The 72,089-nt window shown below is 39.7% G+C and overlaps 2 protein-coding genes and 2 long non-coding RNA genes across 7 annotated transcripts in view; 1 reads left to right on the top strand and 3 right to left on the bottom strand.

The window, feature by feature from the left end:
* Positions 1-16,868: 16,868 nt before the first annotated feature.
* LOC111266220 (uncharacterized) lies at positions 16,869-30,074 on the top strand. Of its 3 annotated transcripts, none has more exons than XR_015313348.1 (4): positions 16,869-17,105; positions 21,433-21,510; positions 22,316-22,355; positions 26,857-30,074. It is a non-coding gene; the product is annotated as an uncharacterized LOC111266220 (long non-coding RNA). The 3 variants fall into 3 exon arrangements; XR_002683939.2 differs by having other exon boundaries at positions 22,316-22,379; XR_002683938.2 differs by lacking the exons at positions 16,869-17,105; positions 21,433-21,510 and adding an exon at positions 21,693-22,016 and having other exon boundaries at positions 22,316-22,379.
* Positions 30,075-30,251: 177 nt separating this feature from the next.
* Positions 30,252-56,982, bottom strand: LOC111266232 (fucolectin-1). Of its 2 annotated transcripts, none has more exons than XM_022843542.2 (8): positions 56,565-56,982; positions 49,873-50,087; positions 45,054-45,150; positions 44,654-44,681; positions 42,096-42,277; positions 39,824-39,884; positions 37,930-38,017; positions 30,252-31,019 (listed from the first exon to the last, which is right to left on the bottom strand). In XM_022843542.2, exons 1-8 carry the CDS (start codon positions 56,601-56,603, stop codon positions 30,839-30,841), a joined length of 891 nt encoding a protein of 296 aa, XP_022699277.1. In that variant the 5' UTR covers positions 56,604-56,982; the 3' UTR covers positions 30,252-30,838. The 2 variants fall into 2 exon arrangements, with proteins under 2 accessions (XP_022699277.1, XP_022699279.1); XM_022843544.2 differs by lacking the exon at positions 56,565-56,982 and adding an exon at positions 55,078-55,317.
* LOC147752710 (uncharacterized) lies at positions 52,190-55,063 on the bottom strand. The gene is made up of 2 exons (XR_015313349.1): positions 54,969-55,063; positions 52,190-54,297 (listed from the first exon to the last, which is right to left on the bottom strand). It is a non-coding gene; the product is annotated as an uncharacterized LOC147752710 (long non-coding RNA).
* Positions 56,983-64,061: 7,079 nt separating the features above from the next.
* Positions 64,062-72,089, bottom strand: part of Ca-alpha1T (Ca[2+]-channel protein alpha[[1]] subunit T) — an 80,573-nt gene continuing 72,545 nt past the window's right edge. The window contains exon 34 of the mRNA XM_022843534.2: positions 64,062-72,089. This exon is cut by the window's right edge and continues 1,208 nt beyond it. The gene's annotated coding sequence lies outside the window, so the exon portion shown is untranslated.

Below are 72,089 nucleotides of genomic sequence, written 5' to 3'. Positions count from 1 at the left end.
CAAAACTTATAATCTTGTTTCTTTGCTCTATTTTGTTGTGCCAATTATAACTTTTTCCCATAGTAATTAATCTCTCATTACTCTGTAGCAGTTAGTCCATTTCCTCGTAACGGATGTTCTATTCGAAGATTGTTTTATTTCAATTATAGAATTCTATAATTTAGTCCACCCTCTCACCGATACTTTCAAGTCGAACGTTAAAATGGCAAAAATTAACGTCGGCACTTCTAATATAAATTGGATAAAATACGTTTCCTGTGTACTAGATAGGCCCCTGGGAGCTAATTAACTTTCACAAATGAATATTTCACTTATCTTCTTCCGCTACAAACATTTTGCAGAAAACGTTTTCTTTTTTTTCGCTAAATCGTACAGGTTGCATGTCATCCTGTGTGAACCTTTATAGCTACACCGGTTACGAGAGCTAGGCCGGAATAGAGAAGGTGATTTATTAAAAATCGAACGTAATAGCGTTTTACATGGCTTTTCTGGTTCGGGCGTTGCGTTGGACACAAGCTTTAAAAAACGTAGTGATGGTAAAAGCATTGGGTATTCATGGCTGGGAAAGCGTTGACAAACATCTTTGGTGTATAGCACATCGAAAAGCTTGGCCTGCTGATGATAACACAATTCTTGGAAAGCCGTTACAGTTCATCTGCATGATGACACGTTAGTGAACGAAACTAATTCATATATAGCGATTTAGTCAAAATAGCGATCTGGCTCACAAATGGACTCCATATAGCCTCGGACAAAATACATAAGTGTATTCTACTACCTGTACAAGGTATAAATAATATTCTATCTATGTATAGAACAACGTTTAGACTACTATCAACCATTTTACTATGGCTATTCGTACAAATGGGTTCGAAAATCTCCGCTGGAAATATCGAATTGACATTTGGATAATGAAGCAATCATAAACGCATAGACAGCTACCTAGCTAGAAAGGTATCAGGCTGAATTTCTTTACATAGCGAAGACGGCATTATTTTTCGCAGTTTTAATGGATCAGTTCGTACTTGATTCAATGGAATTTCGTATTGAATGTAGCTATATATGTCTGTATATGCATTACTAAATCTTGCTGAATAAACAAAGAAGCCCTTTGGTTACTCAGACCTATTTAACATTTATAGCGATCATAATAATGATGTCGTGTCCATGTTACTTCCAGGTAAGCGGATGGGTCGCATGTATTTCGCTTGATAGCAGCTGTCTCATGTTTTTCCAGACCGCTGGTGGGTTTCGGGCATCGAGAGACCGCAACAGATGGAGGAGCCAGCAATTGGCCCCCTTGTTGCTGGCTATACCAACTTGCACGTTGGCAAGCCAGGCCACGTTTAAGTCGATTCCTGCAGCTATTATCCTACCGCCACTGTTAACGCCGTCGGTTGCCGCGGCCGCCACTACCGCTACTGATCATGATGCCAGAGTTCTTCTACCAGGTATCAATCGCGCAGCGTCTGCAGCTGCTCTTATGATGTTGCCAGCGAAGCCTGCCTCAGCAGCAGCAGCAACAACAACGACGCAACGAACGTGATATCTGGTTCCTAAGATCCGTCAGGGCGGGTTCTGTGGCTTTTCACAAAGTTACTTCCCGTAGTCAGAGAGGGCGGAGGGGAGCTGGGAAACCCTACACATACACCCGACGCACGCACCATACATATATATATATCTATTGTGAGCAGAGTCAGAAGGGCGGTCTATAGGAGTTGGTGAAGAGCTATCTAAACTATGGGCGACAAACGGCGGTAATGTTAAAGATGGTGGTACGTTTTCCGCACTCTTGGTCGACTAAACGCGTTCTTTCTTTTCCTAAAAAAGAAAACTCACTGCAACCATTTCCCTCTTCTATCCATATTCACAAAGTCGGCTGTTGCTTATGCAGTGGCCGCAAGCATAGGCAGCGGTATTGCTATTTTGGTCCGCAACATATTGGTAAATTCGTTCATGTTGCCACTTACCAGCTTAACGAAGTTTGTGGTAAAGCCCGCTGTTTTTTCTTGTTTGCCATAGCGTTACACGATACGAGCTATCTAAGAGCTGAAAAAATGATATTATAAAGGGCGGGCGGACTCTAAAATACACCAGATCGTGTATGCGCTGTTTTTGTTAAACGCTAGTAGCAACGGACTCGTGAAGCCGTAACACTTAGTCGCGCCGGTGTCACCTTCATTACGAATGACTATGCACTGTTTAGGGACACCGGTTCGTCTATTTTATTAAAATAGATAGGCGCTCTCCGGCAGACCCAAAAATAACCCTTGGAGTAATTTTTTTTTCATTATAGATGTGTCTTCGTACTACACGTTCACGCTTAGTAGTATTACTGATTTAATATGCATGCGTTGGGATTTTTCATACATCGTACGAAATCATCAGGAACTTACACTGGCAACTCTGATAGGCACTCTTAATAGTGCTTTAGCCCATCGCGGTCGATCATCCGGCTTTGTCTTCGACGTCCGATGCATATCGCACTCTTTGAGTAGAATCTGATCTCTAGACGGCGTTCTCTTAAGGTATCGTTTACCAAAGATTTACCAAAAAACTTACCATAGTTTCACCAATCACACTCGAGAGAAGTTCACGAAGAAGCAATAGGCAAGTACCAGATCGCTATCCGCAAAAAAAGGCAGTCGATATCGCGGCGGTGAATTCTACAAATAACGTGAAGTTCCCAGAATGCAAAGAAGTCGACAGAAAAGAGTGCAAATGATGGAAATCAACATAACAAATCAAACAAACATTGAAGCCAATAGACTCCTTGGTAGCCTACACTTTATTTTTAAGCATTTGAATTAAACACTAAACAGTTATCTCAGGAAAATTAACATCAGTTTATTTAAGGTTTTGAATAGCTGTATGGCAAAATACATATTGGCTATGAAAAAAGAGCATTCAGTTCTCTGACAACAATTGATTTCGAAAGACGTTACTCGCATTTCTTGGTTTCATTGACCAGAATCGGTAACAACGAAGGAAGCTAGGCTATATCCGACTATTTCGTACTAGCTAAATTATCTTGTTTAGATTTTCTGTCTTACTGTCCCACGGCGTCGTATTCCGTTGCCATGTAGACATGCGCAGCCCTTTTAGAGAATATATGCGAAATTCCACTCAAGTTAAAAATGCCCAGTATCCCGCTGTTTTCGTCGTAATAAAATAGAAAAATCTATTACTGTGCTGTGGTGTGAACTGGCCATTTATTTACGATAAAATTCACTAGAAGAAGTTCAGGTTTTTCGTCCAGTACCGGCTTAAAACATTGCTTCAATTGTCTATTCTCCAGTGAACTATGTGCGCCCGGGTCTCAAGTTAGACCATTTCACGTCGTAAGTTTAATAGGCAAACATGTTATTACTGCATCATAACGAGAACGTGCACTAATAAAGCTTAAAACCTATTATAGAACCATGAGAATCAAAATGCAATTTATCGAGAATGGCAATTATTTAGTCTGCAACTTTTTTCAGTAACTTTGTATGAAAGGAATAAGATCTGCACTAAGAATTGGTACTTCTTAAATGCAAAACACACAGGCAAGTTATCACTGAGCTTTGTTTTGTCCGCATGTGATCTTCCTAGTGTAGATAAAACCTAATGTGATTCCCCCAACAATTAGAATTGTGGTCTATTTTTAATTACGATAGAATTTTTCGTGTTTACATTTCAATGGAATACGCATAATTCTCTTTACCATTTGTCAGACTAGATATATTTTTAACATGTCAGAAAGCCTAGTATTGGTGAATCCGTTTGGATTCTAATTTTTTTTTTATCCCATCATTTGCAAGTTGTATCCCTACAAATAATTAAATGCGTTTAATGATCAGCTTCAAATATACCCTGCTTACTTTGTTCTGTCTAGAACAGTCTTCATATTCAAGGTGATACCATCCCAGCTTCTGGTAGCCTCACGCGTTTCCTTCCGCCACCGATGAATGTATAAATAGAGTCGTTAACCTAAAACTTCCTGAATGAACATCAACATGAGTCGGGAACGAACAATACGCTGGCTTGGTATGTGGCCGGCAATCGAGAACACTGAATCTCTAATGTGGGCATCGCCGCATGTGTATTCAGGTCGGTTGGTGACTGTTCACTCTTCACTTTCTTTGTCTAACCATGATCGCTTCCTATATTCTGGGAACGCAACATATGCTACCAATCACCATGTACAGCATTCGCTAGCCGTTCACGAAGTGGCGATATTTTTTCTTCTTCTTCTTCCAATCTATGAGCCGAGATTCTCGACGGCGACAGCAGCGATGCTTCGCGTCAATGTCGCTTTGATTTTCTTGCGCCTACATGCCCCCTGCCTTTTTTTTTGTTCTGTTCCCATTTGCTTGCGTTAGGCGACATCGTGTTCGTCCCTCAACTCAACATTTGTTGTCCTCGGCGTACTTTTCGCTAAGGTCCGCTTTGTCGTCTTTCCCTTCCTACTTCCTCTTTTTGCTTTTCTATTCTAATCTTCTTATCTTTTCTGGAAGGGGGCTTTCCTGGATATATGCAAATGGGCGCAATTCGACGTACGGTGGACAATCCCCACGAGGACTAATACAAGCAATTTATAAACCCTAAACGTTTGTCTTTGAAACGGTTCCCAGCAGCATGTCTGTCCTCGATCGCCCCTAAGTTTTCGTTTCATTTATTTCCCATTCGACTGCATTGATATCCCCAACTCCCGCTAACCTCCTGACGTTTCTATTTCACAAAGACAACTTACGACTTCTTTGTTCCATTCTGCTACGGATTCTTCAGAAGATTCAAAAGATGCCACGACTGCGATACTTCCTGCCATCCCATTCCGTGTGTTCGACTGAAACTTTTATCTGCTGGAGTAAGCCAGCTAGCATTTAGGTAATTCGTAAGACAAACTGGGGCAGACCAGGCATTAGCCCTTTTGCTCTCTGAACTAAAAAGAAAGTACAAAACAGTATCGTTGTCTGGTAGATCAGATACTAATATTGAAAATTCACATTAATTAGGCTAAAGCAAGATATAAATATACACTATATAAGACATGTACCTAAAAAACAGATCGAAAATCTCATTTGTACGTTGCTAAATTTATATCAGTTGTGTTAAAAATTACTGCTTTCGTTAAGTTACTTTTATTATTTAATCGCGAGACAGGCATCAAATCAAACGTGTATCAAGAAAAGTTCAATGTATTTATTTAAACGTCAGGGAAAGGGTTCTACGTAAAAATAATGCGATAAAAATATCTACTCCCATATCAAAGCCGTAAATATATTTCCATCTGTATTTATCCATTCCAGCGGGCTTCAAACGGCTTTAAATCCGAAAAACTGAACAAACACGAAATACTGCATTTATTTTTAATACGAAATCTGACACAAACTGCTTCCGCTCGGCTGACCGCGCCGAATACGTACCTATATGTATTGATAAAAGTATAATCAAGTGGAAATGAAGCCAACCAGTCACAGAAACACCTCGCCAGCGTCGGGACGAGCTGCAAAGTCTTCCGTTGACCAACACCTTTCCTCTCCTTCTGTTAACATCATACATGCTATTTCCTAGACCGACATTTCCAGCGGTGTCCGCCCGTTTAAATGCCTGTCTGAGGTCCAAAGGCAATAAGGCCCGCTAATGTTATTGATTTGTTTGCTGGCTTGTCTTCATCGTCGCGGTAATACGGTACCACTGCAATTCAATGCTTGGAGAACCCTGTGCTCTGACATAAACCACAGATCGGTCTGTGATAAAAAACGGATCACTAAAATGCTGTGATGCTGTGGCCCTTTTGCTTTCATTCATTTGTTTGTTCGTTGTTATAGTCATCATCAGTAGCAGCGGCTGACGCTGGCCCGTGGCTGGCAGGCTAGTCTCTCAACGAACTGGGCGCAATGATGACCTTTTGGAGCGCCGACGAGTCTGACCCGTCGAGCGGTTGGATCGCGGGCATGACACCCGTCGTAACTGCCCGTCACGACGTCCCGATGGTCATCTATGGCGCGTTTGCTTGACCTGTTTACAACATGCCGTAGGACTAGTGCGGCAGGTACAGCGTGAGCAACAGAGCACATTGGCTGTAGCAGCTGGATAACTCGATTCGACATCATCAGCAGTGAAACCATCGGCCACAGCTGCCATTCCGAAATTATGGGTATTAGTATGGACGACTCGGTCGGGTCGCCATGCGGTAGGAAGTATGTGCCACGACGGATCACTCCACCACGGACGACGCTGCGTGTCTCTCCATCAATTCCATTCGCTACGAGCGAAATGCCGCCAACTATGACATCATAACGTTACCAACCTTCCTACAAAAAATCTATGCGACATCGCGTTATGCGCTCATTAGAACACGTTATGACATTGCTGCAATATATCAATGCCAAAAGTTCAGTCCTAGCGCACACTGCATCAACGGTAATTCGATTGTCAAAGCGTCTCATTCTTATTAGTATTTTTGTGTTTGGTAGATCCATTTATTATACTTACCAGAATATAGGTTATGCATTTGTATGGCGGTAGGTTAACTACGCTTTCCATATGTTAGGCAATGCTTTAGATACTGAATATCCCCGAAGGTATGAAGGCATCAATGGAGATGGCTCGTCACTTAAAAAATAGGTCTCGGAAACTGCTTCTAACACTTACTGGTATTTCATAAACTGCAGCTTTCAAATGGTTTCCTGTAAGTATTTTACTGGCTATAAATCTGGCTTTAAAATTATACAGTCTATGCGATGATTAATACTTTCCGCTTCGCAATTGGGATGTATGAGCTTGTTTTTTCTTATATTATATATTTATCGTTACCTCAAAAATTATTCCGAAGCTGTGTAATTGATTTTCTTGTGTCAGTCATTAAACAGCTTCAGTATAAGGATCTTTTACGACTCATGTTTTAATTTGCTTTTTTTCGCTGGACGCAGGATATAACATGGATGCAGGATGGAAGTTAGTCTTGTTGATTTGCTCTCATTCGTTATTAGTTTGCGTCTACATATAACTACGAAGCTTTAGCCCAATGTTCATTACTGGTTTCTTCTTATGGCGATGTTACCGTGGAATATCACCGTCATTGTTAAATGAAGAGAAAGCTTTTTGAGGCCAAGGCCCTTGAAATAGCTATTAGTAAATATATAAAAATCGCTTTTACTGAAAACAAATCAAGCAATTCCAAAACTAATGGTCTAACTGATCCGATGTCAAAACACATCTAGTTGTGTGATAGAACGCAAAACGGGGCATAGACTTGTCATATTCTGAAGTTCGTTGGAGAAGTCGAATCTGTGACAAAATTTAAACTATTTTATCTAACAATATAATTATTACGAAACAATGGGACCGACTGATGTTGTCATTTTTTAAGATAGACGAATAGTCATACTTTAATCTCACCCGCGCACCCGTGAATGTTAAGCACGTTGTCGTCCTTTGTTGTAATAAGTCCCTAATAACTACCCAGGCTTTTTAGCCAAACACCGGACTACACGGAAGGGCTACACAGTACATTGCATGTGGAAAGCTAGACAGAACTTCGCATGATTAACCTAACTCATACAGCTGCTGTGTATTTCCAGATTTTTTCACACATAACTGAAGCATTGTTAGGCTATATTTACCAAACCGGAAGCGTCACCATCGCTCGTAATCGTTCGCTATCATTTAATCTCCAACTAGTCCAATGAAAGCCAACGATAGATACACACATTATGTACTTATGATAGTATCATCGTGAAAAGCAGCAAACTTCGTAATATCTGTATGCATTCTGATAAGTAGATCTTCTAGAGTCACAATGTCAAGTCTCCATTTGTTACGAGTCGAATACCGCGCTAAATAGATGATAAAACATCGTTGTGGTACCAGAGCTGTTCGTATTTCACACTAGGTTCTCAAATAAGAAAAATCGTTTGAAAACTGGTCATTTTTTGGCATGTCATTTAATTCCTAGGTTATTATTTGTTCATTGGTTAGGGCTCTCAGGAGTATCTATCTGTCTGAATGATGCGTGTTGATTTAACTTCATGTACAGATTTAACTACGGCTTTTGACGCTAACTTTTAAACCGTTTTTGATGAAATTTTGTGATATAGCACATTTAAAAAAAGCTCGCGCTGTAGCTCTTGTTTTATCAATTAATCAAGAACATTTTCTTAGATAAATGGCCTAGACACTCAATTTAAAGTTCAACATTTCAAAAAATATGTCAAGCAGACATGTTCAGTATTCTTTTGAACCTATCACTTTATGCGCAGCTGTAATATAAATGCCTGCCTAATTTAATTAAAAAAAAACTGATCCTAAAACTATGAATGGGCCTTATATGCTTTAAGTTCTTTAACTCATTATAGATTGCTCGAGTATAAAAAAAAAAACGGCTAAAGATTCATTTGGATGCTAAGCTTCCACGCAAATTACTTCTATTCGGATATCTATAAAAAAAGTTTTCATGTAAGCGAACGTAACATTGTAACTAACTACAACGTAGAATCTGCAGCTAAACCAACAAATGCAATGGTTACCAAAGCTCTCCTGTACCTTTTGCCTCGACAGGCAAATACGTAAATTTACACCAGGTCGTGGTTTACTGCAGTCACCACATTAATGACCACTATCTTCAGTCACTTCCTATAAGGCAAGACAAATAAAGATATGCACTACCTGTCTACATAGGATAATAACTAGTATTAAGCAGATTTTTCCTCCCTTCCTATGTATCACACTGTATGTATGTATGTATGTATCACACTATAATCCAGCTAGATCGACAATGTGTCCACTTGCTAAAATGGGTGGTCTGATTGGATTGACTAGTAGCGACATTCGCTTGCGGAGATTCCTGCGAAGTTGCAAGAGCTCGACGCATAATCAGACGTATGTCCTTTTCTCCTCGCTCAAGTAATACATAAGGATCTCCGATACAACATCCATTAATTGCGAACTCAAGCCAGCAGCAGATTCGGTACACCGCATTATATGTATCTGAGAAAAACAGCTCCATAGGGGAGTAAGAAAGAGGTGAACTTAGTAATTCTTGAAGGTCAGTCTGTTGAAATGAGCTCATTACGGTTTAGCTTAGGAGATGTGTTTTCAAGTTAAGTGTTTGATTATGTTAATATAATATATGGTGATGATCTCATTTTACGAGCTATGCTAGCTATTTATTACGTTGAGTTTCAGTCCATTTAACTCCTTTAGTATATATATATATATATTTCTTCCTTAAGATTGTCCGTTGACCGCAAGAATATTGTTGTTTTATTCGATCCGCTTTCAGTATTCAATAGTATAAATCCATATACTTTATCATACCATAGACAAAATAACAGGTGTCTTTAAGAGACGTTCAGGTCATCGCAAAATATTTTTTCGTAACGCGTACGCGCAGATACTTTCCTAAACAATAGAAAGAACTGTCAATTGCTCTGTACATGTCGTCGAGTACACTTCTAGTTTTATTTTTTCCATCATCCGTGTCTTCTTCTTTTTCTTTCTTGGGATAACGTGTTCATTCAGGTCAACCTCGCCAACGAGGCCTTGGACTATAAGTTGGCAAATCATTTACACGGTTACCGCCTATGGCTTCGTCCACGAAGTGTGCGTGTCTCATCATATCTTCACTTCTTGTTTTTCTTCTTATTCGGATCTGTCCTGCCACTTTTTTTCTGTCTTCTGTTCTTTGAGTTATCACTTGTTCTGTTTTGATGTTTGTTTGTACATCCTGTGTGTTCTCTGCAAACGGCACGTATCTGATTTTCACTGTGGAACGTACGGTGCTTCCTTTTCAAATGAAAAGCAAGTGGGCTGACCGGGTTTTTTTTCTAGTAGGCGTGATCCATTGTTTCATTCTTCGTATGTACCTCTACCCACCACCCCCAGATTCTCGTCCTTCATTCTTTCTTTCAGTGTACTCTTCTGTCTTCCTCGCGTTCATACTCTCACTGTATGAGCGTTTATGTGTTTCGGTTGGCTTATCCTTGACCTCTCCATTTTCTTTACTTTTGTTTGTTAGAATATTACCTTATCCTGCTCGCTTGGCCCGTTACTTTCAACGTCTTAGCACAGGGCGTACGAATTTCAGTTACGGGGAGGGTTGAGCTCTCGCCAGGTCGAGTCCAGCAACGAGGGGTTTTTGTACTCGTTCAACGCTTAGCCGTTGCGTATGTGTTTATGGAGTGACCGGTTATCGTGTGTGAGTAGACTCCTCTGCGAACAGTACTCAGTTGCCGTCAACGTTACTTTCACTGACCCTAGTCGCAGCTACCGCACTGGCTAGATCCAGGTTTCGTACCGCTCGTCCTTTGTTCGTTTTGCCAAAACCTTCTTGTCCAACGAATCATCGTTTGTATGCGATGCGGCCGCATCGCTACTCGTGTAGCCTCCATTCCTGTTTTGTGTGCACCCCGTACCTTCCCTCTTCGTTCATGAACCGTTTCCTACAGGGTCGCATGCCCGGCTTCGTCTGACACGTCTCTGTGTTCTCGAGCTTGAAAGCGCTGGCATTGGCTTGTTGTAGCGGTCGAGGTGGCCCGCTGCGACTGCAGCAGCATCGGCATGATCGAGCAGAGGCCTACATGCGTTACCACGTCAACATTGCTATGATCACGAACTAGTGACTTGCAACTCAATTCTGTGCGCGTTTTATTTTTTTCCTTTTCCCTGATTTGCCGTTTCTGTATTTTCCGTTCTCCGCAGTAAAGACAACACGAGACAGCACCTCTATACGTAAGATATATGGATGCAATACTATCTACATCGGCATTCTCAGAAGTAACATTCAGTCCTAGCCTTTCTTTTTGCCGTTTTACGCATTCAGTGACGGTGGTATCTTACTCCATATCTGCCGATCCGGTGTTACCTCATCATGTCTTCCGTTCTTTTAATACACTTGCATACAAATTTACATCTAATAAGTCTTCTTGGGTGAGCCTACTGCTGTCACTAGGTAGAGCAGAAATGACGTCGAGCCGATAGAGTCTTTCTTTTACTAAGTATTGATTTTCTCCTATCAAACGTCAGTATTAGCGGCGGGTTGTATCTCATATCGTATTTGAAACGCGTATTAAGTACGCGGCACGAGTGTGCCTAAATGGCGTTGCTCTATAGTTTTTCGAATGTATTTCCTATCGTGTTGGTGAAAGGCTCTTATTGGCCTGTACAGGTTTATACTCGTTACGTACCATAAAGTTGTTGAACATGCAAAAGCTGCTTACTTAATTGTGTTGCAAGAAGATGGGAACAGAAGTAGGGGAAGTGGAGCTTCTGATACCGAAGCATCGTCAGGATTTTAACGACATTCAGAAATGTGTGATTTGAATGTTTTAATTGTATATTTCCTGGTAAAGAAAATTCATAAGCAGCTTTTTCTTCTGTACGTTTGTCCAGTCTTTCGTGCTTATCTTGAAGGGCTATTGAAAGCTATTCTTGGCAGATTATGATCTAGCAGTTATCTTAACATCTTCCTGACCTGGATATTAGAAATGAGTAAATGTTTAAAACAAACGTAATCTGTCTTACCTCATGTAGCATATAACATGGGTAAACAGAGTGGCTAATTTCGCATCTAAAATACGGGTAATTTTTAGGACGTTCGTTAACTAAGCACAATGCGTTGAAGACTTTGGATTATTCGCGTATTAAATCAATTAACCTATTTTGTCATTGAACTCCGACTAAACATCACAAATTTTAAATCGGTAACGTCCACGACTTTAGAACGTATCTATAATATCATCTTCGGATGCGCTGATGTCACGTTAGTTCTTTATAAGACTGAACGAAACTAAACTTGGGACGGAAAAATAATACGGGCTTCTATTAAGCTTAATCTATCTATTTAATGTCAGCTAGAAGGCTTTAAAAAAGATCCATGACTGCATCGCTCGCGCCCATTATCTAGGTGAGCGGTCTGAAGTGGTCAATTGTATGCGATCACTCAATTTGTTTCTTGTTATTTAACCATATTCTTTAACGGTCTTTAAATCCCGTCTTTATGCTGACATATTGCAGTTTGTTGGACTCACTAACTTTTTGATTTAATTTCTTTTTGGAAGTAGGTTGCATGCTAGCCTATCGCTGAGAGACACCCAGATAATTCTGACCAATATGGTAGCCTTCAAAGCTTTTTATAATGCTGTAACATTAAAGTTCTATTTAGAATTCTTTATTTGTAAATTTAAACTCTTTTATGGTTTTGGATTGGATTTCGTTAATATCTCGCGGAATCAAGCATAGGTGATTAGACAAACATAATTGAACTACTTTCGAACTTAGTTCATTCCCTTTCATGACGAAAACATACTGAAGACACAACAAACAAAATACCTGTGGGACGGTTTGCTGAACCCTGCTTTCGTTAAAAACGTACCGAAAGCTCACATTTCATCTTCATTTACACACCAGCATTTATAAAGTCTCCAAGAGCTATCCTTTAATTTTAATAACACGTCTGCGTTCTACATTCAACCTTATTGACAAATTATTTTGATATTATGCAGATACTTCATCGGCCTTCGGGGAAGAAACAAGCCTGAAACACCTCTACCTTCAGCGGCGTTGTCTGGGTTTTCATGTGGAATTGGCCAACCATTTAGTATTCGGGATAGCTAAAGGATTTTTTTTTGCAATGGCGCTAGCCATCTGTGCAAAACATGCAGCTGTTTGGGTCACGTTTTTTTCTCCTGGTGCACGTGTGGCGTTAGCTCAAAGCTTGCGAGCTGATCCTTCTGTAACCGGACCCATTCTTAGATTTTTCATAGCCCAAAAAGCATCCTGTGACTTTGTACCTACCCAGAGTCCTGTCCATTGCAAACCTTTATGGTAACATTAGGTGACGTAGTCCCACTTATCTGACAGAAACACTTTCTCAGTCAACAACAAATAGTGTAGCATGTCCACGCTTTTTCGTGGCCAACAGTTCTTGTTCGAATTCAGGCAAGAACGGAAGATTCCTTCAGCTGTAAGTAGGTGTTGGGAAATCAGTGAAGTTACGTGCTGTATGACGTACGGCGGCAAAGGTAATTCTCACAGGGCGAGGTCGCAATTTAGACTTTTCTTAAGAAAAAACTGATTACGTCTTCATGTATGTGCGTGAATGTTTAAAGACTTCCTGTTGTTTTTTATTACGGGATCTTCCAGTCTCAGCTCTGGACAAAGAGGCGCTAACCAGGGTTGAAATGGTGTTTAGCGCTCAAATAAGATTCCTTGGCTCAACATCGACTTTGTATGTTGCTGATAAACCTTTGTGTTCGGCGATCGCCGTTGTTTTCCACGCGAAAAAACAGCAGAAGGATCTCATCGCTCTCAAGCAGCCTGCTCATTCATACAATTAGACACAACATTTAGATGATGTTATAATACTGTAGATATACGCATGCAAAGCGCTTGTTAAATCGAAAGTAGTCATAACAAGAAATACCATTATCATCCATATATGATACCTAGAACATTTAGGTGTTACTCCTGTAATGCTGGTTGGTGTTTTTAAGTATCGACTAGCGGCGCGATGACGACGTATGTGTCGGCTGCTCCGAGAACCATCACCCATCGACGTAAGTGGCGCAAGAAAAAGAACGATGACCAGAAATGATGACTACGACGTCGTTGATGATAACGCTTCAATGGCTTTCGTTTACTATAATACCTGGCGTTCGCTGCTGGCGTCACCACCTCAATCAACATCTACAAAGCAAGTAGTCTAACTTTTTTCGAGCTCTTACCTAGTTCTCCAGCCGATCGACTAGATCCCAGTTTACCGTTAAGTCAGTCTTCAGCAGCAGCAGCAGCAAAATTATTAGCAACAATTGCTGGTTAGGCGCATCAAGAGGCGTAGGAAGCTTGAATACAGAGGTGCTGTCGATATTGCCGCTGTGTAAATGTTGATGGAGTCTTGTCAGTTAGTGTCTGTCTATCTGTGTGTTCGTTGGGATGCCAATAATCTATCATTCTCAGAACAACGCTTTTTTATTCACTACGCCCTCTAGACGCCCTGCCGCAATACCCTAGGTTTTTTCGAACCGTTGTTTGCTTGTTATGTATTGTCTAGTGGCCTTTAGCGTTATCCGCCAGCGGCTACAGCTGTTGCCGCTAGGGGGCAAAAGTCTCCAAGGGGCCCCGTTCGTCTGATCTAACCTATTATAGTGCTGCGTGGCATTTGATTCACATTTCTTGTCGCACCAACGCGATCGCTACAAGCGGCACAAACTGAAAATTGAAGCAGGCCAGCTCGTAGAGACAACAACAATCACCAGCGATCGCCCGGTTGTTGCCCTGTCCCACGACAGCAACAACCACGGCTGTAGCTGCCGCTTCGCTAGTGCCTTAAACGGCCCCGTCTTAAGCGTTGATCCATCCATTGCGGTCCTAGCTCAGTCACCCAACGTCGTTCCAACGTGAGACATCTAAAACCGGACCGAGTGGGGTTAACACAACAGCTTTCTACCATCTATTCCCCTCCTGCCTTCTGTCTTTGCACCGTATCACAATCACTGGACTTCCATTTCTTTCACAAAAAGAAGCAGAGCCACTAAACGACGACTTCAATTACACAGTAGGACATTATTGGCTCCAGAACCCTTTCCTCCCTAATCCATTACTGCTGCTCCTTCTTCGACTTTTTTGTTCCGTTGTTGTCATACCTAGCTTTCGTGTGGCGATGGATAGGGCGCGACCCGGAAGTTCTACCAGTCAAGCAAAAGCAACCCGTGTTTGCAGTGATGACGCTCTGCTAGTACTGCTGGTATCACGGTTAGCAGCATCAGGTGGTCACTGGGAGAAACGGCATAAATCGCTTTTTTAAAAGAAAAATCCCCAACTTTTACTACGAAAGCAACAGCGAACAAACGAATGAACACCGATAGTAACAATGATGGCTCGACATCATAATATATCGAACCGAGAGCAGTGACGAAGTAATGTAGTGACTGTGAGCCACGTCTGCCAATGCCTCCGCTACTGATGCAATCGTCAAATGATGTTTATGAATCACGACTATTTTTCGGTGGATCACTGCTCGTAAGAACTGTGTTGTCAGTGTCGTGTTTGTTCCCCCCGCTGTGATCACCTCTACAGATCGCTATCGCTGCCGTCACAGTGATTGTCGTCAGGTTTCTGATGATGCCTGCGCACATCGTCATACATAGTTTGTGTATTACACATACACAAATATATATAGATACACATGAAGTACTCCCGTATCCGGGCATAAATGTTCCAGTTGCTTTGTTAGCTAATGATGACGTTGCCATCAAGTGCGGGTCAACAAAACATGGAAATGGATTTGCTAATAGGCTGTTACAAGTGAACTGAGCAGACTCTGAAATTATACCAATTTATATTAGTCTAGTTGGGTTAGAATAATTATTTTTTAATGTATGTTGGAGGTACTATATTTGATCTTCGGCACGCTCGCCCCTGCGTTTTAGTAGTTTCCGGACTGACACATATATAGCATTCACGTTCCCATGTGTAATTTCTCTGTCTACCCCTTCTCAAAGAAAATAGCGAGATTTGCTTGCCTACCAGTTGCCCTTTTTGGAGCATGAATAGCTTGGTAATTTATATCACGGATTTAGAACAAAAGAATAAGCTGGTCAAAGCTAATTCTGGATATTCCTTTGCTCAGTGTTGGAAGTAATTGAGGCATAGCGATGCGGTTTTGCGTTGTCATAAAGTAACCGGACTGCGTACTTTTGATTGCCATACGAACAACCTACAAATCTCTTGAGGAACTCCACTTAGTAGACATTTATTATTCCATTTTCAGCGAATGTCTAATAGTTGCACATGCCCCTAATATCCATCGCTTTATATTCGAGCCTTCTTAACACTGCCACCGAACTCGATTTCTTTCTGAAGGGGGGTGATGCCGTCTTTTTGTCTGGTCTCTCTCTATTTCTCGCCATAGAAATTGACTGTGGCGAGCGTAGGCTCCAGGCAGATTTGTTGTTGAATAAAGTTCTGCAAGCAGCATGTGAAATACACGACACGCACTTCCAACTGGCCTGGTGTCAATTCACGAAAGATTAATTCTTTAGTTGGTTTCCATATTTTCAGTATTTGGGTTATAATTCTGTAACAGGTCACATGAGAAATGCCCTTAAACTTCAAGCTCCGCTTTTGTTAAAAGCTTTCTCGATCGAAGCAACAGGCCTTATTGTTCTCGTCACGACATCTGGTCAGCTCGCTGGTCTTCAGTACTTAAGTGTCTGCTCCTAAAACATGCAGACATCGTGCTTTCGCTTAAGGTGTCCTTGTCTACTTTCTTCACCAATTTTTGATAAATCTTCAAACAAAACCTTGGATCGAAAACTTGCCACTGATTTCTAATTTCCGAGACCAAAGGATGTAGTTCCTTCTTAACTTACTTTCTAGGAGCGCACTTAACAGACTTTCTTCCACAAGTTTGTAGAAAATTGGAGTGTTTATCAGCGAAATTTCGTCTGCCAGTGGCGCGTAATTCAAAAGTTATTCAGTTTCAAAATCCGCCGGATTTATATGTAACAGCATCGTATTTTTCAACGTCTGCTTTGTTCTTTTCCCTTATATCGTAATACAGACGCGAACGAAGGGGCAGGGACGACAACATAACTAGTTTTTTCATACCATATATATATAGAAGTCAGCGGTATCGATGTAAGCCACACTACTGTTACCGACAAGGAGTCACGGCGGTGATACGAGGAGCCCAAAAGGTCCAGTTCTGTACTATTCGTTTATTCATCCATCCGCAGGTTGGGGTCGGTGTTTTTTTACGAATACCTACTAACATTTTAAAAGAGTAAGTAAAAAGATGAAAATGTATCTAAGAGCTGGCTATAAACGAATGGATGAATTTAGCTGAAGCAGACGTCAGTAAAATTTGTCAACTCGGTCGCAACTGAAACACTCGTTGGGAAGACTACAAAGAATAATCAAACGCCGCAGCAACAATGATATAACGACACGCAAATGTTGTTACGCTTCTGGGAGTTGCCTGCCTGGCCGTGTCGAATATTATTATTATTATGAGACTGACAAAAATTTGTATAGCGGTGGCATCCGGAGATGAGTACGCTATCATATCGGTGAAACAACGCCCGCCTAAGATGCTTCTAGCAGATTGCCAGCCCGCATACGTAAGCCATCATCAGCTAACCGGGGGGTATAATCCTATGATTCAATGAGAATGATTCAGTTGAAAGATGGGGCACTGACGGCTGAAAGTTACATTGTGTGTTGATAATACTGTGCCTAGATAATACCCTGATAACTTTAATTGGCGAGTTTTCGTTACTTTGTTAGCGTTATTATGAGTGCACTACATTCGCATGGATACTGGTGAAACCCAAGCTGATATTGGACAGGATTGTATGTATACAAAGCTAAATATGGCAGAGCATGATCGCTCTGTTATTTGGATATTTATTTATTTTTAAACCAGTATCATCTATCAAGATTTCGAAAGCAGATATCAGGCAATGCTTATGCATGAGGAGTTACGAGTATTTCAACTATTTTATTCCACGCGTATTCCCTCTTTCCGTTCTGATACCGTAACAGGATTTTCTACTTACTATTCTAACAACGGATTTTGTGTCTATAAAAAAAAGAAAACTTTAATACACTATGATGCTTATTCTGAAAAAAATCACGATGTGCATAAACTTATGCATATCTTGCACCCTTTTGAGCGCAACCTCACCATGAAGCTATTAGCATTCTGTTAATAAATAAACTTAATATATAAACAAAAAAACAACTAAGGCATATCGTAGCCTGCTTGTCTGTTCCGGCTTCCTAAGGCGCTAACTTTGAATGCTTATCAGCCGTGATTCTAAGTGATAATGGAAAACTCAAGTCTACTATCGCCTACATACATAGGTGCATCAAACGATACCAGTTTAGATGCTTTACGCTAACCAGCTATTGCCAAAATGTTTACAGGAGTGTTTCGCAAGCCTGTTACGTCAAATGCTATTTCCTTGATGTGCTTCTTAAAAGCTGGTACCGTTCGTCATGTTTTGCTTGAACAACCATTTAAAATGACTTTGTACGCCTAGAATAAGGCAAATCAAGGCAATCAAACTGTTGGATTAATTAGATCCACCTCCCTACAAAAAAGAGAACCACCGTATTTACGCGTAGATATTAGATTTCTAACGCACGCTCTGTTATTGTCACGCGTTACAGCTAATCTTTTATGTAACTATTAGATGTAATTACTATGTTTGTCGCTAAACACAAGTAATAACCTGCCTAAGTCAGGATGCAGATATACACTTTGGCTTCCCAAAGGCCGCAATAACGTCGATGAAAACACTCCTGGACAAACAAAGCGCTGTGGAAGTTGGGCTACATGCTATGTACGAGCTCATTATCAGGTGGAATTTTCATTATATGAGCAGTAAAGGGCGCGTTGTACGCTTTACTCTAAAGCCTAAAGTATACGTATAGGTGGTCGAGATACGAGTGTGGGCCTTTCAAAAACCTAAAAACTTCCTAAAAATCGAAAATCATAAAGCTTGGATGATTACCAGCACCATGAGTACCGGCTAGAAATCCGATTTAATCGAGCATCGAAGCTCTACCCATTATGAACTCGACTGGGTATTGCATATTTGCGGCAAACTGTATCAAATGCGCTTTCAAATATTTATGCTATAGTTTACATAATTATTATCATTCTCCTCTTTAATATAATCTGTATTTATTTTGTAAATTTCAGTCAAACAGAATATTTTCTAAACGTGGTAAATAGTGCTCTTCTAAAAGGTGGTACGCTTGACAGTCAATAACGTATTACAGCAGATTATAATGCAGATAGCCGCTGAACTATATCTCACCGAAGGCGAGCGTCGCCATTTTCTGTTTTGTTGAAGCGACTAGTCGATGCGATATTCCGATTTTCCGTAATGGCAACTATACTGCCGACCATATATGGAACAAAACAGCATCTAGAACAACCAATGTGAGTTTAAGTGATTATGTATGGGCACATAATGATAATTTAATTTTAGGACACAGAAGGCCTACTAGCCACGGGCCGAGCGACTTTGATGTTTTATCTGGGCACCAACGTCGTTCGAAATAATTGGATGAGCACGAAGAAAAGAACTTTAACCTTGAGCTTTAATTCATTTCTGCTTTTGGTGGAAAAGTATAAAAGAAATAATCTAGCTGAAGGGTACACGGCAGTGTTTTACATGGTTTGCCGTTTTTGAAGTTTATGAGCCATAACTGTGACTCAGTCACAATATTATAATTATTTGTTAATAAGCCGAGACACGGCCACCTGAAGGGCGCTTCAAGATATCATGCCATTCGTATCTGCCCTTTTTACGGTCCTCTGTCTTTTTCGTTCAAACCGTAGTAGTAGATAGGAGCATAGGTAAGTGATGCCATTATATTCAACTTAGTTGTTCAAAAGGTCGTAATTATCGTTTACGAGTTGCTGATTGTTACCGAAGACTTGGACTCGAAAAAATGGGTACGTCTGATAATAAGAATAGCACTTTTACCTTCGTCATCTTACATTCTGGATCAGTCGAAACAGGCCTGCTTAGCTGTGTCAAGTATTACAGGGAACCTACACGTATTTGAATTTGTCTCCACAACGGTTTGTTATGTTATTATTTGTTATGCAAACATAGCATTCTCGACCTGATAAACGCACTTCACTAGGCTTTCTGAGTTTGACAAGGAATATCTTGAGTCAATTTTGATAAATTTCCCAGATAAGCCTGTATCTTTTAGATGTCGAGCTTTCATTGAATGCGCACCATATTTTCTTGCACCATTTTTGACAGCGATAAAAATCAGTGCCAAAAATTCACTCGTTATTTCCTGAGATACCTGTCATTGAAATGTTAATTCAAAATAGAATTTTGCGATATGGGTGAACTAAAGACAAGGGCCTTGTGAAGCGAAGAAGCCGTTTTTATCGGTATGTGAAACATGACTATTAGAAAACGAAAAACACTAGAAAAGAGGGCCAAGCAACAAAAGCGGACATTAGCTCCCGAAAAAAATAAGTAAATCAGTCTGCAGAATTTAACAGGACCGACTATTTCTAATCTAATTTTAATATGCCTGCTATTTAATATGTCTGCATGATGTTAAAGTCTGTATATTTTAGTCTGACCCAATGGATGTCCGCTGAAGGCTGTAATTATGTTGGGTTTATGTTTGAGTATCTATCTTCTGATACGTTGGCTAGGCAAACTCATCTCTTTTTTAGCAAAGCAATGTACGCACATCTTAGGTCCTCTTCTTTACGCACATCGAATAATATCATTACAGGACTTTTTTAAATAAGGACATATGATCTGCTGCCGTTTAGCAAGCTTAAATTGATCGGCTGCGTTTACCCCAAAATCGCGTATCTACAAACGTACTGAATTGCTAACGGGATTGGTCTCTGTTTGACCCCACATGCTGGATAGAACGTCTATATTTTCTATAACTAACAATAATAATCGCTCATATCTGATATAGATGGATAGGCTGGCTACGTAAATAGTCGTTTTTCTTGCGTTAAAGTCTGTCCATTATTCTTACTCTTGCCGTACTACATGCAAAAGAAGTTCGATTGCATTGCGGTTTGAGGTTATAATTATACTATCCTACTAAATGAAGCTTATTTAAAAGGACGGGTTATATTACAAATTTAATCGATTGAAAGGGGCTTTGAGGCGTCAGCGCAACTTCAAAATCCACGCTTTATGAAGAAGGGCCAATATGCTTGTGACTTTTAATTCATCTTCCTAATAATGATCAAGTCAGTAGAAATAGCTTTTGACAAAACATATCATCTGACACAGCTTTCGTGTAGTGTTAGAAACAATCACTACCTGCGCCTAGAACCCTTGTCCAATTTACTTGTCGGCCTAAACAAAAGTAACATTGTTCACTGTTTTTTAAGCGGTGTATTTATCAAGCTACATCATTCCAGTGCCGGACAGGATATATTGAAACACTGAAATGCAGATCCCATGCTTTTTTTCCCTCTTTGCTCTATTTTTTTCGCCCAGATCTTTGTTTTTCTATGCCCTATCCTTGCGATATATACAATTAAAAACAGTGTCGGCGCCGATAATAACAACTGCGACACGTGCAGGTTGAATGGTAAATCTATTATAAATTAGCAATCATACCGAATAATTGTCGTTATATATATATATATACGTAGGGTGAACGAAAATTTTTCAATCGGTTGGACAGTCTACGTTTCACGTACGTTAAGGTAGCTAGAAATATGCAAATTATTTCAATAGGGAGCAGATTTGACCGTACAGCACATTTATAACAGGGATTCTTTTTTCAAATTGTTTAAAGCCTTTTGATCTACTCAGTGTATATTTAGACACACCTAAATAAATATTTCCTGCATATACATGCTAGTAGTGTTAATAAAAAAAAATCGCACCTATTTTGTTATTGGGTCTATGCGTATGTCGTTTCCAGGTGGTGGTGGCGCTAGTGGTGAAATTTGTATATCGCTAAACACATGCTCCGCTGTTCACAAGCCTCCAGCGATGGTCGGTCAGTATTAGGCCAGGCATCTTTCTACTGCCGTTCGTTGACGTGGGGGCAATATAATAATAGAAATAGTTCAATGTATATACATTGTGACGGCGGCAATATTCGAATCGGCGCCGAGCCCATCCAGCCTTGTGGCGGTCATGCCATCGTCTCACTGCTTTTTTATTGGGTAACCTCGTGGCGCGTCACAGACGGTCGCACGCTATCACTATTCTATCTGTAGAATATACAGTAATAACTGTAGTTTTAGATATAGTTTCAGTTTGCTGTAATCATGGTGGCGGGCACCAGAACACCACCGGAGGTGGATAGTGAAGTCACCAGCAGACGTTCACACCCAGCGATGTCACGCGCATTTTCTTTCAACGTTTGTGTTTTCACATAGAAGTTGATATGTGTAAACTGTGTGAGCTAGATACATGGTAGTCTTTTATCTCTGGCTATGCACAAGTGAAGCAATGGGTACTTTTGCGAAGCATTGTTCGCTCTAGATGATCGTTAAGGCGGTAATTGTTTATGTACTTTATAGCTTAGACTTACTATACCTATCTACGTGTTAAAAAATTATCTGAAATTTACCAGCAGTAGCGGTTAGCAGCATCAGAAAACATGTTTCTACCTTTATTCCAGTTTAGGTACGAGTAAAGTTACAAAAGTAATACTGCTTTATTGAACAATCGTGCTATAATGCTAAAAGTGCATATTGAGATTCTTGAAAATCAAGTTCGTCTCGTCGAACTATATAAAATTCAACTCTAAGCAATAAATGTTAATGAACCGACCGAAAAATTCTTATGAATTTCAGTCACCTGTTGGCTAAACTGAACTCAACGATACGCTGTGAGGTGAATACAATTACACTTATCTGGGTATGTTTTTCTAAGAAGAGTCAAAAACACTGGACTGAGAACATTCGCGTAAAATAAGAAACTCAAATAAGAAAATCAGTTATTTCTAACATGACGCTGCGGTGTGGCAGGGTAGGCGGGGCAACTAAATGAATAAATTCATGAATCAGTAGATGAAAAGCCCGTATCATATTTAACACATTAAATGCTATGAGGTCAAGAGCCCAAGCAGAACGTAGTACCGTATCAAAAGGGCATGCATATTTGGTACTATTTGTTTAATTCAATCGCCACCTGCAGCATACTGAATATTGGGGCATTTTACAAACGGAGTTGAGCCACTAGCGAGTAGTTGTCAACTAGAATAGTTTGAGATGCAACGCCCCCAGAAAGTATTATAAGATCACACAGCAAATCTGAACGCACAAATAAATTTTCTGTGTACGCATTGAATTTTATAGTAAAAAGTGTGACTTCTCCGAAGCGGTACACATTTGAAACGTTTCCTTACTTTATTGGTAGGCATATTGCACATATATATGCGCGTTAAGTGATTCGAACCACCAACGTCCTGGATTGAGCATCTTGGTGCTGTTTTTCGGCCAATTGCGCCATCACTGGCTTTGTCACTAGAACTATGTAAATGAATAATACGTATTGATATCAAAGCTTACGAAAACATCTCAAACTCGATATAGAATGTTGATTGTTTGTGTTCTTATCATTTTTGTGCTGGTATCTATTCTGGTATGCTTGCATTCAAATTGACGGAAGGTGGATAAATTTGCCAGCCTCTGCACGGCCCGTTAGATCAGTCATAAAAGTCAAACATAACAGAATTGTCTCTTGCATTGATGGAGAGTCGAGTATCCGCGTAATATGTGCTGACTGCTAATAGAGCTCGCAGTCCTATGCGGGCTCGTTGATATCAGATTTAGTCCATTAACAGACCCCTACACAAAAGTGGCGTAGGCTCGCATATACCTGCAGCATTACATACACATCATGATTACTTATTTTTTGATTATGAACGTATTTGTTATTCCAAACCTTTTTATCTAAAAGGGGTCGCAGTTTGACGTATAAACTTATTATGACAAAAAAGTAATAGAGGTGGCGGAATTTCTTGTATAGTTTTTACTGTGAATAAATATTTTGTCCGAAAGTATGTTAGCATTGTATAAGATGGCGGTTGAAATCCCGTATGAAACAGATTGGTCCCGTCGTATACGATTAAAGCTAGACTTCTACGTCGTTATAATATACGAACTCTCATATGATGAAACTTACTAACGTTAGATGTCCTTTACATATAGCGTTTCTTAATAGGAAACATTCCAGCTTTACGCAATGGCATAAAATTTGTGCGGTTGCTGTGCCCCTCGTGTATTCTGTGTTTCAACTCAAAGATGAAAAGAAAAGCATTGCGAACCAACCTAGCACATATGTCAAAGAGTCTGCGTCAAAAAGAAGCGTTGCCTTTTATTTCTAATATTAGCTGTGAGAACTCTAGACACGTACGCCGTCCGACTTGGCTCGTGAAGTTCGACATTCAAAAGCGCCTATACCGATATTATGTTCAGTTAATGTTTTGATCTACAGTTTTTTTCAGCTTTTATTCAGTCCTGTCTTTCCTGTTGGAAAAAGACAACTTTCAAAAGAAGACGCTTCACTCGGATTACGTTCGTACGGAGCTCAAATCTAGATCAATTCGTGTGACTCTCTGGTCTCCGAGCCCCTTGCGCGCTGATACTCTTTAGCCTTCTATAGTGTTTGCATTTGACATGCCTGATACGAGCAAACAACATTGAAGTCTTTCACTAAATTCATGAATGATAAATTAGGCCCAACAAAAAGCCTGACTTTCTACTTCTAAAAGTTTACACTTTATGTAATCATTAAGCCTATAAGTGCTGTCTTCATATTTTGTAACGAATTGCTCTGTTTGAAAACAGAACGATAGATGTTTTATAACAGCTTCGAGATTGAGGGTATCTAAGTGTTACCGTTGTTTTCAATATGTAGTACCTCTACATTGCTCGGAGTTATACATGCCAGCAGAAAACAATCAGCAAAAAAAATTATGTTGGCAGTGCTTAAAGAGACGAACAGAAAAGTAACGACGCGCACGTCAGACTCTGTATATCATATCGTTTTGCTTCAAGCGTTATTGCTAGAAGCAGTGGATTGTCCCCATGATGAAATAATGATCGTATACGAAGTCATGAGCCTTGTTAAAACCTAGATACGAAGCAGGGATTTAACAACCTTATTTTATCCGCCACGGATCAAGTAGTAGTTTTGTTTGCTGTGTATTACCTAATCAATTAAAATATCATAGTTCCAGTATACTTAAACGTCAGTCATTAAGTTCAGTAAGTTTTGTGACGCAATAATAGATGTAGGGGTTCGTTTCTGATAAACATACGATGAATCTGCACCCGCTTTGATACAAGTCGTTCGTGCTCCATATTGGATTCTGTATAATGGTAGTACTGGACACCGTCTTGTGCCGATTCCCAGTAATCGTAGATAGAGTTGTCGTACACGCGAGCCCACAAATAGAAACGCGGGCAGTGCATTTAGGGAAGTCGATAATCAATAGGAAACCTAAGAACTATTCAAATGTGTTTGGGGCACTAGAACAATAACAAGTGGATTTTGAAGCTGCACGTACATGTGTTTCATCCAAACAAACTTCACAGTTTTTACATGCATGTACAAAAGTGCGCGATATGCCAGTTTTAAACAGTTTCTTTAGACGAAACTTTTTTTTCGGTTTTCTATTAATTATTAACTTTTTTAAGGTTTTCTATTATCGTGTACTTTTAGAGAACTTTTTTGAAAATTCACAAAACATATGCTAAAAACGTTTATATATCTTTATAGTCGTTCATGTACGTGGGATGCTTGAATATTCAAGCAGTATATAAATCATAAAGTTGATTTTGCTTTTCATGGTTGCACTATTTATTTTGTTACTGCTGCTTTCAATTTTTTTTTCTAAAGGGTAAAAACGCTACTGATTTATCAATTAATTAATGGAGCCCATTTGAACTATTTCAATTTATTCTATGCATTTTTCTGAATTATCACGTCTGTTTTCTTCGCGCGTTCAATCATTGTCTTGTCGTTTGTTCCGAGGCATACCGAAAATGTGCTATTTCACATAAGCGGCTCCTAAGACAATATAGAAATGCAGACGGCGTCTTGACATTTAGGCGACGACGGTAGCAATACTTGTGTGCTACGACAACAGAAAATGGTTTTTTTTTTCAGACTGGCTACAATATGACGGAAGAGAGTTCCCCTAATTTAGACGTAACTATGTCAACATGTGCACCTTTTATTTACGATAGTTTTATTTATTTACTAACGACCCTTTGTTTAATGATAGTGGACGAATGTTTTCGATGCCCAGCGGGGAGCGAGTACTGAGTTAAGGAACAAGCACATTTTTCATGATCATTATGCTATTAGTGACTTTTTAATGGGTGCAAGAGATTGTAGGAATAAATGACATGAAAAACAAGTAACTGGGCAAGCATTCTGGGCGTGTTGCGGTCGGGAACTTTTCAACATCTACAACAAGAAAGCCTGTTTTAATCATAGCACATAGCCTGTAGCAAATAAAGTATTGTCAGTATCTTATTCACATTGTAAATCCTCCAAAGGGTGAAGGCTAATTAACTATCGAAGGTATACAGAATAGTATTTTTGTGCTAGAACTTGTCCCTACTCTAGGGGACTGATAGAAGTACCTACCCGTTTTTAGTTCGCTTATACTGACCTGTTATCGCTGCTAATTGATTAGTACCAATTGTCAGATATTCAATGTGCTTTTACTTACATACGGGAAATAAGGGCCGAGAACCAGCGCACTGAACCCATAGTTGGACTTAACTAAACTGTGTAGAGGTTTACGATCTATGAATGTTGATAAGCGGCTTCGACTTAGCTTAAGGCTCTCTTAGCTACGGCCTGCAAATGCAATAGGTATATATATATACGTGTACATATATTTATGTGTGCATAATAACGTGTGTGTCTCACGAAGTGAAACGTAAGGCATTTTTAAAACACACCGAGCCAGTTATTAAGTTAGATACTAACGATAGGTGGCCTTTATACTTTACGTGTCACCTCAAATTTATTTAATGAACTAGTTAGATCTAAATGAAAGAAAAACCGAACAATTAGAAAATATATTGATACACGCCATGGATAGAACACGGATGATTGCATTCATCGTTCAGATATAACTATAGGCTCTCTTAAACTAGACATATTTTTTGGAACGGGTGTTACCTCCACGAAATTATTTTAAGGCTGTAACAATATAAACCCATTGTCAACGTCCGTCCTTCTGCTGACTGACACTATAGACAATCAATCTACTTTAAATACTGTTAACATATCACTAAACAAGCCTCTAGCCTCAACGTAGGTACTAGATACAGCCACTGTATATTTTTAAAATCGTCTATATTCCTTTCAGCTATGTACTTCTGGCGACACCACTTCCAAGAAGAGGCGGTCAACTTTATGGGGGAGTTATAGTATTGTTAACTCGGCCAGAAATTCTTTCATTATCGAAGCAATTTACTGCGCGCAGAAAGAAAACCACAACGGCAAAGCTGAAGACGCTAGGCTTAAATGACAAACTCAAATACGATAAGTTTGGGAAGAACTTTTTCAATTGAAGCATCAGGCCAGCACAGAAAGGTATAGTGTTTAGATCTATGAGAAGAACACAGCAGTACTGCTTCGATCTAAACATGTCAATATGAAAGGGCAACGGATTTCTTTCAACGCATAAAAACATTGTCGTTTTTTTTTTTGAATACGTTCACTGCTTAATCAAACTAGTAGAAAATCTGTTATATTCGGAATAACGTGGTGGAATAACAATGGTGCGTGAGGAATGTTCTGCTACATTCAGAATTTTAGAGATTAGACTGTGAATGAAAAGGCATACATTGGAAAAATACACATGGTCTTATATAAGGTACAGCACCTAAAAAAGCAAACTTTGTCGAGCTGTTTGTCGAAGCGGGCACATAGGGGCGACACGGACTGGGTGATAAGTGCGCAAAAAACCCTTCAATGCATTGCCATAGTAACTACAACTAACAGGCACATAGTCATGCTGGCTCAAATCCAGCGACGGTAAAAAACATTACTAGATTAATCAGAAACTAAGAAATTAAAAAAAGAGAAGGTATTAATATTACGATCAGTAGTTGCTTATATGGTTCGCACGCTGTTTCACAGCTCTGTTGGAAAAACTCTGGAAAACGATAGGACCCATTACGGTTAGGCTTGTAATGAGGCAAATCCTTGACGCTGATCGAAATGGCGATTCTGAGCGCTTGTTGAGACGAAATAAATAACCAACAGTGTTAAAAAAATTATTATCCTTATTTGTACTAGAAGAAAGCCTGTTCTCTTTAGAACAAAACAACAGATTTGCCATAGTGGAAAACAAACGTTTTTGCAATTTAGGTTACAATGATCTACAATCAAGCTTTTCCACGCTCCCAAAGCTTTTTCTTTGTAGTCTACGTTAATGTTAATTTTCATGCGACTTCTGAAAAGAACCGAGGGAAATTTCTGTAAAGCAAGCGAGTTTTTTAACAGGTTAAAGGATTTGAAAATTCACCAAAAATTATTTTTGATACAGCTGCTTTTTATGCGGAAATTAACTATAGTTTAGAAAAGGAAAATATACACTATCGATTAAGTGATCCAAAAAAGCTCTAACAGTTAGTACTTTTATGCTTTTTGGACTTTTTTGCCATCATGGTTCACTACATTTTTGGGATTTTTAGCCTGCTGTCAGCAAAAAAAATAGTTTTACTGGAATTTCCCGTATGCAATTTACTTAAGCGATACTTAAAAAGGTTCATGCCTGCCAATATCGCTCAACGCAAAATTAGTGCTAAAAAGTTACTGACGAAAACGACTGGTAATTGGTTTGGCCCAGAACTAGGACTGTAATCACGGTAGCTGGTTGTTATATTGAATAAACATGATCACTAATAATGGCACTTCTAGAGAATGTAACTTTTTTTGTTAATAGATCTGCTTTCATTTAGATGTAGTTTTAGAAACAAACCATGAAAAAGCTACCAATTTAGATGCCGTATTTTGTATACTTCTCTAGCATTTAGGTCCTGTCTTTTAGACCAATATGTATTGGTCGTATAGAGTGAAAACGATAAACCAAGTACACAATTGCCACGCTAAAAGTCTAGGATAATTTCTGAATGATTTCACTCATTTTTTAAGTGGGTGTAGCCTAGATTTGAAATTGCCATAGCGCGCTCGCCATTTCGAATCAAAAAAATTCAAAGACGTTAAATCAGAAAGGTCTGGTGCAGGTCTGCATTGTTTGCATATGAAACGATATTTTATTCCTTGTCTTTAGCAATTGAATAATAAGAGGAACGGATTCTCTATTTAGTAATGTGGGCACGATACAATATAATTTATTATAGTCATTCCTTGACTACCAAGCCGGCTGTTTCCGTTGTCTAACTTTGCAATCTTTACAATATCAACTAACCACGCATGAAGTTCATACGTTTACATAGGACAGTGTGAGTTATGAGAAGCTGGCTACGATATCTTACGATGATATGATGAACCATTTTTCACTTAACTTTTCAAACTTTCTGTAGCTCATATTTCGTAAGTTCCATTACTTGGAACCACTTTCGAAGCAAACACAGTTGTTGTCGCGTTATTATCGACCATCTTTAACAACACGCAGACGCTTCCCCTTACCACCTTACTGACCGTTTCGAGTCGAATAGTGTTGAAAGACCGTCTGCATTATTAGCGCCACACACTGCAAAGAGCCCGTGCTATCTATGTCTCGAATAAGGAAGCTTTCTCCTGTAAGTTTCCCTCTGAGAATCATCTACCACGTTTGGCTTCCATGTGCTAGAAGCACTAAAGCCATTGGCGGCCGGCACGGCGACGCAGTTTGATAGCCAACTGATTTCCGTCCATAGATTTTAGATCCGCCATTCGAAGTCAGATGCTATTGCAAACATTTTACAGCAAGTTGTTATCGAGTTATCACACCTATTGAAGCCTTGCCAGTATTTTATTAAACTTTGATACAATAAGTAAGGAAAGATAGCTAAATCTAACTGGCCCTTTTAAATAGATTAGGGTTTTTTTCATGCATATAAACGATTAGAGTATGTATTTACTTTCGTGAATCCAGTGTTTACATTTAACTTCGGATGTGTCATAGGTTCTACGGTTGAAAGCAGGTATTAAACGTATAATTTTATGTTAAATTTCACTGGGAACCTACGTTACCTTTGCCACTACTAACAACTGACCCCCGAATTTACCTTTTCGAGGAAACGTTAACAAAAATTCAACCAAGTATAATACAATAGAGGCTATTGGGGCACAGAAGAGAATGAATCAGATAAAGCAGTAGTTAGACTGACTGTGGCTTTTTGCAAGCTTGGTTTTCAGATACTGCATATAGCTATATCAAATAATGAATAGCACGTGGTAGAGTGCACCTTATTTTCTTATTATATTTGGTACATGAGATGTCTTAAGGAGACTCGCGTCAAGAACTTTGTGCAAAAGCGGCAAACTTCATAAAATAAAATAATAAAACTATAGGCATACATTTTGTGGCTGAAAACAATAAACTAATGGTAGTTATTATCATTACTGTTATTACATCTATATTTTATCAATTAAACCTGAGTTTATATAAAAAAAATATTACCTTTTGAGAATAGTACCTATGCAGTTTCTACGTAAATTCAAAGGCGCTCCTTCGCCTAAGCCTAGACAAAATTTAGTCATCGAAATAATTTTTTGTTAAAAAAATCTAGATAAGAATAAGTAAACAAATGCAGGCGGAACTCTGTCCAACATCATTACATTTATTACTAAGTATTAATGTTGCTTATATATATATATAGTATATTTATGACTTATCATTAAGCAAGTCTTAATGGCAACAGTTTGCCATCATATTGAAATGTGCGGTTCCTTTGACAACGCATAACAGATATGTACAAGTTGTTGTTGTAAACCTGTCAGAGCACTCTTTTCTTTCAAACTTCCCATGTTGTTTAATAGGTTCCTTTTTCCTTATAGGTGATTAAGCTTGCGTTGAAATTTATGTCAAAAGTAATTTTTTTTACGAACTCATCAAAATGTCTCTCGTTTGATCAACGAATTGATTACTGTCCCTTATTTAGATTCGACCGTTAGCGACATTTGAAATGAGAGAACATATTTTGGCTGAATTTCCGGCCTTAATGGTTAGTTAATTAGTTAATAAAACCGAATTCCGCCAGGTAAGCAAACCTAGTTTCTGCATTCTAAGGAAAACATATGCTTCTTAAATTACTGCTATTCTTTCCAAATGACCGCTTCGTACGAAGCTATTTTATCGTCGTCATAAGCGTGAAAATAGGGGGACTGTGACCGGTCTATGGCAATCCTAAAACCTCAACCTCTGCTAGCTGGAGTACGTTCTTTAAAGGTTCTCTGCAGTCAGTACAGTTTTGCGTAATCTGTATGGTCACGTATCGGCCTCGAATCGGGCAAGGTTTGCACATAAATGGGCGAAGCTCTTCGTCTTGTATACCGCTTTTGTCATTGTAGTAACACCTGTAAATAAGGTAAGCAAAATTTAATTAAGTTCAGTAATTGGCAAATGTTCAAACGATACACGTTCAATAGCTGAAACTTTACACTTATCCAAAATCATGAAATCCCCACAGTCGACACAGATCGATCCCTGCTTTCAGGAACTGTCCTACCTAATTATGTTATAAACATCTAATCCATAGTAACTGCGTAAACTCCCGTCGCTGCTGAAGGTTAAACCGATGTGAGTCTCCTTTCGAAAAAATCTATTTTGCACAAACTGCCATTATATAACCTTCTAGGCTAAGGTTAGATGAGGTCAAAGCTATGGCTGGTGTTCGCAACGCAGAATCGATCAATATATCCGGTGCAGCAATGGACTCCCGTTAAGAGTTCTATTAGTATACAATAATAGGATGATTTCATTTTGCCTATTACATTTACTCCTTGTAAACATAATGACGTGGACTATCGTTTCAACAACAAGTGCTAAGCGATTTCTGGCGAAACTTCACTGAAATTAGGGTTAATTGCCGCAATCGCCCGGTACAATTTCTGAATCAAAAAATGTTTTACCTGGTTCATTTATATCAATGCACATAGGTAGGACATTAGAAACACTACAAGGACTCTGTGTTAACAGATTTTTAACCCAGGTACGGTATCCTTTTCGGTGAAAGAAGAAAAAAGCAGAAAATCTTTGCACGACTACTTGGCTTTTTCCTCCCTTCTAATAAACCCATTCATAGCACTACTGGAGACGAAATCTGCAGCGAGCTGGAAATGATTACGGATACAATTAGCGTCGCTTAGCAAACTTCTCTATCCAGTAGACAGGGCTATTTTGTATGAGACGTCCCCGCTAAAAACCTTTGACAAGAAAATCACCCGAGCAACGTTTGGCAACCGTCACAAACGCAAAAATCAAAACATTAGGTCTGATGACCTTTTTCAGTCGAACTGTTACATTACCGAACAGTTACACAATAGTATTTTTGCATATAGCATATAAAACAGGTTAATCATATCTATGTAGGTACACATGAGCTCAACAGTGTCAACCTGCAAACCTTCGACATTTCCTTCCTTTGCCCGGCTAGTTTATGCTCGTATGGCACACAAGCGAAGTATAGACGGCAAATCCATATGTGTGGCTTAGTTCGTAAGTGAATTTTATTACATAGCATGAAGTTATGTTTATACCTTTTAATTTGAAAAATCACTACGCAATCATCGCGTATAGTAGCTCATGCAGTTTTTATCTGCTGATACATATGTAAGTTTCCTCTGGTGGCATGCACGTTTTCCTCTAAACAAAGCCGACTTTCCTACTGTGCTAATAGCCGACTAAGAAGCGAGAGTCGCCCTGAAAGCAAAAAAAAAACAGGACTAGCATGAAAGTGCACTTAGAACCTAAGAGGCTTAAGCGTTTGAGGAGCTAGTCAAGTATCACGAAGGAAGAACGACCGTAGCGGGAGTTCTTGTGGCAGCAACTACAACGCTAACAATGGTGAACTGTGCCGTAGCGGAGGTCATTTGTTTCTCTGACGGAAAAGAGAGATCACCAGCGAACAAGGAAAGAAAATAAGGCCAAAGCATCTGTGCCTTTTCTAGTACGACGACTGCAACCGCTTTCTTTCTCTAGTTTGCTCCTTTTTCCGTGTACTTCACGTTGGAATGATGAAAAGCATGTGCCGGTATTCAGTCGTCCTTAATCATGGCATCGAGTCTTACGAGTGGCCTACGGTAGCGGAATTGGGATTTGCCGTAAAGGCCTGCAATATTGAGCTGCTTAGAGGTCGTAGGAAAGACGAAAGTCGACACAAGCCTGAACACAGATAGGTAGATACTACCGGCTTTGGATAAGTATTAGGGAATCTGCTCAGGCTGTCGGGAAACGGCTAACAACAGAGACGCTGATCGAACATGGGGCATATGTAGTGAAAGGCAGAACGCACGTCGACCAAAGAGGTGGCGGTAGTAGCATCACGTACAAACTATTTGAGTTCGCTGTTTGTTGTGTTCATTCTCTCCTCTCTAATACTACTTCCCCTTCAGCTGCTGCTTCACTCTCGGGTGCTCGTTCGCCTTTGCCTGGTCAGCTCTGTCACATCACTGTTTCGCTTTCGTGTGCTCTTCAAGCCGTTACTCCGCACCCCCTTACGACCCCTACTCACTCCCCATCTTCACCTTCGGAACGCTGCCCGAACTTCTGCTGGCGCCCTCGAAGGCTGAGCCTCACCATCGTCCCTGTCAACAGCTCTCCGAATGAGCCGTTTCTACTTATTAAATTTTCGAAATTGGTTGAGCACGGGTAAGAACAACAGTGGCAGTAGCAGCAGCTTAAACGAGCCATCTGGCAGGGCATGCGTGGTGAACTGTAAGCGGGGCATCAGCACGTGGGGTACAGATAAAGAGGAAGCACGAGTCGAGAAAAACAGAAATAATCAAAATGTCATGCAACAGAAGAAATCGTGTCCAGTAATAAAAGCCAAGTAACTTCGCAATTGAACAAAAGTAAAAAGTCGGGTGTTTAATCTTTGGCGCTCTTTACTTCGGTTTTTAACTTCTATTCCTCTGACTTATAGCATTTCTTCTGCACCCGATTTTTTTGACCCTCTGACGACTGCACTCTAACCACGACCGTCCTTCGAGCGGCGGGTTTCACTTGGCCGCAGCACCACTAAGCAAAGCTGCGAATCTCGAAAAAGGCAACTTTAGAGACATAACTCACTTTTGTAGAAATCAAATTCCGTACTTAATACATGCTCCTCATAGACATTAAACATTCTATAAAACGCTTTATCAGACGATGTAAAGATAAGGAAAACTAAAATGCTCACATTGGTTATAACCATTCGTTGTGATATAATACTTATATCGGTGAATACATCAGTTAATATGCTTTGGGTGTTGCCGCTACTTCACTACGCTATTACAACAGCAGCAGTATTTATCTACTACAGTCACTGTGCATGATTTTTTTTTTTACCCTAATTTGCCCATAATGAAAATGGATTGGAAAATTCATTTTTAAAAAAATGATTGCATAGAGAGAATGAGCCAACACTATGGTCTATAAGCTTTTGAGTTCCAGGCAAGCAATTTCTAGAGTCCTTATTTCTGTACGACTATACCTCCAATTGCTCAGGGAATTTCCAGCTTAAAAGAGTCGGTACGTATACTCTGATACGGAAAATGTGTACTTAGAATTTTAAGCTCTGCCAGCAAAACTTTAATCAAGTGAAGCATTACAAGGATTGCTGCGCAAACACCCCTTCAGTATAAAAAAATTTCTCCAATCAAAAAGCATGATATTATTATAGCGTTCTACAATACCACTTACCTAATAATGATTCCTACCGATAAAGCAAATCGGAACATATTTCTCATATTATTTCGACTATAGCACACGGCCTATGCTGCGCTATTTCGGTGGAGCGACGAACTACATCACGAGTTAAATTTACCAACGTTATCACCTATTTTTATGGCTGGCAAAAATGATTTCATCTACCAAAAAAAAAGCATCAGTAAGTTCTTCCAGCAAGCAATTCGAGGTTTTTGATCTTTAGTAAAACGTGCTGTCAAAATGAGAGGAAAACTAAAAAATGGGTTAAAAGTACCTAGCAGGCAAGCGAGCGGTCGTGCCCTACATGCTTCTCAAGCTCAGCTTTAAAATTAGATTAGCAAATTGAAAGTGAAATCTGCCTAGTGTACCCCAAATTGATTGTATTGCAAAAATAAGTTTTTGCGAATAAGTTACTGAAGAATCAAGCTTCAATAGACATGGTTTGAAAGAGATACATGATTGGATCGACACAACTGGGACGCATGGTTCGGCGAAACTGGATTATAACGCTATACTTCTCAGTTGTATCTGTCCAATCACGGTTCCCCTCCACACAAGGCCTATTAAAGCCTGATTCTCTAGTAGATTATTCATAGAAACTGATTTTGGCAACAAATCATCAATTCACAATTAATTCTGCAAAATCTACTTTATTAAATATATTTATTTCTGTGTTGGTATAAGAGGCTGCCAAGAAAATAAGCCATGCATGTTATGCGGAAGAAGGCAATGCTGTGGATAACTGTAACGGCATTATTCAGCGGAAGAGTTACAAAGGCAGTTGAAAATGCTACAGAAATGCTTGACTGGTAGCATCTTTACTAAGATTCATAGCGGTCAGGGTACCATGCGCAGTGTAGCTTGTATGTAAATAGCTAGAACATGCATGTAAAATATGATATTTTGGCTCGGATCCGTAACGTATCAGCAACGAAATAGAATGTACGGATACGTCTGTAGCGTCGAAGCGCCAGTACAGGTCATTTATTAGAAAAAAAAGGGCTGTTAATAAATAGGACAGATTTTTTACTGATTATGTTGTCTCTTGAGGATAAGCAGAGCCGCCATATATTTTCGTAACTGTTCTTTCCTATTTTTGGAACAATGGCGGCTGCACAGTTCGAGGGTAACATAACATTTTATCTGTAAACGAGATTTTAATACAATTTATTTTCATAGGTTTAAAATCTTCATGATGTTTTGCGTCTGTCTTGATGGTTTCAATATAAGACGACCAAAATTCTGAATCTAAGATATCTTGCGTAGGTAAAGGGCGAAGCTATGCGTACTGCGCAGTAGAGAAATCCGAATTTATGAAATAATAATTAAGCCCCAAACTTGGTAACCTGTTTATTATGCAAATGACTGCGAGAGTTTTGAGAACTACTCAATAGACGCGTGTGTATTCTACAGTAAAACAGCGATAAATGAGTGCGTTAAGTATTTTCGCTATTATTTACCTTTTCTATGGTCCTAGCTGCCTTTTTGCTGTTGAAGCATTTTGTAGCAAGTCTATACTGAGAGTTTGTTGTTTCATGCTCCTATCTAATCTTCATATCAGTTGCTTCATTTTCTGAGTTCGCGATTCCACAAACAATACCACTAATGATATTCTGTATATTTTGCCAATTCGTAAAGATGAATTTGTCACTAATCTAAAAAAGCCCTTTAAGAAGAACCCAGGAACAATAACATGCGTTTCGCAAACTTCGGTCCAATACATTCGATGACACGCCATTCAAGATCACGAAATCATACATTCATACATGTAGAACAAGCCTTTGTACGTAAGCAAATTGAAAAACGTTTCAATTTCTGGCAGCCGACGTGTTGGCCATCGCGGCTAACATTGCGTGCTCTGTGCATGAGCATACGTAGACATAGATGCACACGGCGAATATCTAGGCCAGTCATCCGTCTTTATAAAAGCAGCTGGCAATCGCGCGCTACCGTCATAGGTCCAACCGACTGGCCAGGATAGGCGTCCAGCTGTTTCTGTGTATTTATCCAGCATGCACAAAAGGATATGTACCTCAATAGTGTCTCTTGGGGATGGCAAAATAAAGCTAAGGGAAGGCCTCTTTGAACACAAGGCCCTTAGGCTGCTAAGCCTGCCAGCGATGCAGTAGTCGGTCAGAACAGCATATAGTAGGGAAACTACTAGGAAGCTAAATGCCAGTTCGCCGTTTTTGGTAAGCCCTGTTGGCCTCCATTCCGCTCAGCGTAACAAGCTTGCTTAAATTGGGGTATTCGGATGGGATTGAGAGTAGTGGATTGCTGGTGGGAAGCTGCTGACGCACCTCGCCAGTGGGAACTTGCGCATACTTACATATAGATATTTCGGATTCGTACAATTGGAGGACCATCCGAAAGAGAGTACAAATCAGTTGAGGAACGTAGAAACGTTTCTAGCGAGCGTCAATACCTAAAAGCCTTCGTTAGACAGCTAGATGGTGTAGAGCCATCTTAGCTTCGGCAATCAAGACAGAGGATAAACTCTTAGCTGTAATGCGGAGATTTTTTTTGTGACATCTAAATGTAGAATATATGCCATAGTAGAAAAAATCACCGAGCAAAAAAAGCCATATACGAGACTTGTTGAAAAGGTAACCGACCAAGAAAAGAAAGACATTGGTTTTCGATTTTTCTTGAAATGAAGGCCTAACTATATTGCTGTGCATTCGCAATTAGGCGTGTGTAAACAACGAACCGTTTGTGTAAGGCGCTCCCTTTTACGTCAAAAGATTAATCTTTAACGAAATGCCTCAATATGTTACCTCCCTCGAGTCTGATCATTCTCTGTTTCGTTCTTGCTAGCCTCACGTACGACAAGTTCAAATAAACAAATAGACTAATCAGATCATTTATGCAACGTTTGTCGTGGAGAGTCAAATCATAGAATAGATAATAGTGACTTCAGATGTAGAGACTTTAAAAAGGGGAGTCACGAAGGTCTGATCTTGATTGCCATCAAATCCGCCTGTTCATAAACGAGACAGAGAATATAGTTCATTGCCATTAAGGTGTCTAAACTAAAAACCTATAAATCGTGAACGCAAGCAGCCTACGTTCAAAAACGACTTACACAAGCTAAATGATCATACTTTCTACGATATCTGTATATTGTACGTCACCATATTATACATATTATTAATATTAGATAACTGACGCCGTATACGGTAATTTCTTTATAATAATTATAGTACGTAATCATAAGTTAGCTGAGCTGTTTAGACAAATTTCTGAGGTATGCCAATGAACATAGGGAGGGCAAAAAGCACATTTGTGCTTAGCTTTATCGTATATACACTTGTATATTCTCGATAAAAAACCGACTAGAGAATGAGATCTCTAACGGGTCTACGAACGATGGGTTGATAGGCATGAGCCTGTAAGTAGAGCCGTGGTAAGCATCTTGACTCGCTTGCTTTACTAAGTCGGCTCACATCAGTGAATGAGTCGATACGCTGTTAGCATTATAGCGTGTATAACGGACGGCAGCTGATGATGATTTCAGCGGTCGCGCGTTAGTTTGACTAAGGAAACCTGTAAGCGTAAAAAAACAAAAGAACTATTCACCTGGTGTTAAGCTTGAAATGGACGTCATCATAGTCGGTAGTAATTGGGTTTGGTCCTACTCGGATATCAAAGTCGTGTAGCCGGTCGCCTGAAATCGTCAGAGAAGTGTACGAGTGTACCTCTTGTCTGTAGAATTTTTTTTCACTAAGGTCATCTCGTCGAATACGTATATAATAGATGATGTATTGAAAAGAGCTTATAGGAAAGCCTTGGTAGAAACGGCCTGGTCGATATTCAAAGCTTTGTAATAACTTTAGTCGGAACTAGCTTGATTTTTACGATACGAAGTGAGTGCGGTTGGCTTTCAGATAGGTTACAGATTTCGTTTCGACCCTGTGCTAACTGTAATGTTGTATTTGTACAAAATTCAAATTCCATTTTCGAAAGAAACGCAAAACACACAGCTTCATTGATCTATTCAGAGGTACCTCTCGGACAAGTGCGGCGTATACATGTTTGTCGACCCGAAAGTTCCCGTAAAATCTAGGACGTCCATAGTATTGGTACAGAATACATTTACAATCAAGATCTTTTGCTAGGATAAAACGAATCAAAGCAATACAACATTCGACTTGTCCGTCAGGAAGAGCCTTATGCTAGGCCTGCTGTGCAGGTAAAGAAGAAATAGGCCAGGTGGTGACAACCTTCTCGGATGAGTTCGTCTCCTTTTGCGCACTCTAGAAAAAAAAATAGCTGGCTATCTATACACAATCTACACAGAAATTTACATTTCTAGGGTTTTCTCCCTAGACTTCGCTACGACCCAATTAACCATAACTTAAAGCGGATTATAGAATCCTTACAGCATAAGACTGTGAGCCACGTCAACTAGTATATTACCACATAAGTACATATACATTAGATATCACTGAATTGGCCTCTGTCTGTGATATCTAGAACGTAACACCTATTTTAGATGAACAGTTGTTACTACATGAGGCACTTTTGAGATATTTCGTCGTGACGCAAAATCGATGGTAGTGAGTCGATGTGAATACAGAGAGGGCTTTGACAAAGCCGAGGATCCGTTTTCTAATGTGCAATTAAGCACAATTTGCTAAATACATTCAGTGTTACAGTAGGGTACATATTATGCTACATACGAAGCGTCAACCCCAACCTTCTTAGAAGTACAGAGAATGTACATACAGTCTCATCGTTAACATCAACAATGACTAATCACAATTCGTGAATATGAAACAGTTTTCACGAGTGTTGGCGTATATTTGACATCATCCACACAACGCAGCGTTTTGTCATTCGTGTACCCGCGGCTGCGTTTGGACCCAAAAGAGAAGGACGCTGAAGACTCTACCTCGTATTAGCGAGTTGATGGATCTTCGCTCGTTCGTCGTTTTTTGTCTTCCTCATCCACTTCAAGTTTTTCATGTAGAGAGCATACATAAGCAGAGATAATGCATTGGCAGAAGATTTTTGCACATAATAAAAGGACATGTCCATACCCTCGATTGCTACCCATTGCTCGATCCAATCATGCAGCACGACGACAAGCTCTTGGCTGCTTTCTCTCCCCCCCCCCCCCCCGGTACCCTGCGCTCCCATGGGATGTAATAACGATAATTGTAGTGCTGCTAAATACTAATAATGATTACAGTAACAATGGCTATTCTCATTGCCTATCCACTATTGAGCCGGCATCTTCGTTACTGCAAGACTACAGTAACTAATTCAAGGAGATATTGAAATTGTTGTCTGCAACGGATACCGTTATATATATGGATACACTGAAGAACGGGCCCCCGATGTTAGGAGACAAAATCATCTACAACTTATATACAGTAGTTTTATTTGAATAATATTATGCAAATGCTCTAAAGTTGAATCGTTCTAACTGGCCATCGATCGTGTGGAGTAGCCCTGCTTGTCAACTTACCCCATTCTTTTCTATTACGAATTCTGATGCCCATCACCGTTACCTCTTGATTAAGATCCACCTATAGAGAATTAAACAAGTGAAATAGAGAAAAAACAGATCTGAGAAGAAAATAGAAGTTAGTGCGAATCTAAAAGAGCTCTATATGCTCATGGCGGCACTTGAACTGTGGAAGTGCATGTCTATGCCTAGTGTAACATGTAGAAACGTGCAAATGATACTGGAGACATCTAACCATATGAACAAACGCAGCATTCAATCAGAAGGTTCACGGGACAGTGTGATTATACGTGCATTGCAATACAGGGCGGGCTTGGACGTAAGTTTCTTCAGCAACGGAAGGAAGCATAAGGAAGACTATTACATGAAACAAAAAACTAAAAAAGAACAGGTTACCCACTCAGCCACAGCAACGCTAATTGCACAAAAAATCCCTAAAAATTAAATTTGAGTGACAAGCCATCTGTAGGTAATCATGAGTGTAAAGTAGAGCCACATCAACATTGTCGGACAGTATCAGAAACTAAGAAACATCAGTCAACCAGAATATTACTAACTAAAGCACAAAGAAAAACGAGTCTGAAAAAGGTAATGAAATATATGTAAATACTGAGAGTTTAACTATCCTCTGATCTAAAGCAGCGTGCTAGAAACGGAGGAAAATTGACCCTGTGACAGAAAGTATCAATGGTATGTACTAATTTTTTGCATACACATTGTAAACATTTCAGTGGTGATGATTATATTGCACAGAAAAGTAACATTTTTGAAATATGGTTAAAAAAAATAAGCAACAAGAGCGTCGTTATGTAAATGCATATTAGATTTTTTTTTTAAAACAGTAGTATGTAACGAGGAGTATTAAAAAAATTATATATATATATATATATATATATATAGTTTTTTCAATAAGTTCTCGCAGTAAGATGACAACATAAAGGGATTCCTGAAATCACTAGCAGGCCTTCTGCTTGATCGGCTCACGTGTAACACGATTTCGAGGCTGAGAGCGTTTGGAACAACTTTAGGTACAAGCCTTTTATACGGTTCCCTCAGGGGGCTAATCTTGAGCCCTTCTTCTTCTTCTTCTTCTTCTTCTTGCAGAGCATTGGAAATAAGAGTGAAATATTTAAACGACTACAGTTAAAATGAATCGAAAAAAGCGCGGTTAAAACGAACAATATCACATTAATTGAAGCTACCATTTGAATAAAAAATCAAGGGGTTGACTGGGTCGGTACATTTCGTGTAACGTCCCTCAGCAAACTCGTTACCGTCGGGTGGGTAGCATTCTGAAATTGCCATTCTATTCGTAGCCCTAAATCCTCAAAGCGATACCGGTCTCCCTGAGTCATTATTAACGCACCAACATATGAGTTGGTCGCGATTTTTATCAAAGTGCTGAGGAGAGGATGGAAAATTCATTGGCGTAAGTCCTCACACAGTTTCAAAAGAGTTATTTTTGTCCTGAGATCCCAAAATCAACCAAGCTTATGTTGTTTTTAGCTTGTCGTCACAGCTATCCAGGATGGGGAACATCGTTCGGAGAAAAATGTTTACTCATGCAGGGGTAATCTGGGAGCCCTCGCTTGCGGAAATATTATACATGTGCAAGTAAAGGATTTGCCAAAATGCGAAACTCAGCGTAGAATATTTTGACAACGAGTAAACTGACCCGGATCATTCTTTGCATCATTAGCAACACCGAGGTTGCGCGATTCAGAAAACGTTAGCGGTATTAGAACGCTTGCACGATTGACTCTCAACGTGCGGTCCGTATTCGTAGCGATGTGGGTACTTTAAGAATACACATAGCGGCGCGCGATATCTAGCGTGTAGGGCACAAGCAAATATCTGAAGTAAATGATTGTCAAATGTAAGTTTTGCTACTATCGGAACGCCTGTGTCTATAAGACCTTTTCCGCCTTTTGTCCGTTGCCAATAAGCATGGTTCTTTTATAAGCTATTTAGATCTTCGCTAACATTTCAACGAAAAAGTCTGTTATGAGGCTAGCATACAAACATGTGTCCATAGTGTGTCTTGTTGGAAATGTACAACCAATGCAAAAATAACATAGAAGGAAGACCTATTAATTTAAACGTACGAAATTCTTTTACGTATGCTATTTCGGAAAAATCCGTGTTAAAAACTAATCCCGGTCCACTGTCCTTTCGGTACTCAGTATTTATCTATATAATTGCAAGTGCATGTGTTCATACAAATAAGATGCTTGGCATAGCTAGGTATCTTACAGCTTTGTTATTTTCTTACCTGCCACCAGGGGTTGAGCTCCGCCCACATGGAGTCTTGCGTATGGGCAAAATACGGCGGTTTTAGGCCATCAGTGTTGTGGGACCCATCAACAGCTTTTTCGGGAGTGTATTGGATCCCGTACAATTCGTAAACTGAACTCTGAGAAGCCTTCTTTCTCAAGGCATAGTTAACCGCCGACACTATATAACAGGGCATGGTCGTAAGTTTGATGAGTAGTTATGACAGATGTGCGACTGTTGTCAATCAAAGGGATACAATATAGCACATTGCGACTAAAGCATAATTTTTTTGCGGAAAGAACGATTTTGATTTAAGTTGAATGAATAATGAGGATGAGGGAAAACGGCTGAGTATTAATCGCACGTTTGAAACATGTTATCTCCTAATAATGAGCTCAATAACAGTACATATTTTGCCCCCGTTACCATTATATAGCGGAGGCTGTATATTACGAGGCTTAGCCTGAAGAAGAAAGGAGTCTGGATAGATTCTGCCTCATGATGAGTCATTGGTAAGAAATGTTGCGTGTATGAATTATTAGTTAGCCTGCTGGTGAGTAAGCTCACGTCATTCGCTTGTTCTTTTAAAGTTAATGCAATCAGGATACCAGAACATCTACTATGGTTCGTGACGATATACGGAAATCCAATTAGATAGTAATCGAAGAGGAAAGCAAAGAGAATTCTAGTACAGAGCAGACGATAGGTTCTTCTCAGGACAATAACCTGCATGCATCAGCGTTTCCGATGCATTCCATCAGCCGATCCGCCTAAACTTATGCAAAGACGTTATCCTGCCGCAAAGGTCACCCGTGCGTAGACGACCTCTTGCTATTCAGGAGCATCATCAGGTTTTACCTTGGAGATTTTGGCTGCTTTGCCAGTTGTCGTACAGACCTTGGTCTAACTAGATATGAAAGTAGTAGCAATTGCGGTGTACGACACTGAATTATTACAAGAACTCAGAGTTCCTAACTTACAAATACTAGTTCGAATGATACTGCCTTCTTAAGGCGGATATTAGGATTACATATTCTGGCACATAGATGCTCCGTGAACGTATTAACTAATGACTTTTTGTCTATTCCACAAATTAAAAGCTAGTTCGAAATTCTCGAGCCTTTTTATGTGACGAGTCTGTTAGTTAGTTTCAAGAAAAGACAACAGAGATCGATTTAGATTTTTATCTAACGGGAACAATGGTAAGTTCAAATTGGAAGGGGGTACAGAGATTGAATAGAAATTTATGCAGTACGCAATTTAACCATATACGTTGCTGAACTGAAGCTTTTCGTTAGCCAAATGGCGCAAATAATTGTAAATACTTTGATTTGTGTAGGTGCAGACTACTATGGCAGTGGGCGCCGGGTGACTGCTTCATTAACTAGATTGACGTTAACATTTAAATAAACGTTCCAAATTACCTTTTCTTAATATTATACGAGTACGGTCACTAAAGTGATCTACATATACTTATTATAATAATAAAAAGGGTGTTACTGAAGAAAAAGGCGTAAGTTACTTGAACAGTTGGACGTTGTAATGGGAACGAAGTGTGTATTTAAGTGGACGATACTAATGGGCAGCTTTGAAACTCTAAGACCCGTTATACGGAGACAGACAGACAGCCAGCAAAATCCATACATGGACTCAAAAGGGCCAAAAGCATTATCGAAATGCATTTGGATAGGGTAGTACAGCCAGCGAGACGATTCACTTTACCCGCCAAAGTCTTGAGCGTCGGTCTCAGCAGATAGTCTTCAGCAGGTGTATGGCATATATATATGTAATAAATTAATTTATCTGTAGTATTATCGACCCGCCAATTTGGCGGTGCGGGTTGAACCAGCGGCGGCCATATTTACTCGACGCCGCCAGCGGCATATTTGATTGATTTCCCATAACGGTGAGTGCGTTTGTGGTTTATTTTCATCATCATAACATTAAATCTGCCTCAGAAAAGGGCAAGATTGTCTACCATATTGCCGGCGAAAAAAAGTTCATTTTAAACAAATGAAAAATAAACCATTTGTCCATGTGTAATATCGGTAGGTTACGGCTCGAGTATATTACAGAATCTACACCGCATAATGATATTGTGTTATTATTATTTGTCTTATAAATACCGAAACCTCTTTGTGAGCCTACGTTTATAATGGAAAATATTATCTGGAGAATCAATTTTCAATGCGTTAGAGTTCCAGTACGTAGAGGAGCCAGTTCCTGGTCAGTAACTCAGGTTTTAGAAGTATCGTATTTACTATAAGATCTAATGCAATGAGCTTGCATACCGGCTGGCCTCAGGAAAACTAGCAATTGATGGAAAAGTTACTTGGATGTATGTTTAAGGTTTCGACTTGAGATATCATGAAAAACCGAGCACTGTACATTCGAATATTGTAAGACTAAAACTAGAGATAGAAAGGCGTAAAGAGTAACTACGACATCATTTACGAGTAGATTTATAAGTATGGTATATGTATTGCTAAACTTGGTTTTGTTTGGCAGGTTTCGCTTAACATAAAGAATAACAGATATATAATGGATTATACATACCATTGTATAGAGTTTCGTAATATTTATTCTGGAAAAAATAAGGTTATTCCATTTAATATTTTTTATTATTTATCATCAAAGTAACAATAATAACATTATTGAATTAAATATCTTGGAGTGCCTCCCCTCACAGCTCGTGAAGGTATTTAAGTTAGAATTGTGAATCCTTTGCTGGAATATTTTGCACTGTTTAATTAGTATACCGTTTCAATAAATTTACCACTAGAGCCGGGCTACTGCAGTGACAGTTTTGCGTCCTTCGATTTCACTTAATTAAATCGCAGCAGTGACTTCATCAAAACTGTCAAGATAACGCTTGTTTACTCGTGATCGAATAAATTAAATAAATAATCCCTATAAATAAATGTAATACAAGCTCTTGTCAAAATGTTTTGTTTACCGATGCAAAGTAAACAAATCCTTTTGGTGACAGAGGCTTGCCGTACGGGAACGGGTTCATCAGGTCGCACATAGGCTTGTCCTTCCGATTTGACATTCTGAAATTTTCACAGAACGAACAATGGCGTATGAGATGAATACGCGTATAATCACGCGATCTCTACGACCGTATTTTACATTATACAATATAAACTTGTTTATTTTACAAATGGTATGTATATAGCAAGTGGAATTCTACAATGTCTTGACGTTGTTTAGGGTTCTATCGCGTTAAATGATTACTACGTCACTGCCGTGTCATCGGTTTCATTTCGAACTTGCTTAGAAGTCTAAAATCTGAACGTCCTTAAGTTTCGTGGAAATCCTTGTAAGTAACGAACCCTTTTTGCATATTGGAACTTGTGTTATTAATCGTCGGCTGTGGCTTGAGTTTTATCACTGTATTAGAGAGTGATGACACTGAGCCACTAGCATATGGGAAACTTTTTGTCCAGTCAAGATATATGGCTATAGTTTTCCGTGCCGAAACTCCAAAACGGTCGAACGCGTACCTGTCGGCTCAAAAACTAGTCAATAGGCCCACTATACGCTTTAAGTCAATTTTTGGCTGCTGGAAAAAGTCGTGCGACTTCAAGCAGAAAATGCCGACCGATCATAGAAAACACACATAGCAGTTTAAAATTTGAAAGACAGATTTTCGTGGTATACCTGCTCGTGTAAACTGGGCTGCTTTATATAGCAAAATTTTGCCGAAGTTCCTATGCTGTCTTTACCTTCACCAAATTCGGCGCAATTAGGATACTGCAAGTGTAGTCCTTGTAAATGGAACGATTATAAGCGAAATTTGTTGAACTGCTTTTCCGGGATACCCAAAACCAACGTCGTATGCTAGAAATGCCGGCTTTCGCAGAGTCTGCACGCGGATGAACGCGACACGAATCACAAGCAGGCTATTCTGTTGCATCTCTACTACATAGACACTCGTTTAATATCAAGCGGCAAGTTGAAGGCAAAAGATTAGAGGTCGCCTGCTAGCCTTTCTAATAAATCTCCGTATGTAACAAACGTCTGATTGTTAGTTCTTTTCGAAAGCACCGCATTACAACAACAGGTTCCATGAAGAGCTATGTAATTTTTTCATAAAACTAGAATATCCTACATTTCAGGGAGATCACAGAGTTCATCATATAACTGGAATGACTAAGACTAGCGGGTAAGTGAGAGAAGCTTATTAGTTTCGCTCGCATGTAATAATATTTCAATTTTTATTATTGTTTGAAGCAACGAATGGCCAACGGCTTAAACACCGGATGTAAAACATGAAACTTTCATTATTAGTTATTTTGTATGTAAATTTGCAGCTAAATTTCAAGGCAGGAATTAATAAAGATAGGTAAAGATAGTTAATTTATTTGTAAAGCTACAAGCTGCATATGGAGCTGCGTTCTTTAATGTTTACAAGTTCGTTTCAGCTCTAGCCGTGCTAAAAAAATCCCGATCGTCTGCATGTTTCGGTGTATTGCAACGATTTCGCTAATGTTCAAATATATGCATGTTGAAAGTACATCTTGCAACTGAACTTGCTCATAGTTTCTAGTAATATATTGGTCCGACTCGTCTAAAATTATCGTTCACTTGTGATCGCGAGTTTTATCCCTCTTCTGAAAAGTTGCTCATATTAAATGCTAAGGCTCTCGGCGACTGCTGGGTATGTGGATTGGTACCTTTCAGGGCCTAAGTGTCCTGTTTTTAGCGTACGTATTCATGGTCCTATCAGTCAAGTAAACAGCAACTGCAAGCAAATGCACATGGCTACCAAAAAGCGTCAAAAACTACAAATTAACTAAATACTAATAAGCAGAAATAACGGCACCCACAGAAGCGAAAAGAAGTCGTCCCACAGTGACTTATAACCTAAAAGGACAAGAAAATAATTTTGATTAGACACTGAAAGTGCTTTTAATGTCTTTTGTGCTCTAAAACCGAAAGCCGATAACGTCGCCTGCTCAACGATATGTTTGTCGGTTTCCTATAGATATCGTTGCATTGTCCTTTGACGGTATTGTGATTATGAGCTATACATGCAACTTGCTTGATAAAAGGAAGGCTTCAAAAGAAAACTGACGTGAAAACTCGACCAGAGTAGAAGTTCTTCGAAGGATCGCATGCATTTACCAGCAAGACTATCCCAAGACCGTGATTTTGATATTATTGATTTCGGTAATAGGTGCCACCAGAAATGATCGGCTACAATGATTCCGATGCAATAGAAATACGTTCATGATAGGCGAATTTGTGTCAATGAGATAATGACAGGGCACTTATTTTACGGGTCGTCTGAAACATTGCTTATGACTTTGGCTGCAAACACTTCTCCAGTCGACCCTATCCATCAGGATTCGATTGCCCAAAAACGATGTAATGTGCTTCTAACATAATAAAGATGTATCCGAATTATATCCATGGTTTGAACTTTTCGTTGATCAAACGATGCAAGAACTAAGTGAATCGTCTGAAAAAAACAAAACAATACGATAGTAACGGAAAACCACTATCAAAAGTTTAGACCTCCAAGAGTTCGATGTTCGATCCTGCATAATGAATCTTTTTTAGCGGCGTCTGTAAATAACCATTTCGGTATAATAAGACGCTGACTGGCACTGGCAGACAGCTTAACATACCAGCAGCAAGCTGAAATAGTTACAATTATACAGAATCTGTATATGATGACCTGAATTAGTGAGTATTACTGAGTACTATGACGTGACATAAAGCTCGCCTTCTGATCCACATCTTCGGCTAAGTGTCAGCTTTTATACTAATCAACAATAATGTAACGCAGGGGTTCTTCGCTAGTGTTTATTTCAGTATGACAAATTAATTTAAGCATCGATTGTTTTTTCTTATGAGAATGGCTTCTCTGAGTTGCCTGCTGATCAGCTACGTCTAACTAATACATCTGGTCGGCTAGATGGCTATACTAACTTAATGAAAAACATGGAAAATAAGTCTTTGGCCTAATTGCTGGTCGTATCCACACAATTTGGCTGTGTCTCTTGATTTTGGTGAAACTTTTGTTCATATAAGGCTTGGAACCAACCAAGAAGCCTTAGCTTGATACTTAATTCCAATGCTGGATTGTCTACTCAGATTAGAAGCTTTCTGAAAACAGCTTTATTCTACTGGTACGGACCTTTGATCCTTTCGAAAGTCAATTGTCTTATAAGTAGCTTGGGGCAAAAAAAAGACGTCCTAACTTTCCATTTCAGGAGCGGCTGATGCTAACATGAGCCGCCTCATCTATTTACTGGCTACGTCTGATGCATCAACGTTCATATGAGGCTTGTTTTTACTTTTCTAGTGCTAAACTTCGCATCAGATCCTTTATTAAATTTCCCGTCGCCGCTGTGCTGTACTCGACGATATTCTAGTTAAGCACAGTACTATCCATACACACAGCAAGTCATAAATTATACAGATTTAAAGCTGTATAGCGGATCGTTATATAGAATGAACAACTGCTAGATGTTACGTAAAATATTTTAGAAAAACAAAGCCGAAATAAATATTCTCATATAAGTAGCTCCTCAAGCGTTTTTTCGTTGTACATCACAAATACTTACAGGTTCCCAGATTACGTACAACCACTGTTGTTTTCGTGTGATATAGTCTTTAGTCTACAAGTGTTTTTACTTACTATATAATATATATATAGTATATAGCTATATAATAATAATGCCAATGCAACCACCATCCGGGGTAATATATCGTCGTTCATTTAAAACGAGTTCACGTAAACGCATCTCTTTTACTTAAGTCAGCTTATTATAACAATGATAATAACGGTAACAATGGCCCACACTTTGACCTAGTAATGTTACAGTTGCCAATTAGATACTGAAATGCTTTTCGTTGTATGTCTAAAACTGTGCCTGGACATGGTGTACATGCTTTTACTGGTAAGAGCTTGTAACTTCTGCATTATAATAAAATCTGTAGTTATTAGGAATTATAAATAAATAACAAAATTGCAATTTAACCCCAGCTTGACGAGTTCATACGATTATTAAATTTTAGCTTTGGTCATGAAGGTAATCTAACGGCGTATTCATCGCACCCTGAGCATCGTGTTGCTCGATCAACGTATGTGGGGTAATAATCCCCTTGCTGGGGCGGTTCCGCGTGTACGGACACCCCAACAGAGTTGCCCATTAGTGGCACCAGCATTGACAGACAGCTCGAATTGATACTCGCAGAACGAAAAATGCGGCCTCGGGCGAACAGAACAAGTTTTCAAGGGATCGCAGGAGGATAGGTGACGACTAATCCAGAAATCATTTACAAATTACTGCTTATTGAAAACCACTATACGAAAATACAAGAAATGCTAGTTTTCTCCAGCTATATTGAACGCCAGATAGTAAAATAGCTGATCGAAACAACTAACCCTCTGACACCATTACGGTTATCGATATCTATGCGACGTCTAAATCGACTAAATGGATTGGATATAGAGTAAATTTCTTCTAATCGTTTGAAATTAATATAGTTAAACCCAAAAACGCCTCCTATCTCTTCATCTTCACGGCTCTAAAAATGTAATAGAGAATTGCGTCACATATGTTATTATGTCAGTGTAACTTTGTCCTATAGGCATTGGTGCTTTGACTGGATTCTAGTCTTGAGTTCATTGAGATAGGCCGATAGGCAGGCTTATATTCGTTGTTGAAATTATTACCTGTATGAGAGCTTTGCAGATCAACTATAAAAAAAAAAACGCAGTAAATACACGGTTATTATTTCTGTGTGGTAGCACAAACCTGACACAGTGACAATTCTCAGACTTTTCGCATTTTGTCAAGCAGTCAACGACGAATCCTCTGTTCGGCATTCGTCCAGTCTTCTTATCTTTCTTAAACACGCCGGCGGTCATGACAAAGCCATCGCCGAATACGATTGAGAAGACAAATGCTGACAGCACACAGACGCATAACGCGTTACGAACGAAGGCCTCACATAGCACCGTCCGCCGCGCCTGCAATAGTTATGAGAATAGAGCTAAATCAAATGAAAGCCTCATACACATATGTCTACTTTGGATTAAACGTTTTCTGTATTTAGAACATTACACTAGAATGTACTTTCCAGAAGGCCGATAACGATAAACAAATTGAATATTCTGTGCCAAGATTCGCTTTTAACCCCACGTTCGATAAGAGCCACAAAAGGCGCCACGCGTCGTGCAGTCGGAAAGAACATGCAAAATCCCATAGCATATGCATAATTTACAAGAATACAATCACGTACGTTATTGTCTAATAAACAATTTATCTCGCCTCGCCGACCGATTGAAAATCCTAAACATTACTGAGAACGAACGGCTGTACAAAAATCCGACCCAACTTGTCCTTTGTCAATCTTTGATCAGGTTACAGCGGCATACAAGGGCGCGCTCGTCTCGACTTATCCTACCGCCTTCCCCCGTTCCCCAGTATAAGGTGTATTAATATTCGTAAGAAATTGTACTCTCCCAATCTCAGACACCGTCTGCATATTTGCAGCTATTTAGAGGTGAACTCCAACATACCTTTGTGCATGGCTCGTTTATTATTTTTAATAGGCTTAAATGAGCGTCTGAGAAAGAACTCATGTTGTAAAAAGAGAGATATTCCTCCTAACCTTAGTATAACAAATTAATAACAAAACACTATAACAGCTAAGGGAAAGCGATGCTCAGTCATTCCACACAACAGACGCTTCATAGAACTGCCAGCTACTGAACACGCAGCAATGTTGATGAAAATTCACCATTTGCTTTTGCCAGCTGGTTTTCAGCGGTTTCACTTACTAGGTAAAACTTTATACTACATCATCTGCCCGAGATCTGTCTGTTTAGATGGCTGCTAAGGATAAAGTGTGCGTTTTCCTGGTATATGTCCCCATCTTGTCACAGATGTCTTTTCATGGGTGAGTCGAAAGGCCACCCGATGCTGAGCCGCTACTAGTCTCCGTGTTTCTAGTTTTACGTCCCGTATCGCTGTTAGGCATTCTACCACACGGCCGGCACTCACCCGGTACTCAACGAACTGTGTCTATGCCTCAGTTTGAATTTAGGCCACAACGTGTCCCTACAATTACGTCACCCACTAGGCTATCACATACATTTTTTCAATGCAACGTCGAATGCTGAGCTCGGAAGTTACAGATGATCCCACAACAGCGGAACTCCTGAATGCCAGTTGGTCAGCGCGAAAGGTGCAACAAAACAACTCAGCTTCATGCGACGAAACATAGATTACACGAACCTAACTTTATACCATGCTTATGACAATATAGCCGAGGTAAGTTAAGAATTAGAAGTTGGCAACTAGCTGAGCCATGCTTGGCGACTTTAGAAAATATCTAAGTCCGCTTAGTGAATATGATTGAAGAACGCATTAGTAGTATTTTACATTGAGGGGAAACAAGGTAAAGCTGTATTACTCTATTTATTCGTACATAATATAGCCGCTATTGTTACATTGGTCCGGCTGGGGATTTTATGTGCTTTGCACAATTAACATGCGTGTTACTGGAAGTTCCCTGATACTCTGGTAACTCCTTTGTTGCGGAGAGAAATGGTTGTGTTTTGAGGCAACAAAACCATAGCACAATCTTAATGTAGACGTGCTGCGCACCTATGCAGCCCAAACGTCTAAGGTTTTTCCCTCAACATAATAATGGGTTCCAATTAAGTGAGTGTGTGATTGCAATGCAATGATTTCCGATGGACGTTACTCCTTGGGTAGGTTGCAATGCAAAAGTTCTACTTTAGGTTTATTTCTTGCTTGAAGCTATGAGACGACCTTAAGTTTCAGTAACATCATACGCGTATTTTGTATTCAAACGTGTTTTGGTCAAGGCGAAACGATTTCAACTGGAGTGAAGTTTAATCCATTAAAGTTGTACAATCACACTTCACTACTTACGCAGTCTTAAAATGAGCGTCTTATAAAAAATGGTAGTTCGAGGACCCAGTAGTACAATGTGCGCATATAGATACATTTGCTTAATACTTAGACAGCTTTCATAGATGACCTAACGCAAGAAAACCTCTATATAGACATAGAGAGACTATGGATTTACAGGCCGGAACTCTTTCATTTTATTCCTTTTTTTTTTGGGCGAGCAAATTAAAGTAATGTTATGTTTTTTTTTATGCTTATTATTAAGAGGAGCCAATAAAATAATGCTGGACACGCGGCCCGAGCAAAAAGAGCCTTTGACTTGATCCAGTTAAAAACTCTGCTGAAGAGATACCCCTAAAACGGTCCTGGTTCAGGACATTATCTTTATTTAGCAGCATTAAAGCATTAAAGAAAAAGAAACATGAAATATTCGATATTAAAGAATTATACAAGAATAAATAAAGGATTCGTCCAGTGTTCCAGTGGCGTAGAACTCGCGCGTGCGCGTTTCCCCGATTAACTTGTAACCGTTTTTTTGGAAGATTAAGTAAACTTCACTTGTACCAAGATGTTAACGACCGTATGATCATACACTTATTATTGAAATGTAATTTTTTGAAGCTGCTTTTCATAATAAAACAACATCAGGCCTTCTATTTTAGTGTTCATTTGGGTTGGCCAAAGAGAACTATTCCATGGTGTTTGCAACTTGATCTATAGAAATTTACCCACAAGACGTAAAGTAAATTAATTTTTAAAAAATATCGCAATTACTCGCGATTAAGTCACGATTTTTCGGCGGATCAGTCCTTCTACAAGTCCCAGCCATACTGCGCCTACTTCCGCAATTTATTCCAGCATTACTTAACTCGAGTGAAGTATCATCAAGGCCGATATTTTGTTTTAATAGGCCCTAGTTTTATCAAGCACTGTTTTTCGGTCTACTAGTTGAATACAATGAATAAGCCCATTTATTCGTTTCCTCTTCGTATACCCGCGGAATTCACTGCAAACAGTCCGCACAAATAACCTTATTATAAGACAGGAACGCTTCAGAACAAGACATGATATTTACTAGTGTTAAAAAGAAAGATAATTATATCTCGTGGATTTCTTACGGGTAAACTGAAATAAAATATGGCGCAAAGATGCTCGAAATGATAGCAACGCAGTTTGCTAGCGGAGATTTGATTAGTAAGGACTACTCTGTGACATGTTATACTGACTAATACTGAAGCATTATTGTTTCGTTTGGTTTTACGGGCGACTTTTATTGGAATGGGACACATCGATATCGACCACTGATGGACGGCGAATACTTTAGGAGTTTTTTGTGCGTGAGAGTTGTTTTTCATCTATTTTTTTTCAAAACGAAATCAATCAAAGGTGATAAAAAAATACCGAGTAGAAATTCTGCACAATTTTTTAAAATTAGTAATAATAATACGCGTGAAAAATGCGTGCAGTCTCGAAAAACACCACTTGTCGAATGTGCGATAACGGTTTACAACGGATGGAGCGAAAATTAGTTGTTCTAGGCACATGGTCAAGGACATTGATGTGAACTTTCAGGTCATAAGGAGTATTGGGTCTAGCGTTGCATATTCGCACACTACCCTGGGTCTGGGTCGAACTTCGTGAAGCGTGACGGAGGTTAGAAGAGGCTTTAGCAGCGTCTGCGCCTTAGTCAAGGTCCTAAACGCATCTAGCAGATGAGTTTGAATTCAGCGAGACAAATAAGTAGCGACAATAACAAGAGCTTAAAAAATATTAGTTGGATAGCCGACTTTGAACGAAAATTAACAGCCCTAAATAGCATTTTGCGATTTACACTAGTTGCTACGTTTATTATTATTTCTACTGCAAATATTGTCAAGAAGCAAACCGAAGATATCTCTTCGCAGCTCGAAGAATTCCAGTCGCTATGGTGTCCTCTATAGGAAGTTGGGCCCATAACCCAATTAGTTCGATACTCAGCAATAAGCTAGAGACTTTTTCAGTCGTTAACACTGGCTTCCCACACGGTCGCTACCAAGCAGCGTATCATAATAAAAGGGATACTCATTTACCGCATATATCATCTTATTATCGGCTCTACTTTTTTTGAGAATAATTTTTTTGAAATGGCTGGGAAGCAGCAGCGCAGCGAGTGGTTAATTCCTTATTGGTTCCAGGCGATGCAAATGCTTTACGCGATTGTGCTTCGTTGTAGTGGACATGCGACTTCGTCGTGCTTAGTTATGGTTCCTTCGTCTCAAACGGCAACTTCAGATGGCTCCAGGGTAGCTTTGTAGTGTCCTGTTTTTGGGGAGTAGACGCGATTATTTAAGAGAAATAGGCGTAATTTTATTTTTATATGCTGAAATAAAGTGCACTTCTTACTGTGAAAAACGTCCCAGCTATTTTACCAATAGCTTATTTATTGCAATACCAAGGATTATGATTGTATCGTGAGACCACCATTGCCTTGATAGCATTAATATTGTCTCAGAAGGATAGCTGTTTTATCTTCAATCCAAGAATGCACCATTATTATTATTATTATTTTTATTTTTATCCATGACCTTTTGCCATTTCGATGGTGACCTATTTATTCTGCTGCTGTAGAAATCTGTAGGGGTACACGAGTCTAAAAAGTTCCTCATTTCGACATTACGTTGAGGTTAAAATATTTTTTCAATGAAGGAATTGTTGAGCATGTTAATATATGGAAGCAATGTCTGGCGAGTATGACGGATGACAGAAAGCCTCTAGTTGTATCTTTGTCGCTATGATTCTTAAGGTATAACACCAAGCGTTGCCGTGCAATAGAAGTGTATACTTCTGTTCACTAATCCTTCTTGCTCGATGCAAAGTCTTTTTATGACCTCCTCCAATTTTTAACAAGCGTTTCGGTCTCTCTTAAACAACATGGCACCTATTTGTGCAATTTTTTCACTGAATATTTAAAGTATGATATTCTTACGTACGCTTAACTTGAGTGCTAACGCGTATGCTTTTTGAAGCGAATCACTTCCACCACAGCTCCCCAGCTCTTCCTCGCAAGAGGTTTTTCACGAGACTAATTTTCTTACTAACCATTGTGGCTCCGGATTTCTTTTAAACTAACGGCTCACGATGTTTCCAGAAGTAGAACTTTCACCAAATACGAAACTTATACGGCGAATTGTCTATATCGCTGTAGTTCCGAGATGGAACCCATATTCGTAAGTTACTCGAATTTTCAGATCTTCCCTAGCTTGCTTCATCCCGTCTCCTAAAAGCTCGAGTGACGGAATCCGAATGGACGGTCTCAGATTTCAAATAGTATGAGCGCATCTTAAATACAAAAAAAAAAAAAGTGTCGCTAGATGTCGCACCGTTATAAAATAGCGCCATCTTGAAATATGAGATAGATGTTTGTTACGTTGTAAGCTGAACGACCTGATACTATACGCCTCTACTCGGTGGACATTGAAGAATATTTAATAGAGCTTTGCGAGCGTTCTTTACGAAATCATCGACAATAATTGAGTGTTCGAGAGGTGGTTTAAGTACGTATGCAGAAATAAACAGCTTGAATCAGAGAAGAGAGAGCATTTGAAGTAGTAAAGGTAGACCATGACGTAAATCACTTTTTTGCCCATGGTCTAAGTCCTCTTGGCGCGTATTGCCTTACTAGGCCTTAGGCGATAAAAGTTATGCTCGGTCACTTAAAATTCTTGCGCCTGTATGCCAAGGACGAGTACGTCCAGTAATAGCGAAGCTTAAAAGCTAACACCATTCTTCTTTCGCGCGTAATATTAAAGGCTTTTAAATGCAGTCGCAAAATATAGCGATCTTGTTGCTTTCGAGGTCGTGTCAATGTTTCTATGTCCCATTGTCTTAAAAGTAGATACTACTACTACAGTGCATTTCAGAAATAACAAAACCTAACGTGGTACAACCTATCCCTATTGTGTCGTAACTAGGCTAATGCAGTTCCTTCCTCATTGCTTCTACAAAAACAAATTCAACAAATGGTAGGAAAACGCATTTGCAGTGATGCTCTATAGCACCTTCTATAGACCAGCAATAGGCCTAGCTCACAAAACTCGCAACCCTTTCTTGATAAAGCGCATACGTGGCATCTGTACAAATTCACTTCGGCGCTATTTTCAGTTAGAAGCCATTAGAACGAATACCGGTAGACGCGTTGAGATATTGAGACTTACAATGCAAAACGAACGTAGGTAGATATTGACATTCGTACTCGAACCTGTTTGTCCTATTCTATGTGTGTTCTTTATACGAAAACGCCTACACAAACTAAACATATAGGCTTCACTTGAATTAAAATAAGAATCAAGACACAAGCTTTTTACGTCTTTCACCTTGCCCATGGCTTGGATTTTAATAGATCCCACAGATCTCTGCGGCCAAGCCACTAATGGAAAATGATCACGTTAAGAAACACTTGGTTTTTGTTGTTGCGCGCACGTGAATACACATTACTTAGATTAAAGTAAGGAAAATTCTCGATTTACTTTCACGGATTGTCAGCAGCAGGAGGAAGGAAGCCGTTGTTTTAAAGCAAGCACACTCACCTCGTGAAGAAGGCCGAATCTACATCCACCGCGCGACATGTCGCCTCACCGGCGACGCCGTCCGATATTTAAGCCGTCGGCCACTTGTCTTCAGTATCTTCGGTGCCACGGATGAAGAGATGAGTTGCCAGTACAAGTGAGAACGGAGATCAAAAGGTCGCCCTTATGCGAGCAAAATACCTTCGACCGATCTCACGGTTCTGTAACAATACACACTCTGCTTTCGTGAGGGGCTTCTCTATCCAAAGCACGGTATTACACCCTTGGTCTCTGCTAAGCGAGAACCACGCACTAAACTTTCGCGAGCGTTCTGTCGCACTGTGACTGCAGTGGTTAGCAAGCCAGACTGTTGAGCGAGGAAAATCGAAAGCCACCCAGCGAGTGAGCGCCCGGTTGGTCCGTCATTGCGACTTTAGCTTGAGTAGTCGTGGCGGAAACGGGCAAAAATCTTTGAAGCGCGACGACGACGTCAGCGCAAAGCAGGCGAGGGCAGTAAGCGCATCGAAGCGGAGCATTGCTGCTCATTTCGGACTCTGCGGGATCGTGGAGCGAATGCTGTCAGGTAAAGAGATAAAACGAGAGCGGCCAAAACCGGATGGCGCACCTCTAGAGACAGCATTTGTAGATTCTGCTACCTATATCCTTCAAGCGTAATCCACCCCAAGAGCGATGAGGATCTTTTTGGTTCCACACGGTGGAACGAGCTCAAAATGTCCAATTGTATTGCGTGTATCGATCCTATAAGCAATAGCAAATCCATGGGATATTAGCGTACATCTCCTCATACGCCATCTCATATATGACTGTATTATTTGTTCCTCTTCTGTTTTTTACGGTAGATCAATGTTACAATAGTGATTGTACAGGCGATATAGCTACTTCTGAGAGTAATTTGGCGTGAAATTGGAGTTTCACGTTAAGGATGTATAAAATAAGAGTTTGCGGACAAACTATTGAGTCACCTCTGCATTGTGAGCTTGGCCGTCATAAGCTCAAGCAGTAATTTACCTAGCGTACCAATTTCAGCTAACCCTAAATTAATCAGTAAGATATGGGGCGCTCGAAGTGACGCATTGGTAGTGATCTAAGACAGCTGGTCAAAATTAAATAGGATACAAGCTATAGAGCTAAATAAAACCATATTGATTATGCATGCTTCGATATATATGATAACAACGAATAGTGTAGTCGTATGTCCACTTTGACCTTGACTAAGTAAAAAAAAACGCATACGTTATGCGTTCACCACGTAACCTTTGCTGTTTGTTGCCTTTTCCCCCCACTCTATAAGCAGCTGTTTGGAGGTAGTTTATATCTTGTACAAAATCTCTTTTTCTGGCCCCTGCATGCTTCTACCGTCATTCGGAGAATGTTGCATTAGAACAGAAAACAGTCCTTTCGCCAGTTTTCTTATGGATCACAGATGCCTCGCCCAATAGTCACCGAGGGGCCTTAGACCTGCAACAGCCGGCAAAAGCGAAGGTATCGTTACAAAGTTAGTCCGAATTGTGGAGGATCTACCTTTGCATTTCGAAGGCTGATGGCGGAAATGGTGCTGCTTGCGACTGTGGTAAACGGCGCTGGAGCAGTAAATCGATGCCAAAGTTTGTCCCAACGGTAGCAGGAGGTAAGGATAGGTAGAAGACAGTATTGCTAGGTCAGAAAGCGTAACCGTTAATACACAGGGCAATTTTTGTTTGGACAGGGAAATGCTCTTGCAAACGCGTAACCACTCGGGTGAATGTAGCTCGACTAGCTGTTGCCCTTAGTTGTTTGAAGGTTCATCTTGGTTTCGCGCATAAGATTCTGGCTTGCAAACGCGGAACACGGGATTTCAAATAGCGAGAAGGGCACTCGCCAGCGACAAAGGACAGCATCCCTCACCAAGCAAACGCTTTAGCCGGTGAAGCCCAGAAGCTAAAACGAAATCAAATAAAAACACATAGGGCCGGAAGGCTAAGTCAAACGGCGGAATCGCCATTTTGCAGGACGAAGCGGGCGTATCACTGCTTCTTATACAGTTTTTTTTTACCTGAAAACTCCTAAGTTGGTCCAGTACTAATAGGTTGGTATACGTTTTTTGTAGTCTACATAGTCTGCTCGAAACAGGGGCAGAGGTCTGCAATGAAAAACCTAAAACTTTGACCTGATTTTTCAAAACAATTCATTCATCGACAAAAGTTGGCAGAAGCTTCATAATTATATACCTGCTTCTACTGTTACATGTAGTCAGGCATAGACGTGTGAGCCCTTGTCCAAGCGTGACTGTACTAGAGAAGCAGATAATTCTATGGTGACATGCGTACAACAAGCATGTTATATAGCTTTTGTCATTGTTTCGACTAAGCACGGTCACATCATGCTATTACTGTTATATGATGGCACTTAGCTGTATTCCATGGTAGTGGTTTCGTAGATGCTCGAATCGCTCTTGTTGAGCACCCAAGCGATAAGGGGCGGACATCCAGTCACTGACGATGAATTCGGTGGTGCTAATGCAGGCGGATGGCCCTGCCTTGGCGAGCGTCAGCAGTGACGTATCCAAATGAAGGCAGGTCAAGCTTTGTAACCCCACCCAATCATCTACCTATCTGGTCATGACTAAGCACCACTCGGCGGTAGTTTAGCTAGATTGGGCACAAATAGTGTAGCCAAGTTGCTACTAGCCACCTGCAATCCCATGGCCGATAACAAATTCCTGCGTCTATCTTCTATTTAACATGCCATACGTTAGACAAGTTGAATTGGGCGAACTATTCACGGCGCGCATTGATGGTTCTGTTCCACAACGACGAAAACAACATGAGCTAGCCAGGCGTTGACGCCAGGCCAGCCAACAAATGAGGCCACTTTGGAACGGAGGTAAACAGCATTTCGACGATGTTATGGTAAGAGTCCGCGGACGCGAAATACACACATGCGTACACACCCAGGCCAAGATGTAGAAGGGGATATCTGTATATAACTGTACGCGTTCCGCAACACTTAATGGGCCAATGAAATGCAGTGATACGATGACTAGCTGGAGTGGAACATAGCGAAAAGCGCTGAGTACATCTATTGATTAGCATTATTGATTCCCGGGAGAACAATAAGATTAGTTTATCAGAATGCCCTTCAGCTACTGGCTGTGTTGTTGCTGAAGACACCGCAATAGGGCCGTTCCTATATTCAGATATGTCTAAGCACGTAATGCCACACCAAGCGTATATTTACGTAAATATGTGTATATATGTTTTGTGTGAGAAAGAAAAGCGGCAGTAGTAGTAATTAAACACTTTAATCAGTATAACGGATGACTTTATTTGACTATTTAGGGAAAACGTGGTTCTCCTAGATTTAGGATCACTGTCAGGCAGCATATCTGAGAAAAGCTACGAGCACATCCGGATCCTACGAACGCGTTATGCAGGGAGAACGGATACCCTGATTGTATGAAGAAGAACACCAAGCAACATCAGCCAAACTTTGCTGCCAGCCAATAGTTAACTGTGCTTACTGCCGTTTCCGCAAATATTCACATTTTAGGATGATAACCAAGCTTACAAACGCAGGCCGTATAGGTTTGCTCAGAGTATGTTACGCCATCGACATAAACCTATAGGCTAACATAACAGCCGGTTCCTAGAACGACAAAAAATGTGCCAGGTTGTTAGACGGGAAAAATAGAAGAGGGAGACTTACAACTACACAATGTGTAGCTCCTTTATACCTTCGCTTCTAAAAATCCTTTTTAGTCCTAATGGGTATTGCCCTTAGCAAATAAGGATTAGGCGAACTAAGCAGGTCATTTCATGGTGACTTCGCGGTCAAAGGCGAGATCGCTTAGAACTCATAGCTGGCAGAGATTTTTTATTATAGCAATGGAGAAATGTTTTTAGGAAAGGGCTGCAAAAAGTAGGCACCGAACTAAACATTTAACACCTGAGTACTATTATGCGAAAATACTTGTTTTTGTTACGATCACCTCTCACCAACTGATAACATTTAGAACTAACAATGCTGGCTGGAAGCGTGCTGGATAAGATAGAGTAAAAAAACACGATCTATTTTCATATAATTGTCATTACCATTATTGCAAAATAATTCTGACATCTACATTCACCATTATATTACAAGTTATTGAATTTACTTAGCGTAGAAATTGTTCTATTAGTGTGTGATATTAACATCCAAGCAGTATATTTTTCAACATCTACGAAACAAATCGACCACGTTGTTTTAGGGATTTCATCAATATATCAACTAAGTGCCGGCACATATTCTTGAAGCGTTAGCAAACATTATACCAAACAACATTCTACCTAAAATGACTGAAGCCGATTGGAATTCATATGAACTGGTAGTATTCGAGATCTGCTCTTCAGAGTTAGGCCATGGGCCCTACGGCACCCGAATAATCCGCCTGACGAGATTATGGCAAAGGGAATAGAAGATTAGACGAAGTGTTCGAGACGATAATGCGATTTCTGGGAGCAACGCTAGTAGAAACAATGAGAGAACCAAGCTACTGTTGCCATCAACCAAAAAAGATAGGCTTCATTTGCTACATCAAGTTCTAAAGTGATAAAAAAGAATCTGCTGCTATCGAGGGTCGAGTTCGGCTGTTTCAAAAATCTATCGTATAACACATCTATACTGACGCAAACGCATACGTTTGATACACCGGAGATGATAAAACGAAATAAAACAGACCTCTGTATATTCGTTTTAGCGGAACTATCTATAGAGTTACAGCAATAGGAAAGAAATGCAACACCCCAGAGTTGTATCATTAATGAATTTTATCGTCATGAGCGGATTGTGCGCCTGTGCCTCATATGTAATATACCTCGGTAATGTAAACAAAATCTTTGTACAGTAAAAAGGAACACGCATGTATTGTTGATCAAGCTTATATTGTAGCGGTCTTCTCTGATTCTCAAAAAGGCTCAGTTGGAACTTGTCGTCGGGAAACCCGTACTCATTAGCAAATCATTTAAACGAACCGGAAATGAAAATAAGGTTTCTGGTGAGTAGATCCTGTGAGCATGTTGGTATCGTCGTTTAGGGAAAACCCCATTTGTTAAGTAGCTCCACTAAGAAAGCTCTTAAACGCTACACACATAAGTAATACCTGTGCTATAATAGGAAGAAAAGGCTTTAGACGTTTAATGTCGCTTTGAAAGCCAATGGTATACCAGCAGTTTGAGCAGTGTGGGCGACGCTGCTGTTCTATCTCAATATTAAAAGGGTTATTAGTAAGGACATTGCATCTCATCTCATAAAGTTAACATACATTTTAAAAAGAAGCAAGCATTTCACACTTCTCATAGGCTTTGTGGCATAAAAGTCCTGATCGAACTTATCGGAACTGCTATCGAGCAACAGCTTACGAGAGAACCTAAACTTCTACCCTTTTCAAGGAAGTTGACGCAGGAAAAAGCGAATGATTGATATGATACCTTTGCGTTTTGTCCACTGAGGAAGTACATCTACTTCATTCAGCACAATTTATACCTACCTATATGGCAAATAGATCAAAGCGTTTATTGCCAAAATCGCTAAGGCATGACACAGGACATGCTTAGGCAACGGAGAGACATATTGTTTATGTATGATAGAAGGCATTTCACATTGAAATGTTATTTTATTTTTTTTCTCTAGCAGCGTTTATTTAACAGCAAAACATAAGAAAACTACTAGGCCATTTACAGAAAGGCCATAGGTCAGATTCCGAGTCTGAATTCCCTCACCGCCTCCTATCCACTTCCTTTTTTGAACCAACGCATAAAATCAGCCCCGGCCTGTTTATATGACGCTTCGCCTTTTACGTATTTCATTTCTTGAAAGCACCGTTTCAATTCATTCTATAAATGCTTTAGTACACGTACGAAATTACTCATTGGTTATTTGACATTAAACTTTAGTAGAATAAAGCGCCCTTGACTAGAGTACTATTCATCACGCTACGTGATAAAAGGAAGCCCAGCTGCTGATGCAACACGTTAAAGATCATTGACATACCTCGCTGCAACTGCACTTGTCTATGAACAAGAAAGCTGACATCTATCACGCAGATGAACGCGATGCTACGCACAAGTCTATTTTGTTTCTTTCCCCTAGTTCTGTTGGCTTCCAGCCATGGAAAACATTGAATGGCATCGCACGTCCAAGCCAAGAGTTCCCTGGGAATAAACAAAGGTGAGAGTGTATGAGCAAACCAACGATGAATATGATGCAACTACCAAGTGAATGAAGAAAGAACCAGGGGCAGACCCAACTCGTAAGCATGTGCTGGTGGAGAGAGTAGCAAGGGAGTCTAGCGGACCGTAAAAGTATGGCTGACGGCTAACGGGAGGCTTTGCAGTTATGGGACAAGCTCGGAACAATCCGGCTGAGGAGTCCTAGGGAAAGATTGCAATGTTGAACAAGTACAATTTATGTTTGAGGGGTAAACAGACAGCATAGCGACTCACATACGCGCAGAGACGCGCATAGACTGCTGAATCAAAGTCAGGAAACACCGCGAGGAACCAAAGTAGCGGTGAAACCATAGAAAACAAAGAACAGTCGTAAAAAAGTTCCAGTATCGACTAGCTGCTAGGACATCCCAAAAGTGGGAGACGCCCTATTGCTACGGCCCAATCACGGCAGCTTCTGCTTCCTCGGCTTCTGGCTTATACATGGATTCTTACGTTATTTGCGCCTTTATGTTTATCCACGACCCCAGTGGAAAAGGTAAACTTTAATGTTGATTTGAACTACACTAGCAGTATCTGTAGCATCCACAGAGGCTATGCCTACAACAGTGGCCGTTAAAAGCGGATCGCCAAAAGAACGTAGGGCTTTTACGACGCGAAGGATTAAGCGGTCACGACAGACATTATTTGCCAAGTTTGTTTTCATTTCCATCTTGCTGTCCTACGTTGTCTCTGGAGTAATGGGTCTTTCACGGCGCGGAGCTCGAATCTTATGCAAGACACAGGATAAAGCAAAGGCAGCGGCTGCTACTTTTGCGAGTGAGCAAGGGTGAGGCGGCGAGCCTAAAGTCGAACTAACCTCTCTCTTCTTTCCACTCGTGTACCTATCTAGCGTTTTATCGTTATATAAGGTAAAATGCTATACAGGTATATAAAATTCTAGCGTAGAAAAAGGTCACTTAAAGGACGATCTTTTTTTGATAACGCACGGTCGTCGTGACATAGCTGGCCGAAATAAATATGGTCAAATGCTATATTACGTAATTTTTGAAAAACTAATTAATAAACCTCATGTTGTCACACTTGGAGTATTGTCAATGCTATATTTTAGGGAATAGATAACAGATACGTCCTCTTTAAGGATAAATGATACAAGGGCCCCGAATGGAGCCTGTCTCTGTGTTATGATTTAAGGATCACTAGCCTAGTTGCACAATGTATGAGGTAAGAACTATTTTCATGAAGAGGGTTCTACTCAGTGCGTAATTATCGTAGTGTAGCACTTATCTCTAGCAGGTCAAAAAACACTCATTCGTTATCGCAGTATAGGTGTGTATATATATATATATATATATATATATAGGATTTATTATTAACTCAGTATTCATTGTAGTTATTTTCTATATTTATTCTACATAATACCTTCGTTATAACTGGAACCGCGTTACAAAAGTATTTTGTTCGCCGCCCCTTATTTATTCGAAACAGCTGATCGGTTTAGCTCCGTCCAGCTTTACACTGTTTACGTTCATGCCATCTTGTTGGTAAAATCCTGACACCTCCACACTTGTCGAATTGAACGGTTGTGATTTATGACGCTATAGCAGTTTGTATGTGTTAGAGTTCATCACTATGTGACATTTAGCCCATATTCTCTCTGTACGTCTGCTATGCGTCTTTATACCATGGCTAAAAAACACCCAAAAAGATTCTTTACATAATTTTCTTCGAAATCGACGTCTGATCGATTAACGCTCATACAACCTTGTCGAAAATTATGGAGATCCAAAATTTTGCAAGACGCTAACGCGAATTGCGAAGGATTAAATAATAAAAGGGTTATTACAGTACTATTATCGTTGTTATTGTTGTTATTATTAGGAGAAAGTAAACCTGATTGGAATTCTTATGGGCTACAACGTGGGTACTTGCATAAAGAGGTGCAGGCTGTGCTGCTTTCTGGCCATTTTTTTTTTTCTTAAATATATTACGATTATTATGTCCGCATAAATCGTCTGTTAGTTCTTTGTGATTATCTCTTGTAAGCGGCGTAGTCGAAATCAATCGGTCAACGGTAGTTCTCTTACTTAATTAGCAGATTAAAATTTACACATCGCACCCGTATCTGGACGTATCTATATAATATGGAGAAACGATGCATGGATGATATCTGATGTATGTTCTTCGTTTCGTCCATCCGTTGTTGATCTGTAACGTGCGATGGACGTAAGACAACTTCCTAAGTGTAAGTGTTTATTTGGGTGTATTTTGAGCGGAGGTAAGCTGAACCAAAAAAAAGTCTTCTCAACTTATAACCGCTTGGCTATACGTCCCGTATATATTCACTGATGATACTTCCACTTTATTTCCAGCGGCGCGTTCAGTCGTGAGCAGGCAGCCTTGATTTGCGTGTTCTCTTAGATGGACCATTCATTTCTACTCGCCAAACACTGGAGTTGAGAACTAGCACTAACATTAGTTGTCCTCACCGAATAACGTGCGTCACGCATTCAGTATTTCTGTTTTTTATTCATTTTCTTCTCGGTTTTTCTTGCCTCTCCCAGTCTGTGACCTATTACGCAATGATTACGGTCCATGTAATAGTAACCGTTCATGAGTGAACTGTATTAAAGATGGCATCATTGTTCATTATCATTATTATCACCATTATTATTACAACTATTCATCTTCGTTCATCCTTCAGTCCCAGTCACACTCGTTGCAGTCAATGGCAATTAGGGATTTATGCAGCGAGATAAACAAAAATCATCGATAATTGCTCATTTGAAGGGCAGTTATAATATATGTTTTTTTTTTTTTATATACGTATGAAGATCGTCACGATTTCATTGGCTGAACTGGAACAATCGAACAAGTAACTATATATATATTATATTTATTTGTATATGGTGATTTCGGTTATTACATTCATAACACATTGGCGTTGTTCCTGCATTGACGACAAGGCTCGGTATGAAACTATTGACTAGTGGTATTATCATACGCTGCTCAGTTTTTTCTAGTATTATTCAGATTATCGTTTCTGCCTATTTGTGTCTACGTGCAAATGTTTATGGCGTCCTCGTGCATCGCCGTGAAAGCCTTTGTGTGCTAGTATTTCTATTATGACTATCTTTCTCACTGAGGTTGGATGACGAATGATCTGCTCAAGAAGTGTTCCGAAGGTTAACTATAAGTCCTTTAACATACAGACTACATACATGTATAATACGAATGCTTTTGTTATCGTTTTAGTTGCACTACATCTAATCCGAGTGTTCAGAAAGCGGCCTGTAGTCGAGAAAGGGGATGATTCGAAATCTAACTATATTGTTGTAGTTATTAACTGTTATTAAATTTTCTTCAATAGCTCGAACGAATCGTATCGATAGGACAACGATTGTACAATGCTTCCTCCGTGTTCGTTTTCAATTGCCAAGTATGATTACTGCCAAGGGGCATCGGCAGCGAGTCTTAAACAGAGATGTTGCCCTACACTCGTTCTCTACTAGTATTCTCGACAGCATATTATACTCTATAATTCGCAGTCTGTCTGTCTTCCTATCACGGACGCTCTGTCATTTTTGCTTTGCCACTTGTAACCATTTTCGCCTGCAGCAACATCTCTTTTTCGAACTGTAATAGTAACCATGAGAATAATTGGTATTTTTATTATATGGGGCTAATTATAGCCTCATCCAGTTTGAGTAAAAAGGGGCAAAGGGAAGCTTTAACGAAGATTTATTTATTATTTGGGACGATCAGTTGAAGCATCGGTCTCCACCTCAAAGAAGTAGCTGTTCGTTTCCTGTTATCTCTTCTGTTACGTGAAGCTGTGGCTCAAGCACGTTTTCCTCTACTTCCTCAATATCTATGTTTTGGTCGTTTGACTTAACTCTATTATCTGGTGTGCCAACAAATGGTTTTCAGCACAGCTGCAGCAGGCTACCATAGACCAACACGATTCTATCTTTTCGTATTTTCTTTTTGCGTCTTCTTTAACTATTGGTTGTCATTTCATCGTAGAAAAGTCAACTTCAAGCCTATCGCGCCCCTTGCCTTCAAATCTATTTCTGCTCTGTTACTGTTAGTGATAGCCTATCATCGAACAATAATCTATGTTTTTTTTTATCGATGTGCAATAATAGTCTACGGTATTTAATATTATCATCATCATCCAGATAAATAGGTACAATACCTAGCATTTGCAACGAAGTGATATTGTTATTATATCTCTTCACAATGAAGTAACAATAATTTCCGGATCTTAGTTGGACGTTAACAGCGTACCAATTCACTGCGCTAAACAAAGCATTGTTGTTGTTAGTGAGATAAACACAATTGCGGGCACCGTTCAATAAAGCCAATAGCAGTCGTTTTTATCGTTGCTGTCGTGGTAGCGTAGAGGGTTGTTGGTATGTTGTCTTTCGACAAAACCGCTTGGGAGATTGTGCTGTGTCACTGATGTTATCGATACTACTATTATCAAGATCATATTTTTGATGTGTTTTTACTCGGTTTATAAAATAATGCAGAGAAAATGTCAGAACTGCTTATCTCCCAACAACAACAACAACAACAACAACAACAACGACAACAACAACAACAACTTTGCGATGTTCGTATCTATTGATATAACACGCACGATGATCCGTCCGTCCGTCCGATATCAATGAGCAGCAATTGTTTCGCGTGTCGATGACTGAACGGGCCAACTTTACTGTAGAACATAGGCCAATAGTCGATACGAGTACTTAAGTACTAGAAAAATGCTACTATTCTCTCGGGCTTTTCCGCATTTCTCGTGTGTGTTTATAATAAGAGATTTCTAACTTCTTTAGCCGTGTTTTCTAACGTTGCATCTTTGTTCTAGATGGATTAAAATGAAAGATGAATATCATATTCGAGTACTGTGTACTCATGTACTTCGGTCAAATGTCGCTCTTCGATACCACTATATTTAATAACCGCATAATGCTTGTACATGGCATAAATGTACATGTGTGTTTCAATTGCAGTTATCAACCGCCAGAAGGTCACTGGTAGTATTTCCTATTGTGGTTATTTTGAGTTGTCTGTATGTGGTCTGGTGTGTTTACTTATGTAGATTAGACGTCTGGTGAAAGCTAAATCCATTCATCTTCTGTTTCAAACTTTTAGATCAATCGCAACCAGAGCAAAACGTTATATTACATTTTCTTCAATTTTTTGTTTTATTTTATGGACTCTTTGCCGTTTTCAAAGCATTAGGGCACTCCTCTGTAAGCGGAGTCATAAGGAACCAATTTAACCTCAGACTGTCTTCTAACTACTCACGGAAAGTAAAAAATACGTGGACAGTTCAATCCTCTAGAGCCTTTTTGTCGTCTCTCTCTATATATAGATGTATATTTGACCTTACCGAAAAAAATTCGTATTTTTATTTGTCGTCTAGTTGTGCCATCTAGCTGAGGAATAATGTTAGACAGACGTGCAATTTAACGGATTGGTATATACACGTATACGACTTTCACGTTCACATCTCCAAGGCAGGAAACAAACGCACTGAAGGGAAACTCACGTTCAGTCATTCGTTCTTCCTATGTATTTAGGTAACCATTTTTTTTTTCTAAAATTCTAACCTTTTCTACTCAAGATATAATAGAATAACTGCCTTTTACATTGTGCTCTAGCACACGAACGATCCATCCTCGCCATGGACACCATACGCCATATTTATTATATTACTTTTTCACGTACAGATTCAATGAAAATAATAGCTATTAGATAATGTCTAAAAGCCCTGCAGCACCGCTACCTAATTTTACACCGTTTGACATAATTTTCTATAACTGAACTTTTGAAGATAGACGGCTTCGCTTGCATCTGTGTGTACAATCATGTCAATCAGCTAACTGCGCCCGTTTCTGAACGCTTTTACTGTTATTACTAGAAACTGTATTTATAATTATGTGATACTTCTTATTATATTGTAACATGTTATATAATTATTATTATTATCCCTATTAGTGCCGGATAATGACCGATTACAAATCACTGAATAAACTATCTGTATATACCGCTAGTTATGTATTACCATTATTTATTCATTACTATTACTACTATATACTGTGATGCTCATCCGCTGCTTTTGCTGCCTTCGCGACCCTTTTCCAATACCTCAATGCGGACTTAATCTTTCAGTGACCGCTAAGCGAAACTAGTCAGACTTCTCGTCTCTTCAACCGTTTGTCCTGTAGACTTCTTAAATATCATATGTATCAACAAGCATATCATTTCTACCTATCCACTGCCAAGGTCAAGCATGTGCTGTCTAACGACTTTTTTTTTTAACTCAGTCATTCCTTTTCTACTTGCTCATAATACCTTAACATTATTACTAGTAAGAGTTTTTTTTCTTAGGATAAATGTTGATACTGTTCTTATAAACGACTATTGTTATTACTCTGTACACCATGCTCAGAATGTATATGTAATTTAGTTATGGTAACCTGTGCATTTTCTACACAAGATGCTGCGTTAGTGTTTTCATTATTCTTAATGATTACTAATACGATTCGTCAACTCAAGGACCAGATGCAGGATGTGGTGACGTCCAGTGCAGAACCCTGTTAGTATTTTCTTTTGCTGGTTTTGTTAAACATCTTCCTGTTCAACTTCTGCTCTTTTATGCTTTTTTCATCGTGCGAAAATCCGATGCTAATCCCGTCCTTTCCTATCGCTCTTTGCGCAATGTCGTTACAACTTACGAGTGATCATGTCGGCTGAGCAGCCCGCATTGACAAGTGCGCGATTTGTTGCTCATTCTACAGCACCAAAATTACACGAAACAATGCTATCATGCACGTCATCGTGCTTTTGGGCCACTGACTCTGATAGCATTATTTATATCATACGCGCCCCCCAAAGCATCGGTAAAATGGTGTTTCACATGAACCTATATGCTGTTCGGCCATGTACAGTTACGTCGGTGCGTGCGACGACTGCCCCGTTTCCTCTGTCGCAGAGGGCATCTTAACTTCTGTGATTCTGCCGTCACGGCATTATTCAATCGACAAAATCGCGTATTGGTGTTGATTGGCTTATACGCCCGTAGTAGTTGGGATTGCCGCTAGCTGCACCCATGTGCCACATATTCAATAAATAATTCCACAGAGCGCACGTTGAGGCAGTCTTCAACTGGCTTTTTAAATCGAGCACTTTCGGGCAGCGGGCATTAATAACGCAAGATAGAATTATCATTGATTATTATCTTTGCACTTTTCAAAAAGGCGCTTCCCTCCCATCTATTGTGCTCTTCAATGAAACACACATAACCCCTTCTAAGAGATGCAAAATATTTTGTTGGAATTCTAAATCAATGAGAAATTGCTCGAACCAGTTTTCTGTTGCTTCACTTAAAAGTAAAAAAAATACAGCCAGAACTTACTCCAGATGTTCCTCACTGTTATTTGATTTTTTTCACTTTACCTAATCTCCGCAAATCCTTTAAGAATATCAGGGCCGCATAGTGTGATCAATCAACTCTCGCGTTTGTACAGCTAACTTTTACCAGTTGTACACCGTGTTACTCACAGGGTCCGTTTTCTAATAAAGAAGAAATTAACTGGGTACAAGAAATAGACCCCCACTTTCGTTTTGTCGCGATTCTCGTTTTGCTCTACAGATTGTATATCGATACCGGGACAGTAGAGCCGCGCACAAAAAGAAGCAAGAACTATATTTTGCAATAACTATATATAATTTGGTAGGACCAAAACAGGGGCAAAATTGCCACAAAAATGTACGTGCGATCGTCCAAGCTAACGGATGGGGTGGTTGCTGTTTAGCTGGTTAAGACATTTAACTACTGGCGTACCAAGGCGGCCGGCACGACACTTGAAGCGGCTTTAAACGACCCGGCCTGTATGTGTGTTTATGTACGTTACACGTTAGTGCTCTGACCTTCAGTTCCGTATGGTGACATACAGAGACAACAGTAAAGGTCGTTTGGCCTGTCCAACCGGCTGACAAGGGTCGCCTACTTAATGCGCTTCGCTTTACTTCTGTTGTTACTCTAAAGGTCGCTAGCGTTTATCAATAATACAAATGATGTTTTTAGGACTTAAAATATTTCATCAATAGCAATACAATAACGCACAATATCTAGGAATACGGATACTGTAATAAACATGCGACATTTTTCTTTCTAGAAGCTGGGGTTTCAGTACCGTAAATGCGTCCTAAAATAATGTTAACACAATAAGTTTCCTAAATTCAGTAAGAGCGGTAGCAGGCTTAAGTTTCGTTTTCGAGCAAAGCCTCTTTACTTTCTGCTGCGTTTAGGCACTTTTTGCGCTGCTTGGACGCGCACCCAATCGCGTGTAATGGTAATCATAGCATATCTGGACTATCGGTTCTCGCTATTCTAGTCTTCGCTGTTCACTTATTTGTATAGTGTTCATTACCGGTATTATCCGCGTACACATGCCTGTACCTCGTTGGCAAATATACTTATAATAGTTGGTGACTTTTTGCTTATTTCTTTTCATATGTGTGTATGTACTTTTTGGCTGACAAAATGCGCTCTCTCTGTCGGTAGCTTGTACGGGTACACTATCGTCAGTATGTTATTAGTGATATATCTTTTGACTATTGTGCTGTATGATTAGTAGCATTTAGTCGTATCACTCACTTTAATATCATTATTACTACTATCTCTAATTATTACTATGCATTTATATCTCGTGTATCTTTGTAAGTGTATGTTAGTACCTGTGTCTCGCTGTTTTTGTGTCCTATTTTAAACCACGGCTATTAGCGCCTTTTTCAATCCGCGTATCTAGGTAGCACCCTCTAACCACTCTCAGTTGTCCCGGTTCTGTCTTGGGGTTTTGCGCGGTGAGTGGAAGAAACAGCCCAAGGAAATCGCTAAAGCTTAACACACAACGCACCATTTTTCTGGCACTAGATTTGCTGTGTTTCGATTTCTTCGGGGGATCGGTGTTAGATATACTTAAGGGGCGGAAACATGCATAGAAGGTGGATGAGATGCCTATGTAGAGAGAAATGGGGGCGACTGGTGCCACTGGCATACTTGATTGTTTAGTTTCTCTATTTAACTCCATTCAAGGGAGTGGTCATTTGTGAAACTCCGTCTTTTTTACTCTGTCTCTCTCCTTATACCCATTTTTTTCATCGCATTATTATCAGGTTATTACCATCGAGCACAGAATATCTGCTGTGTGCCCGTAAATATTAATCATGATTCGTCCAAACACACATCAAACACAAGCAACAAGCGTGCCATTGGCTTACCCTCGATAATCGTTAATTTTATAATTTATACTAATTGCCGCATTCG

This window comes from Varroa jacobsoni, unplaced genomic scaffold, assembly GCF_002532875.2.
Source record: "Varroa jacobsoni isolate VJ856 unplaced genomic scaffold, vjacob_1.0 scaffold_1065, whole genome shotgun sequence".
NCBI lineage: Eukaryota > Metazoa > Arthropoda > Arachnida > Mesostigmata > Varroidae > Varroa > Varroa jacobsoni.
This window is presented reverse-complemented; position numbering and strand designations above follow the sequence as displayed.

Bases quoted from the DNA above. Each gene is read 5' to 3' on its own strand.
- LOC111266232 (XM_022843542.2), bottom strand. From the start codon at position 56,603: ATGTCGCGCGGTGGATGTAGATTCGGCCTTCTTCACGAG. The intron at 50,088-56,564 runs GTGAGTGTGCTT...TAACTATTGCAG, and splicing joins GATTCGGCCTTCTTCACGAG to GCGCGGCGGACGGTGCTATG. The intron at 42,278-44,653 runs GTATGTATAATC...CCTGTTATATAG, and splicing joins TTACGAAACTCTATACAATG to TGTCGGCGGTTAACTATGCC.